The sequence below is a fragment of the Anoplopoma fimbria genome, chromosome 1 (assembly GCF_027596085.1).
Source record: "Anoplopoma fimbria isolate UVic2021 breed Golden Eagle Sablefish chromosome 1, Afim_UVic_2022, whole genome shotgun sequence".
NCBI classification, from domain to species: Eukaryota; Metazoa; Chordata; class Actinopteri; order Perciformes; family Anoplopomatidae; genus Anoplopoma; species Anoplopoma fimbria.
Genome location: NC_072449.1, coordinates 21,055,864 through 21,127,495, shown reverse-complemented (window position 1 = coordinate 21,127,495; position 71,632 = coordinate 21,055,864). Strand labels below are relative to the sequence as shown.

The following is a 71,632-nucleotide window of genomic DNA, read 5'->3' as shown; positions in this document are numbered from 1 at the left end:
AAGGCTATGGAGTGTACAAGTTGTCACATGCCACCGTGTCCCATAACAGTCCACCCCTTGAGAAGCCTGCCTATCACAGCCTCTTTAACTGCGACTTTCCCGATACCCACCTTGATGCACTGGAAAGTGGCGGACTCTCCAGCCTGGTGCCTGGTTTTGATTTCAGCACCACCTGCCCCGTGGACAGCTCCTCTCCTGCAGACCTTCACTTGGAAGTGTTGACCGGTGGAGGAGAGGTACTGGCTGATTGTTCACTCCCTCATGAGAACCACGGAGATGATGACGACTTCCGCTGTGTCTCTTCACCTCCTTCTCACAACCGGGAGCAGGATCACAATCTCACTGATACATCGTCTGTATTCGAGGGCCCTGAGAGGAGGCTGTCGCATGAGGAGTGCCGGAAAATCGAGCTGACAGACTGGGAGTGGTGCAGGAGTAAATCAGAGAGGACACCCAGACAGGTACGCCACTGTCCAGAGTCGTCAGTTTATTAGTCTCATGTTGAACCATTTAATTAAGTCATTTTCATCTGTCATTCTGTTGTTTATGGCTGGGATTAATTGTTTCCCCACTCACACTCTATTGCTTTCCTAAACTAGTCAAACAACTGCTGCATTAGCGTGCAACATATGGTGATGCACTCTAGAGACGGTCATTTAGGAGGTCATGGGATTAGCATTCCCATGACCATAAAATGGATGGGTTTTCAATCTCTGTTCAATCTTTATTTCTGTGTTTACATTTTGTTCAAAGGGGAAATGAAATGCTGTGTTATTACAGTGCACCTGTACAGAGATACAGAGACACACAGCTGTTGGACTAGGATGCAGTCTTACATAACCAGGCTTCAGAGAAGTGTGTGCATATTTGTGCGTTCTTGACTGTCTGAAAGTCTGTCTGACTCTCTGTTTGTTGGTCTTTATCTCTGTTCGGGGGTTTTTCGCATCAGTGAATATGCCTCTCTATAATCAAGCTGACAGACGGGAAGCTGGGCATGTGAATAAGATAAAATGGTTAAAATCCCCTCTTCCTTAGCCTCTCTCCTCTCCTCTCTCGGCTTATCTTTGTTAAGTGTGCTAGTGCTAAGCATCAATGGATTTTGACTAATAGAATAATTGATCGAGATACTATCAGCAGAATACCACTCGCAGGAAATGTCAGCCTGTCTTTCAAAACAAAATATTCATTCATTGCTGCTCAGCTCTAAAATCTAATCAAGTCTCAAGGCTCAACTTATTTCATTGATTTAGTCTTGTGGTTTCCTTGGGGATTTAAGGCAGTGTTTACAGTTTCAGGATCAGTATTAATGAGCTGTAACCACCATTGAACTTAAGCTCTCTTATGTGTGTTTGTGAATATGTTTGCATAGCTGTGATTTGATATGAAAATTGACATGGAAAATTAAACACTATCCATTTATGATTCATGGTTTGGTTGAATCAAACACAAGCTGTGCATTGATGCATCTGTAGTGCAGCATCATCTGTCTGTCAAGATTCAAAGCAGTACTCAACTATTAGTTGTACTAATAATGTGTACATGTATTATTCCCTCAAGACAGTTTGCTACAAGCACATGAAACACGATACAATAATTCATTTTAAATCCATTTCTTTCTTTGTTGTTGACATCCTGTGCTCTTGTAATAGCCTAGCAGAAGCTAAATTATCTCTGTCCTTTGTTGGCACCAATGAAAGGTATCGTGGAATTGGAAATACCAGACACAGATGCCTCACTCTGTTCCAGAGAAACAGCAGAGCAGCCACATGCATAACCTTCTTAAACGGCATGACAGCATAGTAATTAGGACTTTTAGAGCAATGACACTATGAGCTTGAACATGAACAGGCGGTAGAAACATGCGTGCATTGATGTGCATATGCACAAACACACTCACTATCTCTGTCCCTCTTCCTCTGCGTCTCTGCTCTACTTATAAGTCTGAAATGTTTTGGTTTGAAAATCACCAGAGGGTGCAAAATCCACGGAGCATGCATCCACAGCTTGGCTTTGGCACTCACTTTGCATCATGTATAAGTCTGAGATGCTCACTGCCGGCTTGTTAATTTGTGTGTGTGTGTGTGTGTGTGTGTGTTGTGTGTGTGTGTGTGTGTGTGTGTGTGTGTGTGTGTGTTTCTGCGTATGCCCTACTTCACAGTTTCTTAGTAGCAAACTAACATTCATTATGCTCCCTTAGGCCTTATTCATTAATTGCGGGTATAATATACAAATAACCCACAATATACTATCCCTTTGTGTGGCCACACACTACTCATAACAAAGACAAAAAACTAAATTAAGCTACACAGAGCCTGCAACCTCGCCCCCTTCCCAAACACAGTCTCAACAGACATACAGCTCTAAATTATCTCACAAACACAGATGTATACACATACAGAATACAGTCGACTGTATGTACACACAAAGCCAAACGACAGATAAAAGCCAAGCATAAATAGTTTGGGATTTATAGCGCTTCATGGCTTGTTCCTCGTTAGCAGGCTAGATGTCATTACCCAGCGTCTATCCTCCTTACTGTCAGCCCTTCTGGCCTTCAGCATCCACAGGGGGAGGTGGAATTAGAGCTTAAAGACATCTTTACCCTCTCTGTGACTTTATGCTCTCTGCTAGCAAGCACAGACTAGGGGGGGGGGGGGGCCTTCACAAGCCCTCTCCCAGAGGGGAAACAGAGATCTAATGTGCATTCAGATGTAGGGAACTGAAACCTATTAACCCTCCTGACAGCACATCCAAAAACTGTAAATGAGTGTTGTTCTCACCAACAAGGTACAAATTGGAGAATGAAGAAAAAAAACAACTATTGATTTGAAATGGACGGTAAAATAAGAAAATGACACAACAAGAATCAATAACATGCTAGAGTCTGTATGGCTCAATATCAGATACCTGACAGTGTTTCTTATATAAAATAGGTAGTGTGTTCATACTTTATGTTTTTCATGTGTCAAAATATAGACACAAAAAGAGTCCACAGCCATGACAGCAGCTCTCTGAGAATGTACTGAGGCAGATTGGTGCTTTGAAGTAAATGCTAAATTTAGCAAACCCACAATGATCTCATCCTGAGGTTTTAACATTTACAATGTTCATTATCTTTGTTTAGTGTGCTAGCATGCTAACATTAAACACAATGTCAAGCTAAGACCAATGGAAATGTCATTAGTTTTGCAAGTGGTCACAAATTCAAAATTTGACATGATTATGGCACTAGATGAAAGTGGGATCACTAACGTTATTAAAATCTATCCTGAGGGGAACATGATTGTCTTCACCATAATAAAAGTGACTAGATAGATAGTGTTAGATGAAAAGTGTGAAGATCAACAAAGTCAAAAGGATTTATTGACTGCAAACCATAAATGTCTATATAAAATATGCTCGATGAAAAGTCAAGGGGTTTACCAAAATTTGTAGGATTCTTCATTTGTGGAACAAAATGTCATGGCAATCAATTCAATAGGTCCTGAGATATTTATGTCTGGGCCAAAATTGTGAAAAGGCTCATTGCCATCTATAGAGCCATGCTGCAAAATCAATTCCGAAAAAGCAATGCACAATAGATCCTCAAAGAACATTATTTGATTTACTTGATGTGTTTTTAGCTCAACATGGTGGTCTCTCTCTCTCTGTCCCTCTGTCTCTGTCTCTCTTCATTCAAATGATGCAAAGACAATGACAGGAAAACAGACATGATTGACATCCCTCTTGTTTCCATTGTGTCACAGTCAGAATCAGATCATTACATTGAACTAATCTAAATAATTTAGGCGGCTTAATGAGACCTGCCACAGCCTCCCACTGTCAAACCACAGGATGCTTCTACTTCCCCCTGCCAGCAATATGCATTTTCTCAACACACATCATGTTGACAGAGACTCACTTTGATGTACTGTGTGGTAAATTAATCTCTTGGAAAATAATATTCAAATATCACCGGAAAATCTAAAATATGATTAAAAATGAGAGTGATATAAATGAGCCCTGTAATTGAAAAATGACGACAGTGTGATAAGAAACTCAGAAGAAATTTGATGAATGTTTACCACACTGAAGTTGTATTATTCATATCAAATGAGTTATTATACAAATTCTGATAACAGCTAAATAGCTCATCATGAAGATATTTTTGCTGTGAGCCTAAAAGGTCTCTGGATGCTTATATGATGGAGCCCTATTTATATATTAAGCCTCATTAACTCTTGGAATAGAAATGGTTGGTCAACACATTCATCTCCTTGCCCTTGATGAGTTGACATCATGGAGATGGTCTAAGCGCAATTAGTTTGAACAAAGGGAACGAGATGCTAAAGGACCATTACGCTTTGTACTCAATAGCATGTAGAGCATCGAAGATGAAATTTAGTAATTTGCATAATAATATTCCCATGAACTGAGACCTTCCAAGTTAATACATCAATAGAATTGTTGTGGTGGATATTGACTGAACTTAATTTTACTCTTTTCTTTGGTCTTCCTACGCAGCGGTCATCAGGTGGTCTGTCGATCCCCCTGTGCGCCTTTCAGGGCACCGTATCTCTGCAAGCACCCACGGGGAAAACCCTCTCTCTATCCACCTATGAAATCAGCAGTGACGGACTCAAAATCTCCCCCAACAATGCCAAGAAGGTACAAGCTCTCAGCGCAGACTCTTCTAACATTTTTTAGGGTTCAATTCCTGTTGATTATAGGTTATTCATCATGTGACTTAGAAAATTCTTATTGTTTTCTTGCTTCTTCAAAGTTAAAGGAAAACTATGATATCACTCTCATGTCTGTGACTAAATGAAGCTAGGTGACTTAAAAAAAAAGACTGGAAGCAAGAGGAGATAGCTCAAACCAGAACTAAAAACTACAAGTTGTGGATTTACGAGGAGTTGTGTGCTGTAGAGATGCTTTGGATAGAGTCAGACCAGCTGTTTCCCTCTGCACCTAGTCTCTATGCTACACTAAGTGAATCTTTACCTGACTCTAGTTTCATAAATCACATGTCATATGTCATTTCAATGATCTAACTCTTGGAAAAAAATGTGTAATTCACAAAAATGTCAAACTATTCCTTTAACTCAGACTTCAATTTTACCAAATACTGTCAAAAACAAACTAGTTTACATAGACTTTGTTAATGGCCCATTGGCATCTGGGGGCAATAGTATATAGCTCGAATGATTTGGGAGTAAAGAGAGAAATGAAATAGCCCCATAACAAATCTGTGGAATTATTAGAAATGGGACATTAAGTGAAATAAGACATGTATACATTGATAAAAGTTTGTATACACTGCATTCCAAGATGTCTAATGATTAGCCATGCGCGATCCGTGTGGTGAAATTGGGTTAATTGAATTAGAAAAATATTTCAGTGTCAGAAAAAACTTAACTAATGATGCATTACACTGTGACCCCATACTGTTTATGAATAACTTGAATTATAAATCTTCCTCTGCTTCAAAGGTGGAAGTGTATCGCTCAAAATCAGTTGGCCACGAGCCCAGCGCAGACGACCCGGCGCCAGGAGGCCAGGCTGGAGACGTGAACGTCAGCACCATGGGGTTGGGCATGGAGATCGGACTGGGGATGGGTATAGGAGCTGGTGTGGGGGACACCAATGTCAAGATTCACCTTGAGGTTCTGGAGATCTGTGACAACGAAGAGGCCATGGACAGTGTCTCCATCATCTCCAACATCAGCCAGTCCTCCACCCACGCCCGCTCGCCGTCGCTGCGTTATTCTCGTCGGGAGAACCGATTCGTCTCCTGTGACCTGGGCGAGACCGCTTCCTACTCTCTGCTCATCCCCAGTGGTGGCAACCCAGAGGCAGAGACCATCAATATCACTATACCTGACACTGTGGAGGCCCATCGGCGGAACAGCCAACGGCAGACGCAGGAGAACTCAGGGTACCGTGAGGAGATACAGCTGCTGAATGAGGCCTACCGAAAGCAAGCTGGGGAGAGTGAAGAGTGACATACAATTCAGGATACCCAGAGGGTGTCTCTCAGGAGGAGGTTGAAAGACAGTAAACGATGAAAGACAAGTTTCCTAATCATTCCACATCTGTTCTTTCTGATCACCGCCCTAATAGAAATGAGAGGTGATGCAAATAGACATTTAGCTTAAGACTGTTATAAAAGTCTGTTTGCCTACTCTTGTACTTCCTCTTCAGATAGCATCGTGAGAGCACATACATCACCTGTCTGTAGAATACATAGAGATAGATTAGCCTTAAAAGGAAGACAGATGGATGTGAATTGGGGTAATCAAGAGAGAGAGTGAGAGCAGGGAGAGGTAGGAGGGAGAAACAGTATTCCAACAGAGCATCTGTATTCTTGAGAGAGTTTCACCATATGGCAGCCTGTCACATATCTAACATAGATACAGCAAGAGAGAAATCCACTGAGACGTGAAAAATGAAGAGGACAAGGTCTAGTCACACGTCTAATATCAAGCTGCTCCTGTACACTACGTCAGCGGTGACTCAGAGGTGAGGGGAGGGGTCACCTGAACCATTTGTCTGACTCATCCCTGTGTGTTGTTGTGCATTTTTTGTGTGTGAGAAGTAGCCTTGCCGGTAAGGGTGGGGGAAGTAGTATGAGAGTAATGGTGTGCAATGTCAGCCACCAAAAGTATTCACATGTTTCCTTAATATGAATGTGCTTATTCCACATGTATTTCTTTAAACTATGGTGTGTTTTCCCTTGCGTCCAGGTGCTATGACCCTCATGTATTTACACAATTAATGTTGCCACTATGAAATGAGAGAGAGACCACTATCAATGCTTAAAAAATCTGAAAAAAGGAAAGGATAGGCCGAAGCATACGAGGGAGAGTGCAAGTGATTATTGAAGAAGAGGGCGAGGGGATACTTATTCAGAGGAGTTTTCCGCCTCATGCACATTTCGTGCAATTTAAACGAGGGACAGTGTGCATATTTTACTACAGTAGGCAGCATATGAATGTACATTTCAGAGTCACTTTGGGGGCTCATCTCCCCATCCAATCAGTGAGCCACCAGGCCTCTCACTTTATATTGAATAAATGCATAAATTCAGGACTGGAATACAATTTCCATATATAGTATACACGTAGGCCTATTTCAGCACTGCTTTTAAATGGTTACATGGACTGTGAACATCTGTCAGAGGCATATAAATCTTTATTCTCTTTCACGAATAATACCCACATACCCATTACATATATGCACATTTACATGTACATGTGTGTGTATAAAATTGTAGTAACATAGAAAAAGTATTTTAAAATAACTAATATACATTTAATTTAAGTTTGTTTTATGATGGTGTCCTTTATATATATGTCAGTCGTTTGGTTGCATGATCTTCAACACAACATTGGCACATTGTGGACTTTATTTGCAGCCGTTTGAATTGTCCTTCAGCAGGTCTACTTCATCAGCCGCAGCATTTCCCATCCTCCCGAAGAATGTGGTCATTAAAGATTCATACCAGATAATTGTCTCTATCCGGATTGCAATGTTGTGTGCTTCCAGGCAAAATGTAAAAGAAAATAATGTACAGGCGTATGAATCATACTGAATGTAAAGTGGTATTCAATGTCAACCATTTCGGCTATTAATGGTGCCAAAGGTTTTTCATCTGAGCACAGCTTCATTTCCGCAGCCTCACAGAGTGGAAGTAATTTGATCATCTGCTTATTCTCACTTATAGACAGGACGACAGCCCAGCTTCTGCGCTCATCAATCCGTTTGATCAATAAACTTGCTTTTTGCTTTGTTTGTGAGAAATGGGGACTTGCGCATTAGCTGTACAAGTGCATGTTTTCTCTGTCATGTCAACCATCTGAACTGATTCGGTAACACATAGTTACTCATTTGTGATTCTTTATTAGAGAATAAAAGTGCAAATAAAGTGCAGCGATTAACTACTTAAAGCGACTGACCTAGATAGTTAGCAACCATCATTGGTTGTTGTTTGGTTGTTATGCCCCTAGGATGACAGTAATATGACTAATCCTCAACAGCCAGATGATATTTTTATATGCTCTTATCTGTGTTTCAGCCGACATAAAATCAGCACTAAACACATTATATTTTCTTGTTTTTTTAGGAAGGTTTCACAAATTAAATTTCATCCTTGTGCTTGTGCACAAATTTAAATATATGTTTTTGTGGAAGGTGAGTAAAGAGAGAGATCCCGGAAAGCAAATAGTAGGAAAGCAGGAGGAGATCATTTGAGAGAATTGCACATGGAAGCAAAAACATAAAATAAAATGAAAAACGCAGTTATCAAAGGCTTTGGCCAGCAGCTATTCTTAAAGTTGTAGCATTTTTCTCTTATACAAGGACTTTCACCTCCCACACAAAACCTCTGATTATGCCGAAGCAGTAAGGTGGAGGTAAGACTTTATAAAAATGTAGCATCAATGGTACTGCTTGAGACCTCTTGCTCAACAGATGCACCATCAATAAATCGCATGCATTGTTGAGAATGTACATCTGAGCCAGAAGACGAGAAACAAAAACAATGCTTTAAACATGATGCTTTTCATCTGAGTTTTTCCATCTTGGTTAAATTATTCATTAGCGTCAGAGATCATTTGTATGCATCACAGGTAGCCCTGAGGGTATAAAAACAAAGTTTGCAGAAGAATCCGCAACAGCGCTGAAAGGAGTAGGGGGAGGGGGCTAAGAGCATACGCAGCAGTCCATTCTTACATCATATCCTTTTGTTTTTACAACGTCTCACTACACAAAGTCTCTCTGATATGTCTCCCTCTCCCCATACAGCTCAGCTTCACTCTCAACATGTTCCATTACACTTTCCTAGCTCAGTTTCTTCTGATTTCTCTGCCTTGCTTACTCTCTGACTCCAGCTCATTTTCAATCCCTCATATCTTCCTTTCAGTGTCCACAGCTGAGATATTGATCGTGCCCACACATTTCAAAATAATGACACAGACATAAGTATTGGCAGCTGTGTCCAAACCCTGTGAGCAACTGCTAATTCAGACAATGTTTAGCTGATCACAGTTGATTTCTTTATATGTTTTAAACTGAGCCCTGCTCAAAGACAAGACTGAATCTATTTCTGTCAAAGCTTAAAAAAAGAGCCATATATGGAATTAATGTGCGACAGATGATGAAAACAAACTCCTCAAGACACAGATTGAAACAGAAATTTCACATAAACTGGGCTAATCTTTCACACCAAATGACAATAAAAGAATTAATATCATCCGGAAATTATCTTATTTAACTGTATCTGTGTGGGCAGCTGCATTTCCTTTCATTTCAAAATGGTTGATGACATCATGAATGTGGACACACTGCACAAATTTTCATTTCACAGATTATAAAATCAAACGTTTCACATCTTCGAATGTATCATTGCTATTATAACGACAGAACGGAAGAGTGTGTGAGGAAGAGAAGTTGATTTAAAAATGGTGATGCCTGATATTTTTTATGACAGCGACACAGAGCTCGAGGGTGGGAGGTAGGCTACTCTGCAACCTCTCATGTGCATCATGCACAAACCCCATGAATGACAACGTTCATTCCTCTTTCCATTCTCTTGTCCCTGCCATGGGCACTAATTGGGTTAATATAGCTTTTATTTCATAAGAAAAAAAGAGAGCTAGATAGATAGATAGATAGATAGATAGATAGATAGATAGATAGATAGATAGATAGATAGATAGATAGATAGATAATACAACACATATTTCACTCATTCAAGTTTTCAGCTTATTTAAAACAAGACAATGTTTAGTACAATCTAATTATATACGTATGTTCTGTAAGTGTGAACGTTCAAAACAAACGGGGACAGAGAAGCATAATTGCTAACCACCACTAAACAATGGTATGCTATTATGTAAGTGCATTTTTAGTTAGAGGGTGAGGGATTGCATTTGTATTTTAAACTTTATTGGAGTTGATGAATTCATATCATATTCCAGAAGAGAATAGAAAACAATTGAAGTAAAAAGCTGAAGACTTTTTTCTTTTAGAAACATGAGGTTGATGCTCTCTAGCAGTCTGGCAGTCATGGCAGATCTTTTTCATTTGACTGTAACCTTTAAGGCCCTGACAACAGGTAATGCCCTGATGTTCCGTTGAGCTATGATAGCAGGATGTGACCATTACAGCAGTTACATTGACAGCCTGTATTCCCTGGTGTGGATTTTTAGAGACTGAGGACGTTGTTCATTAAGTCACATAAAAAAAAAATCCCCAATCTTTTTTTTTTTTTTTCTTCAGTGACTCAAAACCTATGCCTATACCTAACTACTGACTAACTAATCATAAGAATTATTAGGTTCCTGTGGTAACCAAGAATATCAGGGGTTTGGTTTGGGGGAAACAGAAACCAAATGTTTCTTTTTTGTTGTTGTATGGTCTATGTACAGAAGTCAAATAGGCACCACAATACGGCGGCATAATAAAATACACCAGAGAAACATGCCTGATAGAAAATCCATGTTACATGAAGAGAAAGAAAAATATGAATATTATATAATAAATTATGTATACTGGGAACTTGTCAAATATATTTCTAAGAAAATGTATTCTCAATCATTTTAAATGCATATATTTTAGTAAGCAATATTTTGAGAGAAACACCTTATTGTTAACAAGATACTCAACCTTTCTGTCCTGCATAAGAATAAATCATGTTTTTTTTGGTTTGCTTGTTACAAAACTGAGGATCTAGCCCTAAAATATTTCACAAAAGGACACTATCAACAAAAGAGATATGTGATCAATGACAAACCTCTGATTAAGGGAGTCAGTAGCCTACATCAGGATTAGTGTCAACACTTAAAATGGAGATGATTTTTTCTTTGGAAGAAAGGGCAAGACGTTTGGCTCTTATATTAATAATGTCTGTCAGAGCCGTTTCACAAACACAGCAGCGATCCTGTTATTACACTGCCATCATTGTACATTTGTATTTATTTAGTAAAACAAGAGCCTGAGAGTAAAATAACCTAAAACATCTAAAGCAAATGACTTATAGCAATATTTGTTTTATTTGCGAATTTAACATAAAAGTTGCAAGGCTAAGTAAAAAACGTGGTAAAAAAAAAAAGGAGGCTACCACCACATTCACCAAGCACAATCTGTACAACAAATCACAGAGCGCTGCCACGACCATATTAGGCAGCTGGAAATTATTTGTGACGTCATCTCTGTGCGACACGCCGATGAACTCGAACAAGCACCATACTAAAGAATTGCATTTTGACAGCATCATCTGACTGTTGCTGTGTTAGGAGTTAGCGTTAACTAGTGGTGGGGGGGTTATCATTTTCAACTGTACATTTAATGCTAACTATCAAGAAATGAACAGTAGGCAGCTACGTAGCTTTAACTGCAGTCTCTGACGCACACGTCCATTCAACACAGCTAGGCATTGCCGCTTAGCAACGTTAGCATTAGCGAGTAGCTAACGTTCCAATACACTGTAGCATTGCCTAGCTTTGCTGGTTAACAGCGTTTTAGCATCCGGTGCTACCACCGCTTGTTTCTGACGGCGGTATGAGTTCTGGATACGGTGGTCGAGGAGGGAGAAGAGGCAAAAGAGGAGGTCGAGGATACAGAGATGGAAGCAGAGAACGATGGGACAGAGAAGGAGGAGGAGGAGGAGGAAGAGGAGGAGGAGGTTCGAGTGGACACAGTACCGAATTTGACCAGGACCAAGGTGGAGGTGGACAACAGGACCGTCCCCCTCCACACCTGAAGGGACGTGAGATCGGCATGTGGTACGCGAAATACGGAGCCGTGAGGAGGAAGCAGGGTGACCGGAGATCGGTATGCATTGTGTTTGGTTACGTGCTCTTGCAAATTGTGTTGAGCAGAGCCGGTTATGATGACAGGTGACAGTTCCTTCCTCGCCAATTTATTAACACCTGTAGTGGTCACCTGAGTTCAGAGTGCCATATTCCCAAGCACAGTGTGGGGCATATGCTGATTTTAATTGGCAAACGGTTCAAAGCACAAAGTCTATGTGCAGAAATGTGCACCCTAATCTGTGGGCAAAATCCTGCAGATTGTGGATGTGGTACGCCACCCAGATCCTAAGACATCTTATTATAGATCAATTTAGTGGGTGGACAATGGCCTAAACGATAGACGCATCATCCCTGAATGTTTTTCCAACTTTGTGTCATCAAACTGCATGAAGTTGCACTTGCCGAAGAGACTTGGATTTGTTTTTTTTTTCCATTTACTGGGTTTTGAATGGGCATCTGAAGTCTGAGGGTGAGATAATTGGTTTCACAGCTTAAAGCAAGCCAACCATATTCACGGGATATGGCAGAGAAGTAACAACAGAAGTTGCATAGTGCTAAAAGAGCAAGTAATCCTTCAGCTATCACTGAAATGCAAAAATGACTTCATGTGTATCGCTGTTACATGGATTTCACATTTCTGAGGGATTCAATGGGATTTTTCAATGGTGTAATATATAATTTGGTACAACACTTATAACATTGGTTCAAACCAAATGCTGGTGACACATTTGTGCAGGTTAACTGCAAGGTTACTATTAAACTTTCCCCTTTCCATGTCTATGTGCAGCGGACGGTGGTTCAGATGGATGAGGCCAGAGAACAGCATATTACCAAACTGCTCAGCTCTGTCCAAAATGATCGCCCTGGTCCATGGAGAGATGGCAGGGAAGCAAGAGCCTCTACGTCAAATAGCAGTGGTCATTGGTAAGAACAGCTTGTATAGCTATTCTTTTCAAGACTTGCACACTGTAATTTTGGGCTTACCATAATGAAACTGGGAAAACTGGATAGGAGGAAAGTGTCTGGAGTGTCAGTTATTTTTTCAGCTGCGAGTGCTGACTTAAATGCCTATCAAATTTGTGCATTCAGTTACTTTGATGGGGACATGGAAGAGGAAGAGGATAAAAACAAGATTGAGCTCAAATCTGAGGACGAGGAGGAAGAAGTTACTCCAGGCCAGAAGAAAGCAACTCATAAATCGCAACGGTAATCACAAAACAACCAATATTGTCTGGTGATCCATCGCATTCTGGATATTTACGCACTTTAATGTTTTTCCTTTTAGTTACTTCTCCCAGGCAGCCGTTAAAGATGAGCCTCCAGAAACTTGGGATGATGATGAAGAAGAGCAGCAGGAGAAGGAGGAGAAAGCGACACTGAGAAAGAAAGACAAGGACCTGGAGTTCTTAATCCATGAAGTAGCCAAGGACAGTTTACTTGATGACCGCTTAAAGAGAGATCTGCAGAGCAAGAAATCAGATCCAAAGTACAAAGAAATGCTGGTGAGCATACAGATTAGTATCAAGTTCATATTGTGAAATGTAATGATTTTATCATGTGTCTGCGCCAGACTTATTGTTGGTTTGAATATTCTTTTAGATATTTTTTAGACATATATTTTTTAGATAGAATGCATACCTTTTAAACTAAAAAAGTTGCGTTATTATTTCTGTGGGGAAGATTAAGTTTCTAAAGCAAAGAAGAGTGGAGTAAAAATAACCAAAGCTAAAACAACTATAGGATAATTGGAGATGGGCACAGCATGTGTTTTGATAATTAGTTAAACCTGCATGTTAATTTGCAAGAATTATTTTGCTTGTTTTGTACTCTGAGATTTACCATAATACAGAGTAAGGTTGGGCAATATGGTGAATTAATATCTCACAGAAATATTATAATATCCCATATGTAAAATATTGGTAAATGTTTTAAAAAAATGAATTTACAGAGCAGATTATTCATGGTATCACAATATTATAATGTCACATTATTCTGCTGAGTGAATATTGAGGAATTACTGATTTACTGTCGACCCACTGCATATAATCTGGTTTGTAAGATTTAAATAAGAGATGTTATGGTATGTAGAAACTGAACCCATCATTAAGTTATCAAGAAAAAAAACTATTCTTCATTTTATTGAATTTCTTCAGTCCTAACAAATGTCTACAATTATTTTCCTTCAGAAATTCAGGGAAAGACTACCATCTTATGGCAAAAAAGAGGTAAGTTTTGTTTATTCCACCAACTCTTAAAGCAAACGATCTCTTCCTCGTCATTGTTTATTCTGCTAAATAAAATCGTATCTTCCTCATCTCATGATCTTTCTGTACTCAGGTTCTGGTTGATCTTATCAACTCGAACCGTGTCCTGGTGGTGAGTGGGGAAACAGGGTGTGGAAAGACCACCCAGGTTACCCAGTTCATCCTGGATGACTACATCAATAGAGGCGTGGGCTCGATGTGTCGTGTGGTCTGCACGCAGCCTCGTCGCATCAGTGCCATCTCGGTCTGTACTCTGTTTGTTTTTCAGCTCTGATGATGTTGGATTTTATGTTGCTTTGTGCCTACCAAAGATAGATGTGGTTGCTAAGTAGTGTGATATTATGTTTATGGGCTGCATATGTCATTTTCCTCAACTGTCACGTAATTTAGATGGATATTCTTTTAACAATGCTGATTATGTTTTGTGCGTGCTTCCTCTCAGGTAGCAGAGCGTGTAGCAGCAGAGAGGGCAGAAAGTGTAGGGAATGGAAATTCTTGTGGTTACCAAATCCGCCTGCAGAGGTAAGGAGGTCTCTTCGAACATATTTTGTTTAAAGTTATCGACATAACTGATGCTATAGCAGCATCTACGCTAACCTCTTTAGGAGCCGCCATTGTTGTTTAGAACCAACAGTTGCCTCTCTGTCATCCTGCAAACATAGCCAAAGGCTCAATCACCATTGTGTAATCTTATTCTGTGATGGATAAGAGATTTAAGACATTTATTCAAATGAAAATCGTTGAGATTATTAGTTTCAAGTAAAGATGCGCTGATAAATTGGCAGCCGAACAAAACAGAATGTTTCCCAGATGAATGGCCACGTTTACAAACGTGGGCCGCCACCGCCTCATTATGGATTTATGTCGGCAGACAGCAGCACAATTAGTAATGTCACAACCACACACACATGTCGTCGCAGTGGAAGTTCCTCAGCGTGAGTGAAGAAGACATAAAGCACGATTTGTCAAAACTGGAAGTCCAAACTAATAAGTGAGGAAAAACCTTTAAAGCATTATTTTGTTATATTGTAGTTCATTCCCAAACATGCTGCACAGAGTAATCGCAGTGACCGGCTGCGACGATTCTTGACGTGTCTTGTCACCAACTAGCAATGATCGCCATTTTCTTTTGTACCAGTCAAATGAACACGGAAAAACAAAACAGTTCAACATACGTTCTACTCCAATTCTAGTTCTTGTTCCACATTCTACTGAAAATGAAAGGTGACTGGAATTTCTCAATATGTGCAACGATCTGATTCAATACCAGGCAACTGTTCTGGGGGCCATGTAAGCTTAATGCTTACAGGGTGTTGTGTGAGGAGTGTGTCTCACACATAGGACCCAGCATAATAAAACACACTAAAATAAAATAAAAAAAACACTCTTATCTAGAACCCTCAAGAACATATACCCAAAAGCAAAGCATATGGGAAAGATTGACAAACAAAACACCACAACAGAAATCTAAATTCTCAATTAGGTGTAGTAATAGTTGTAGTGGAGGCAAAGAAAACAGCAGAAAAAATGATTCCTTCCAGAAAACTCCAAAATCCAGTCCATACTTCCCACTCCCAATAAATCCCCAAAACTGTAATAATCCAGTTCCACAATCAGACCAGTTCAATTCAGCTCACTTGGGGAAAACAAAATATATTGCTAACAGATTTTTTACCAGAGTTGCCTGCGAGTCATTCGAAATCCAGTGAAGTTAAGTCCAGGTTCTGACAAGTCCGTTAGGGTTAGTTTACAGCTGCTGTAGCACGAAACCCCAGAGGAAGATACAATCGCGGTCTAAAGAACTCCCATGAATAGGCTTTATACACATGGTGGTGTTGACGTACTTCCAGTGAAAACTCAGCTAGCTTAACCACTTCTGCTCTAGCTCATCTGTACGGTCTACCCTTAACGTGGTTCAGACATCCTCATCACCTCGCTGTAAACATTGGGAATTGCTGGTTTGTAGCAATTAAGTTATTCCGGGGTCACCCGAAATATCATCAATGCTGTCAACTCATTCAGGACCATACTTCTGTCCTTCGCAATAACATGTCAGGCATCAACAACTCAGAATTATGCATTAAAATATCCTTAATTTCTGTTTTGAGTTTTTCCAAACTCTCTTCTCAATTCAATCACTTGCAAAATACCAGCTGATGTATGACAATTAGAAATGCACACGTGTCTATAACAATTACTATCATTAGACAGAGCAAGATTTATCGTATCCTATAACCACAAACATGAGCGTTTGATGTTTTTAAAAACAATGACTAGAGCAAATGATGGTAGAGATGATTTATTCAGTGATATAATTTAAAAAAAAGACTAGACAAAGAAAAGAACAAATGGATAAACAAAATGAACAACCAAGACACCAATATCAGTCATCAGCATGCAGCAGCTTCTCCCAGTCCACATAAATGGTGTGAAACAATTTGTGGCAGTTGTCACACTGGTCTGACGGCCCTACTTTCTCTTTCCAGAGCTGTGACCTAGAGAAAATAAATAAATAAATACAAAGAAAAATTGCCTGATTGTCAGTTGGCATGCACTGGTTGATGGCAGAAAACTGGACTGTTGTGGATAGAAGCAGATTGAGGGGCCATTGATCTGAAAGGTTTTCCAATAAACATAAACAAATAACCATGAATAAAATCAAAGTACTATGTTCCAAAAAAAAAAGAGGTACTTACTCTTACTCTCTGGGTTATAACACTCCTGATCGGTCACTCTGGGGCTGCGTATGGGGGGGTAATTCTACAATACATGGGTGCAGTTCAACATTAAGACGTAATGTAAATGTAAAAGTTTGTTATAAAGACAGTAAAGAGTACAATGACATTTGAAAACAAAAAAAACAAGACACATGTTAACCAAATACTTACAGTTCATAAACACTAAATAAGTTTAAAAAAAAAAAAAAAAAAAAAAAAAAGAATTGCAGCCAAATAATTGTTTATTTAATTTGACTCATTTAAAATAACAAGACACACATAAAGTTAGCAGTACCAAAGACGTTATGCTAGCTTTGGCTAGTGCACAAACATGTTAGCTAGGGGTCAATCATACATTAGCATCTTACCTGTAATGGTGGGTGAGCAGCCGTTCTCCTTTTGGTTGCTAACACATGGCCCGATGTTTTAATTAATGAAACAGCTGTCTGTTGGCGTTAGGAGAGCCGGACGTGACCGAGCTAGCTAACGGAATGCGGAGGAGGTTTCAGATAGAGATAAATAAAAAAAAAAAAAAAGAGGGACTACGAACAGCCACGTTTCTGCTCCAACAGGACGGTCTCACCGCTCTTCGTAAACTGCGCCATCTTGGATTTTAGCGTGGTCGCCATTTAAACAGATGTCGAATGAATGGATTGGTTTACGTGTCGGGGTGTGTCTGTGACGGGGGTGGGTGTGTGTGATGGGCCAAAGTATAATAACATCTCATGGTAGTGATGGCAGAACGCTACAATGCCACTGATATAATGGTAATAGTATAGCAGAATAATGGAGTACACCCTTTCAAAGTCTTATAATGGGAGGGAAAACCCATTCTGCTGGATGAAGTGTTGGTGATGCGCTTATTAAATTTGATTAGATTAGATTATTTGTTAGCCACACATATTTTGTTCTCTTCAGCACAGATACATAAATGGACAACATCAGTATATAAATTAACCCATGTAAACACAACAGGCAATATGGAGGTCAACAAAAGGATCAAGGTCATGTTCATATATATTAAGTACATCAATAAAGTAAAAAATATCAAGGTCATGTCCATATATTGTACAATAAATCAATCATGTAATTCTTATAACAGGCCTACATGTAACATATTACAAAATAAATTTGTGATAAATAAAAAAAAACAGGCAGCAAACCTACCACCAGTATTGCAGTATTGACAAACTGCACACATTGCACAGAGAGAATGATGAATGGATCGGGGGGTTAATAGCGGCACAGCAGCTCCTATTTGCCAGGAGGCCACTAAGCAAGTAAATCCAGCCACAGCGCCTTGCCCCTGGCAAGCTGCTCCTTCAGGAGCGTCTTTTAATTTTTTAATAAAACATGCTTAATTGCTGTTGTCAATCTATATCACTGTTATTTATTATCTGTTTTCTTATCTTTATTTTCTATATGCTGTTGGTTCATTGCATTGATGATCTTATTAGGTCCACTGTGTATTTGCTTGGTGTGTGTGTGGGTGTGTGTGTGTGTGTGTGTGTGTGTGTGTGTGTGTGTGTGTGTGTGTGTGTGTGTGTGTGTGTGTGTGTGGGTGTGTGTATATACACCTACCTTTTGGTATTAAAATAAATGAGAAGTAATTTCAAGATGTCTATTCAATGGAGAAAATGTTCATCTGTAATACTTGTGCGAAGTATGATATGAAGATAGTGTGAACACAAGTGCCTATTACAACTAATTACATTACTTATAGAAAGCATTTTCTGTATTGACAACATTTTTAAGCATCATCAATCTTTGCTTAATGTGAACTTCTGTGTACAGACTGACAATAATTCAATATCAATCTTAGAGCACCTAACTTAAAAAAAATGTATTGTATTATATATTGTCTTTTAAAGTCGCATACACAAATGTAGGAAGATTAACAGAGAAACCTGAGACTCATTCTGGTATATTTTGTCTTCACTTTATACTACTCTTAATTTGTGTCACTTGGGAAATGTTAAGTCTTTTTCTGTTTCTATTTCTCAGCCGGTTACCACGGAGACAAGGTTCGGTCCTATACTGTACAACAGGCATTATTCTTCAGTGGCTTCGCACAGATCCGTAAGTCACCCCCCAGCCCTGCTTCCTTATCAGCGTCACATCTTTTCCCTGCGTTTCTTCTCCTCTGCTTTTCCTTTTTGGGTCTTTGTTGCAACTGTCCTTCCTCCACTCTCTTATTCCATCTGCGTCACTCTGTTTTATCCCCATTGATTTGTGGTTGACTGTCTACTGTCTGTGGAAGGAGCATTAGTATGGGTCCCCATTCTCATAGGCAGAGAAATGAAGACACATACACACACACACACACACACACACACACACACACACACACACACACACACACACACACAGCTTCTGTTGACTCATCCCTGCATCCTCATCCTTGCATTCTGAGTGTCTTCAGGAAAAAAAACAACACAGAGACTAAGTGAGAGTGCCAGCTTTTTCTTGTCTTGCTTCATGGTCTGTTCAGACTTGGCAAAGCTCTAGAGAGTCATTTTAGGACTACAGGGCATCTGGCAAAATGCTGCAAGTTTTGGCATTAAGATGTATTTACGCAGCAGCTTGCTTACAAGCTGACAGTTGTATGGACTGCAGCTATGTTTACCCTTGTCAGTTTTTTTTTTCCAGCCATCAAGTGATGAATTTATATTTTCAGTCCCACAGAGCCTTCTTACTCATCATTAAACTACTGCTGTACAGATATGCACAGAACCCAAAATATGTCAGACTGACCCAAATATGTGTACCGTATTTTCCGCACTATAAGGCGCACTTAAAAGCCTTTAATTTTCTCAAAAAACGACAGTGCGCCTTATAATCCGGAGCGCCTTATATATGGATTAATTCTGGTTGTGCTTACTGACCTCGAAGTGATTTTGTGTGGTACACGGCGCTCTGTCAACATGTTTTAGTAGACTTAGTAAACTACAAAGCCGCACCGCAGCAGCATCACGGCCACCGTAGTCAGGAGCGTCGCGGAGTAATACATACTGTGCTTCACCATAATATTACAGTGTGTGTGTATAAGGACCAACATGGCTCCTGTCCAGAGACACGCTTACGACGCGGACTGAACACTCAAGGCTGTCAGTCACGCAGGAGAACATGGGAATAGAGCAGCTGCGAGAGAATTCAACATTAATGAATCAATGGTACGGAAGTGGAGGAAGTTTGACTGACTGACTGTTTTGTTTCGCTTAATGCGCCTTATAGTCCGGTGCGCCTTATATATGAAAAAAGATCGAAAATAGACCATTCATTGACAGTGCGCCTTATAATCCAGTGCGCCCTATAGTGCGGAAAATACGGTATATATATATATATATATATTTTTTTTTTTTTATGAACTGGACCTATCTATATATCTAATATAAGATATAAAAAGTCAGTCAAATACGGCATCTAATTAAAGCTACTGATTGAACCAAAGAATGTAAAAATAAAATAAAATTGCACCTACGCTTCATGGTTCAAGAATCATGCAGCACATTGTGAAGAAAAGCAAAACAATAAAAAAAAAAAGATCTTCTTGGCAGAAGTATTAAACTCCAGACATACTGGACACAAAATAGCTATTTTTTAGGCCTATTGAGAACATATGCACTGCCTTTCAAATTGCATACTTTTTCTTTTTACTTATAGTACGTACTGCAGCTGCCCTTACAAAGTATGTTTTGTTGCATGCCTTATGCCTTCAAATGGGACGCACTACTTTGTCATAACATTGCACCTTGAACTTTGACCCTGTTGCTCAAATATCTGCTGCGCAGAGGATTGTGGGTCAGAATAGCCAGAAAAAGCATGCTGGCTTGCGTATTGTAAAATGCAACTGTATGCAGTAGGACATCATAGTATTTCTGGCATACTGCATTTGACATACTCTGTATTGGGACATGCAAAATCTTTTTTCTGACATACTAAATAGTATCGACGTATGGGTATTGTAACGCACAGAGCAACCTAACCTAAAATCAACCACTGACTAAAACATTTTCTTTAACTTTTGGTGTATGTGTCAGATTATTGTCTAGCATCAGCCACCTGGTGTTGGACGAAATCCACGAGAGGAACCTGCAATCTGACGTTTTGCTCGTCATTGTGAAGGAAATACTCACCCATCGGGATGACCTCAAGGTCATCCTCATGAGTGCCACGCTCAACGCAGAGAAGTTTTCAAAATATTTTGGTATGCAGCCCACCAAATGATGTTCGTTCACCACTGATTTTGCAGGTTTATTGTTTTGGATTGTTCCTCCCTCTCATCCACCTGTTTCCCCACGTCAAACCTTTAGACAACTGTCCAATGATCCACATCCCTGGTTTGACGTTCCCAGTTGAGGAGTTCCTACTTGAAGACGTTGTGGAGATGACCAGGTAGAACAACACTGCTCCCAAACACACACATACAAAGACAGTCGCAGGCTAACATGCACCCATACACACCCTTTTTTTGTTTTAATGGGGTCTTGTGTCTGCCAGGTATCGTCCCCAGAATCAGGACCGTCGCCCCTCATGGAAGAAAGGCTTTATGCAGGGGCGCAACTCCAGGCCTGAGAAGGAGGAGAAAGAGGCTGAATACAAGGAGAGTTGGCCCTGTTATGCACACACACTGCAGGGCAGGTGAGTTGGTGAGAACAGCTGGGTAGTAAGCTGTTAGAGCAGCTGCCAGGTTGATAGATGTGTTGTTTAGGTGGCGAATGGGAGGATATGGCTTAGTGACATTAACATTTTAAAATGAATAACTCCTTTTCATTGCGGGTTTGAACTTTACGTTTACATTAGTGTTTAAAAGCTGAATGTAGAGCAGGGTAAGTGCTTTGGAACACTTGATCCTTTGATAGATTTGTTAGGTAAACACACATTTTGTACATCTGCATTGATGTGTTGTACCTACGCCTTAGGTGGCTGAAGTATGCAAAAGACAATGTTGTAGCTCATTTGCGCCTTTTAATGTAACTACATGCATAGGTAACATGGGCTAAACAAACACTACAACAACTGTAATTTACTACTGAATCTTTGTGGGGGGGGGTTCCATCCAGCAACTGCTCCAACATTTTTGAGGGGACCAGCTCCACTTCTCAATAAAACTCAACAAACACTATTTTTTTCATTTAATACAGCTCTTTGCAGTGCAGTCTATTTGCTTTGCCACCATTATTACTGCTCTGTGTCACTGAGTCAGTGCGAGAGGATGTAGACATGATTACTCCTAGTGTACTGTTATTGTAGAAAGTGTCCTCAAGCCCAACGCTTTCTGAACGCACAACCCTACAATCATGTAATGACAGTCAAGGGCAGAGCTTTAAGCAAAGCTAAATGCCACTTAATACACTGTATGCAGGTAAAGTAAGTTCGAACTTAGTAAGTATAATTCAGATTTAAGTGGCAAATTAAGATTAGAGCCCATTTAGCATTTCATGGCTGTGTCTTACAAAAATGAAAATGTAAAACGTTGTCTTAAAACAGTAGTCAGGTGCCCATAGAAACACTTTTTCTTTTTTTTTTTCTTTTTTTATATATTGATCATTCATCCTGACTATTCTGAGGTTTCAGCAGTGTGTTCAGGATTCAAGAGATTTGGTTGCCAAAAAAAAGTCAAAAATACTTTGGAATTATTTGATCAATGCTCACTGAGTCTGTTTAAAAGGAAAACAAAAAAAAGGCACTGAGGTAATGACATAAATTAAAGTAGCAGTATTTATAAGCGCCCCCACCCCCCCTGTGATTCTTTGCTGATCTGCAGTGTAATGTGTTGGATTGTCTTTCTATTCATTGTCTGTGTCCCATGTTTTACAGATACTCTGACAACACCATTGAGACACTGGAGATGTTGGACAATGATGACAAGATTGACCTGGAGCTGATCGTGGCACTGATTCGCCATATTGTGCTCAAGGAGGAGGTGAGTTTAACTTCGTATGTCTGGTTTCAGGGCAGCCGTCTGAAAGTGGCAAAATTCTGGTGTCTTAAATTAGTTTTTTTTTTAATGAAGTTCATTGTTCTCCATTGAATGGGATTCCTGGGAGTTTGTTCCGTGGTCACTTGTCCTGTTCAAGGATTTTTGTTCTTTGACTTGAAAAGCTCCCAACATTTTGATCGTAGAAAGCTGGACAGAGCAGTGCTCCATTAGGAACACGGTTTCAGATCAAATAAAAGTGATTAGTTGACAAGGAGAGACGTACAGTACATTCCTAGGTAGAGCAGATGGGAGGAACAGGGAGGGCTTGCTTCCAAACACAGAGCGAAATTGGATCAGAGGAAATAACACAGATTCTGGCAGCAGATCTGTGCTAATGAGTGATCGAAACAGATGCTCTCCCAATGCACATTCATTTCCATTTTTTCCTCGTTTTGATTTTATTTCAGGTTTCAATTCAGACTTTGTTAATGTGGAGTATAATGTCAACTAAGTCAGATCAGACGTCTCTTTTTACTCTGGGAATGTTTTAGATATAACTACACACGTATCAGGAGTTGCAAGTGCAGACGAAATGAAGGCAGCTCAAAACATTAGAAAAATTGTTACTTTTTCAGGAAATCCCCTGTTCAAGGTTTTTTTTTAACTGTTTCTAGTTAGAGTCACGTAGGTCAGTGTTGACATGTGTGAAAACAAAGCTTCACAATGAAACCGATTATCAAGAGCAGTACCATTCAGTGTCGGCATTTGTCACTATTAAAAGGGAGAAAACAAGAGTGAGGACAACTAAGGAAATAAAGTACTTGAATGGAAGGAAAACAATTGATACTGCTCTCACTTTTTCTGTATATTTCCAAATTGAAGTGAAACCAGTTTAATTTATTTGTTAGTTTGTGGTGCATCGGAGAGAGAAACAGGAATAAGTGACAGGCCCAGAATGAGATGTGACTAACGCAGTCAGACAGAATAATTATCCTTTCCCCTATGAAGCCGTATCCCCATCAGTCATGGCCAACCCGAGCCAGTGGACCAGCTGATTCGCCGTGGCATTGTCAAACGGCCTGAGAGGGCACTGCCTGATCTCTGTGACGGAGTTCTGAACCGAGGATATGGACCATCTGCCAGACTTTCTGCTGTGATGATTGGTTAATTATTTTGTAGGAATCCGTGATTAGACACCTAGGGGGTTGACATACAGGCAATAATGAACGTGTGTGTGTGTGTGTGTGTGTGTGTGTGTGTGTGTGTGTGTGTGCGTGGAGCGGTGTGTGTGCTTGCCTAACACTACAGAGCTCGCTGTGCCTTTACTTGATTTTTAGTTGGAATTAATCAGAGCCGCTTTCTGTTCTGCATGTATGTGAACATGTGCTTCTGTCAGGTTGTCACATGGCACACCGCCTGCATCTCTCTCCCCCTCTCTTTCTCTCACACAACACACATGCACGGACATTAACAAGCACAGATCCAGTCCCCAGTGGGTGCCAATATGTGAGCACTGGTGATAATAATTGGCTTTAATTAAAAGGCAGAGGTTCTCAGGACCCGGAAGCTATTTTTTTTTATGTCTGTTCTTCATCTCCCCTTCCTCTCAGGAAATGAAAGTACCTTTTTAAAGACTGGGTTATTTTGTACCAGCCTAATATTATCCTGACTATAATTTTTGTTAAATTTTAGGTCTTTTAATGAAGCAAAATTATTGAATTTGTTTATTTCTGACCTTTTCAGACTATGTGAGTAGTTAATGATTTCAAAGCCAGGTAGCAAACCTTAATCATTGTTGTGTATTGACTGAAATGTGTTTGTAGCAACTGGCATCAAAATCCTGGTTTGGTTCTGTTTAGTTATTCTTTGGTCAGAGATGAGGAAACTCTGCCAAACTTTAGACCGTGTTTAAATAATGTAAAAAATCTTGAATGGCTGCTTGTGGTCAGGTGACATTAAACACTGATGCATTGAGAAGTTTGGCATTTTGTTAAAAGGAGAAAAAGTTTAATAGAAAAACATGTTCTATTTCTTAAAAGTTGATTGTAATCTGTAAATCTATTTTAGGTATCTTATCTCGCAAGTTCAATTCATTGCATTATTCTTTGTGTCCTATTTTTTGCCGCTACAATAATACAATTGCCCCTAATCAATCATTCAAGGTATCTTTATCCATTGTAGCATTATATGATGTTGTTTTTATGTTTGAGGGGCTGACTACTACTTTAAGTGGTCATCCTTTCCATTGTCAGACAGCTGATTGTGCATAAATTAGCTTGCACTGGAATACCTCCAACTTCATTAGCCACCATCATCTGTTTATCCTGCTGATGTTTTCTCAGCTTGCATTTGTGTGCCTCTATATTTTCCAGGTGACTAATTGCCTTTTTTTTTTTTTTTTTTTTCTTTTGGCTGCTTTCAGATAGTCTATCACTGTGGTAATTTTGCCCTGTAGTGGGAAGATGTTGTTGTCATTATGATGTTGGCAGGCAATGTCAGGGCCTATTGTGTAGCCAAATGTGGAGGCTTTGGAGCTCAGGGCAAGTCATCTCCCATCTTCCTCGGCTCAGCTCCTCCGAGGACACGGGCATCTTGCTCACTGGGCTCAGTTGTTGCTGAGGCTCCTCCAGCTAATGGCTGTTTGTATCTGTTGGCAGTTTGGTTCTTGTTGTATTTTCTCTTCTAAAACCCCGTTGTTTTTTGTGTGTCTTTCAGCTTAAAAGTGTTGTGTTGTATCTTTGTCTGACAGGAAGGAGCAATCTTGGTCTTCCTTCCTGGTTGGGACAACATCAGCGGTCTCAATGACCTGCTTGTGGCTCAGCAGATGTTCAAATCAGGTACACGCATGGAAACGCATATATGTACATTCAAGTGACCTTAGTGTTGATAAACTTCAGAGGAGATCATTATTCACTTACGGTTGGGATTTTTAAGTACTTCTCCACTTAACAATTTTCTTCACTCGGATGTTTGACCTTCACCGTGTAGAACAATGTATGAGCAGAGTTTGAAACTAGAAGGCTGCTTTTCACATTCAGCTGTTGGAAGGGAGAATGTTTTTCTGTCTGTGCCCAACTTAAATGTATATTAGATGCCTATTCGAACATGATTATGTGACTAGTTTGGACTCTGGTCCAATATAACATACAGAAGTGTGTAGAGTTGAAAAGGAAATAATTGTTAGTTGCAGCCCTAGTTTGATATGAAAACTTATAAAACCTCAAGTGCACATATATTGAGAATGGACTTTTCAGTGAGGAAGAAGACATCTTGTATTCTGGTGTTCAAACATTTTGAAATTGATGGAGAAGGAGTAGAAATATTTTTTTTTTGGGTTTGTTCCAAGGACATTTTTTTTACAAGTCATAAAACATTAATGAAGGGGATCTTTACATATATTGGATTTTCAAAAAAAAAAAATGTTTTTGTGTTTTTCTGTCTATATTAAATAACAATATAAGCTTTGTTGCCAAAGATGAACAGATGGTGACAGATTGTTGATTTCTTGCTATTTACCAGGATATTCAAGGTTACATTTTTAGATATAATTCTTAAGCCTCACACAATAGAAGTATTATCTTCATTTGGCAAACGTTTCTTTGTTTGAGTTTTTATTTTGTGTCCTGTTGTTTCAGACCGGTTCATTATCATCCCTCTGCACTCCCTCATGCCCACCGTTAATCAGACGCAGGTTAGTGTTCTTCTGTTTCTCTCTGGGCCTATCTCTCTAACTGTGTATGTCTCTGTGTGTGCCGATTGTCCTTCTTTACTCCCTCTTCAATATCACAAAAGTCCAATCTAATGTTCCCCCCCCTACTCTTTTCAGGTGTTCAAAAGGCCTCCTCCTGGAGTTAGAAAGATTGTGATTGCTACCAATATAGCTGAGACCAGGTATGTGAATATGTGCGTGCGTGCGTGTGCGTGCGTTTGTGTGTGTGTTTTTTGGGGGGTTGTGCAGCTTTTGTACTTACTCCTTTTGAAAAATGTATTTTTGGCTGTTACATCTGGTAAGTTTGGGAAAATGAAAAAAAAAAAAAAAAAGAAGAAGTGATGACTCTTTGTCCCAGTCTGGCGTGTATGTGTGTGTGCTTGTGTGTACCAATGTAATGCAGTAGGTCCAAATCATTAATAGAACCAGCAGATTTGGGACTAATTAGCATACATTTCTTTTATTTATCATGGAGTCTGTCATATTGGCTTGGATGGAGCACACACAGTCTCTGTCCCGCAATTTGTTAATGCATTCACAGCGCATCGTGCACACACAAACTGAGCGATTTAAGAAGCTGCCTGCACTCCCCTCACGTCACTCCACTAAATATAGACTCTAAACCTACCAGAGGGCTATATTTTATTTCTTTACTTCTGAATGATTGCGTGCAAATCTTAGCTAAGCATTCGTCACGGACCGCTTTGAAGAGTTTTTTTCTGTCTGATTTGGTCTTTATTCCAGATTCACTTTTTCTGTCTCTCCCTCTTCTTCTCTCTCTACTCTTCCTCACAGCATCACCATAGATGACGTTGTTTACGTTATAGATGGAGGCAAGATTAAGGAGACCAACTTTGACACCAACAACAACATCAGCACGATGACAGCAGAGTGGGTCAGCCTGGCCAATGCCAAACAGAGGAAAGGACGAGCTGGCAGGTATGTGTGTGGATTTAACGAGGGCACACTGTATATTCGTGCCTCTGGGTATGCAATGCTTATCTGGAAGCACTATTTCCTCTTCTATCTGTCATCTCAGCCCTCTGTCAGTCTTTCCCAACAGCCCACTCCTTCCTGCCTAGCCATCTGTAAACACTGAGAAAGGCAAAGCGTAGTCACTCCCAGGTTGTTTCCAGTCATTGACTCGAGACTTTTAACTAGCTCTGACATCAAAGTGGAGAAAGGCCCAATTAGCAGGAGCTGCTTACCGAGTGAAGTTTCATCCCATTGATTTTTAAATTAAGCTCTTGTCACAGGACTGATGTAACACGCTACCTTTTTTTTTTTTTCTCCCCTCTCTGTCCCTCTCTCTGCTTCTGTGCATATATCCAGAGTGTGTCCAGGGAAGTGCTATCACCTGTACAATGGTCTCAGGGCCAGCCTGCTGGATGCCTATCAATTACCCGAAATCATGAGGACACCACTGGAGGAGCTCTGCCTGCAGATCAAGGTTGTCTATGTCGAGAGAAAGAAAGACAGAGACAGAGTGACAGATAGAGACAAATAGGTGTTGTCTGGGGAGTTGAGATGAGGACAGGATTGCCGTGAATGAGTTTAGTGAGTGCAGAAGGGGAACGAGGACAGCGCTGCTGCTTTTGGTCTTGAGTTGAATTACAGCCTCTCCTGCCTAATGAGACCTAGGGATGAACATTCTGGGCTGACTCATGCCCTTATGCTCTCTAGCCCTTTCGCTCCCTTTTTGCCAAAAACAAAATCATTCCTCTAACATGAACAGGCGCTTTCTTCTTCTTTGGTTGCTTACTATTTTTTTTTCCCCCTCTTTTTTAAATCCTAATACTCCACTCAGACAAATTTCAACCCGTGCTAATGGAACATAAAGCCAAAGTTCACTCCGTTCTAGTGTTTGCAATGATTGTTCTCACCGGTGGCTTTATTCAATATGCATTTGAGTGTGTGTGTGTGTGTGTGTGTGTTCCCCTACTTCACTTGGATGTATTGGGGATTGTGTGATGTGGTTTTTGAAGCTAGTGGGTGAGAGGAGGACTAATGCATCAGGCTGTCCTTAGAGTGAGAGAAACACTGACAACATGCTAACCCTGAGCAGACACTCTAATGCACAAGCACGCCAACACCAACCTATTAGTCAGACAAAGAAATCTGGTCGCTTCCTTACTTTTCAATTTCTCACAGGTAGATGTTTGGTGTATTTAAAAATCTCTATTTATGTGGAGGTGAATAGGTATTTAGTGTATCATCTTTTGTCATCATCATTTTGATTCTGTGCTCAGCCCCTCACTAAGAGACCTAATGGTAATACTGTTGACTCAATAGTAGCAAACCATGAGAAGCTACATACATAAAGCTAACTGCAGTAGACCTTACTATAGCTATATACTGTGCTACCCACAATTCAGTTCTTCAAATGAGAAGCAGTTGGACCAAGAGAGGGGAATTTAATATAAAAATAATGAGATGTTTTTGCTGATGAATGTGTAATGTGATGTGTGCCGCCTAGATTTTGAACCTTGGGTCTATAGCTCATTTCCTGGAAAAATCCCTGGACCCTCCCACTACAAACGCCGTCAACCTAGCCATCAAGAACCTCCTAGACCTGGTAAGAAAGAGTAAAGATCATAAATACATTTTTTAAGAGAGGTTAAGAACAAATCCGAAACAACAAGACGGCTGCAACTAACAATTAATGACATTATCTTTATTGTCTTGTTTGCTCTATTACTTAATATCAATGTTAATGTTTTAAAATAGCTTGTTTTGTCAAATCAACGGTGTTTTGTTATAGTAAATTGATCATTTTTTGATTTTAGACTAACACATTTTGGAATGAAGTCGAATGACTTTGGAAAGTTTCATTTTTTTTGCTTGAAAAATGAATTGATTTTCAAAATATTTTAGCATTAATTTTAGTGCTGATGACTTAATTAATTAATTCATTGACTTATCGTTTCAGCATTAATCAACATTACATACTTTTTTTTTAAACCAAAGTCTATATTGCCGGCAAAGAAATGTACCAAAGTCATTTGAGAACCAATAGCATTTTACACAATTCAAATTAATGTAAGAAAGTGGTATGTGACAATAATGAAACTCAAAGGGGATGCTTGTTTTGCATGTTTTATATTTTGGGATGTTAATTATGTGGATATGTTTAAAAAACAAAAGTGCGTTGAGTTATTGATGACTAAAGATGTGTGATTTTCGTCTGGCTTTTGTGTCCATGTTGTGTGCTAGAACGCCCTGGACCGTTCAGAGAACCTGACAGCACTGGGTTTCCACCTGGCTCGCCTGCCTGTGGAGCCTCACATTGGCAAACTCATTCTGTTTGGAGCTCTGCTGGGCTGCCTGGACCCCATGCTCACCATTGCTGCTTCTCTCAGCTTCAAAGACCCTTTCTTCATACCCCTGGTAGGGCACTGAGTTCACAGACACGAAAGCTTGTGTCAGCAGCGACACACGGGCACACTTCAACACTTTGCTGCACTTTACTTCCTTCTTCTTCTTTCATTGCGAAGTAGGCATTAAAGGAATATTAAATGCATGTGTCTGTCTCAGGGTAAAGAGAAGATGGCAGACATGAGGAGAAGGACCCTGTCCAAAAACTCCAAGAGTGACCACCTCACTATTGTCAATGCCTTCCAGGTAAGACAGCCCACATCTGTCACATCTGTCTTTTATCTCTGTCTGCTGTGTAAATTGTTTCGCTTTTAATTGATCCTTACATTGACCAGGGCTGGGAGGAAGCAAAACACCGTGGTGCCAGGTATGAGAGGGAGTACTGCTGGGACAACTTCCTGTCTGCCAATACACTCCAGGTCAGCCCGGCTGATTATGAGTGTTGTGCTAAGCTCTATACGGATGTGCTTTGAAAATAAAACCACATTACATGTTTAAGTTGACCTCTGCCCAGGCAGATGAGGACATTCAGCATTTTTAAAAGCAATTTGTCTTTTATCATTCAGATGCTGCACAACATGAAGGGTCAGTTTGCTGAGCACCTAATGAAAACAGGCTTTGTCAGCAGCAGGGACCCCAAAGACTACAAATCCAATGTCAACTCCGGTAACTAAGAATCAACTATTCATCAGCTGGTTGCAATTCAACTGTCTGAAAATGCTCTTTCTTACGAATCTTAAAACCAGACCGTGGAGCAGTTATTCAATACAATATGCAACATGCTCATTTTTCATTTCTCCAACTCTTACTTCCTTCATCAGACAATGAAATGTTGATCAAGGCGGTGATTGTAGCTGGTCTGTACCCGAAGGTGGCAACGATCAGACCATCTGGCAGCAAAAAGAGGCCTAGGTGAGTCTGCCAATTCAGTGCGATGAACAAAGACAGACAGGAAAGAGCTGCAGAGTACACAATCATTCTTATTGGATCAAAAAAAAAATTCCTCCACAATCCAATATCTCATCAGACCTCTCAGGTAAGAGTTTTGTAAGGATCCTGTGACAATTACCTGCGGCTATGCTGAAAAAATGTCAAAAACAGAGGTGCTCTTGCAGCTGAAGATCAATGCAGTCATCATAAAACCGGCCTCAGGCAACTGTCATGGGCAACGGCTGTGACTGCTATGAAAAAAAAAAAAGACAGACGCACGCAACAGGGAGACAGACACACACTCTCACATAGGCCTGTCACTGCTGTTTGGCTCTCTCAATGACAGCTTTAGACCCAGTTGCACAGTGAAATTGCCAGGGTCATTTCCTCTGCATAAGTAATTTTTTCAGCACTTGGAATGCTGAGCCATTTGAAAGTTTTCAGATGATGGCACCACATAACTTCAGTATTTAATGGGCGCATTGCTCAATGAACAACTCTTTGTTTGTTTTGCTGCTAGATCAGACCGCCGTCTGGTACAAGCAGCTTTGTTCCCTGCAGTCAAGCGGGTTGGTTTTGTCTGGCTGACACACAGGAGAAACCCGGTGTCACTTTCATGTTTCAACTTGTCTTTGGTACCCGCAGGAGGCATTCGTTCTGCCTTGTATTAACAAGCCAAAAGTTGTTTCTAGAACTGCTTCTGATTTATTTTGTGTAAGATCTGTGGAGTACCTCTTTTATTGACTAGAATTCTTTGCCATATACTCTAGTGCACGGTGGCAGTCGCAGAGAAATTTGGTGCGATTTTCCACCTACAAAAAAAAGATTTGCCCTTCTGTTCCTGTGTCGGTTATCGAGATAATCATGGTCGTTTTTCGTTTATCTATTGGTTTTACCATTGTTCGTAACCCTAACATCCAGACAAATACATGCACTCTAACATCCTATCTTTCTCAGGGTTAAGGTGTACACCCAAGCTGATGGAAAGGTGTGTATCCACCCGAAATCAGTGAATGCTGAAGAGACTGAGTTCAACTATAAATGGCTCATCTACCACCTCAAGATGAGAACGAGCAGTGTGAGTAGACGAGGTTACATGAGAATGCAATGACCTGTGTTTCAACCCGGCTGCATGACCGTTGTGTTTTTTTACATTGGAGTGCGTATTGCTGTGTCTTGTTGATTTTGTATGCGTCCCCTCTGAAGGGTGCGTGAGAGTGGAAAGAGGGACCAGTGGTTTATTCCAGCTTTACTCCGAATGAATATTTGATTAAAACGCTGCCTTTCAACTCGCCCTCAAAGGCTCTCGTGCTTCAAAGCTTCCAGACACAATGTAAGAGGTGGTGGTGGTGGTGGGGCAAAACGGCCAATGCGGCCCCTGACTGCCACCCTCTCTACCTCTCCATATTCTCATCTTTTTTTCACCCCTCTTTACAGTCCCATTTTCGCCTCCCTTCCAGCTGTCTGTCTTTGTTCTTTCTGTACCATCTCTCCTTTTATATGTCACCATTCAGCAGGAAAAACACCTTTCATGTCCTCTATGATTGCTGCCTGTGCCTTTTGTCTCTCACTTTGCTGCCTTGGTCTTTATGAAGAAAAGTGTTTTGCTGGATTACATAATCATTATTGCCATCATTAAACTCTGTTGGTTTTTTTTAGTGGTTTTGTGCACATATAAAAGTAAGGTATTGAGAGAGTGCAAGCTTGTCAAGGTCGTTTGTTTACTAAGTGAGAGAGAAGGAAGAAAAAAAAAGTCCTAGAAAGAAAAAAAAAAGGAAGGAAAGTGAGTGATGACGTTAAACTTTATCTCCTCTGACGCACTTGCACCTGGTGGTCCATTACATTACATATTCATGGGGCAAATGCAGTTGTCCCTGCTCTCTCCTTGCTTCCTTTTTCTCCTTGTCTCCAACCCACTCCACCTACCTACCTCTACCTTCCTCTAATGCTAATTTTCAACACTTCAGTCTGTTGCCTTCAACGCTGAAATCGTTTTTTCTTTTTTTTTTTTACCTCGGTCTACTGCTTATGTAATCTTTGTGGCTTTTGATTGCATTATATATAGCATCACCTGTATTATCGGTCTAAATACCTTCAATTTTTCAATGATATGTGAAACAAATTTACGTACTTTGTCATTTGTTTAAAAAAAAGATGGTATTTTTTTTTTATTTGGGTATCGATAGCCAAGCTACTCTGCATGAGCAGCTGTCAGTAGAGCACAGGGAGGAAAATGGATGGGAAAGAGTGCAACACATTTGTAAAATTCACCGACAGGGCAAGATGACATTTCTCTTAACACTGCAGGCACTGAAACACATTTCAAACTCGCACAGCCTCTCTTCACTAATGGGACACTTTCAGCCCACACCACAGAATAGCTGTCGGGCACAGTGTGTCATAATGATCCCGCGCCTATCGCTGACTGTGTAAGCGTGTTTACTGTCAAGCTGCTGTCGTTGTGTGTTAGCGACATCTCTCTGCGTATCCTCAGATCTTCCTCTACGATTGCACCGAGGCGTCCCCGTTCTCGCTGCTGTTCTTTGGAGGAGACATCACAATCCAGAAAGATGAGGACCAGGAGACCATCGCCGTGGACAAGTGGATCGTCTTCAGATCCCCGGCACGCATAGCTCACCTTGTCAAAGTAAGCAAAGGGCAAACTCACAACATAGCGAATGATGAGATTCATTTTACTGACCTCTCTTTTCCCCTGTCTTTTCTACAGAGTTTAAAGAAAGAGCTGGATTCTCTGCTGGAGGAGAAGATCCGTAACCCTGCTCCCGTGGACTGGCAAAATCGTCAGTCCAAAGACTGTGCTGTTATCACAGCCATCATAGACCTCATCACCACCCAGGAGAAGTCTACAGGTAGCACGAAGAGCTATGGCAAAACGTGGGCGACTGCCCCAAGAGGACAACACATGCACTTCGACGATGACGACGATGATGACGACGATGATTAGGAGTGGCCGGGGTTTTTGGGCTGGCTATGAAGAGAAGAGCCTCAGAAATGACTGACTGCACCCACGGCCACAGAGGTTAGTTTGGATATTAATGACAACCAGCTGGCATCCTTGAAAGTGCTTCTGAAACCCAGGACGCAATAGGACTGGAAAGTGTTATGCACTTGAATGACTCCTATTATTGTTTAGTTTTTTTTTTGCCCATTCTGTTATTATTTTTCAAGGACCAATTCATGTTTGAATACACTCAGTAGCCATTTAGTTTATTCGGTTTAGATGCATCTTGCTCGTTTTTTAGCAATGTCACTTAAAAGACTATAATGTTACTTAATGGACTGCGGAATAAAGAAAGGATCAATGAAAAAAAAAAAATGCCTGGCTTTGTTTCATCTGCTTTACTAAAATGAAATTTAGGAATTAAAAAACAAAGTGATAAACATTATTCTGAAATATTGCAGGCTCTGACGTTCTCTGATGGGAGAGCACCATTTGTTCTGAGCTTTGAGGGAGTAATCACTAAAATCACCTGGGTAATATTTGGATGGAATAAAGACCTGCATAGATTATTTCTCATGAATATCTGAATAAAGTGCTGCTGGCTGAAGGATTTGAATTGATTTCTGATTAATCTGCATTGAATACCCAGAATGGCTAATTTATTGTTTCAAATGTTCCTTGAGGAATAAAAGTAGTATTTTTCTTTGGCCTACCTAGCAGTGGTCCATGGGAAAATACTTCTATTGATCATTGAGAGAACATGACAGGCAATTGAGCTTTTATTTATAGTGGCTGGTTTCTGCAATATAAATCTGTATTTTGGCAGACATATGGTACAATTCAGGCTGCTTTACATATTTACATGTACACAGATGATTTACAATAGTTACAAGTCCAGGAAGTTATTGAAATAAAGATCAGTTCATGCTTATATGTGTGGTATCGCTAAGCTAATTTATTTTTTCCCTGAGTGCAAATGCAAAGCTTGGTCTGGATACCCATGCCCTTCCTGCTGGATGCTCTGCCCGCTACCGTCATACCTCGCTTCATGTGGCTCCACAGTTGAGGTTGTCATTCGGGTTGGGGCCGGAGCAGTGGGCTTGATTGATGCTGTTATCACCGCAATCTGACCAAGCCATTAATTTCCTTTGGCTGGGCATGGCAACGCTAAAAAAGATGACTCACGCTGGACAATCACTTTAAAAGCAGGGGTGTGCTTCTCTTCCGGTCTCACTGTCGGCACACACAAATTTAATTCAGCCTGCCTCTGTAACATCACAGATATAAATCCTGAGGGGGGATTTTTATTTACACCCCTGGCTGGCATCTAGGGTGTGTGATATTTCAGGCTGTCCAAATCATTGAGTGGATGGAGAGAAAAATGGGATCTGTGACACAAATGTAGAGTCTGATTCATGGTGGTGACATTAACTGGTGACAAACAGCGTAAGTAGAGGACAGCTACTTGGCCCTTCTACTTAACCCGTGGATGACTTGAAATGTTACCTAGAACTGTTATTGTCATTATTAAATGAATTACGACTTATTGTGTTCACACAAAGTGTCATGGGCTTCAGACAAGTAGCGTTCATACAAAAAACATAAACATACACCGATATGTAGTTTGTTTTGTAAGTATCATTGTAATAGTTTCACTTGCCATCAGATGCTACTGAAACCACACTCCTAAACTAAACCACACACTGTAAAGAAGCTGCCAAATCCTACCGTCTTGCCTTATTATCTCTTTCACAACCAACATGTTCATAGTAACATTGTTACTGACAAAGCTCCTAATTACATGGCCTGATGATCCTCATTAGCAGAGCACACATCAGGCTGCTGTCATCTCCACACTATTATACTACTCTACCTCCTATAGCGATACCGTGGTTCCAATTATTACATAGCACATCGCTAACGCTCCAAAAATATGTTTTGGGAAAAAATAAAAAGAAATGTACAAATTTCACACCAACAGTTGTTAAGTAGCGGGGTGATGAAAAAAATTGACTCTGGCAGTGGGTGTGAAGTTTTCTTCCCAACAGGGTAATGAATGAATGTGACAGATCCCACCCACACAAGGAAACTGTCGGCAATTAAGGAAATCTTTTGTTCTTCTTCTGTATTTGCTTTGAAACTCAGTAGACAGTATGCCGGATATTTAATGGAAGCTGAGCTGAAGTCTTAAGAACTATGGCTTCATCTTTAACCCACTGTGAACAGTTAGGCAGCCTGGTCCACTTGGTCCCTGAAGGCAGGTCACTGATGGTGTTACTGAAATCAATTGTTTGGGTTCGCTTCTTTAAAAAGGAAGGTCACTGGTGAGTCAAAGGACGACCACCAGCTGAGAAAATCCCTCTGTGGTTTTAAGCACCGGCCTCATCCGGCTCACACATTGGTCTCCAACCCCTGCAGGCGATCCATCCTCTGCATGTTGCGCTCGATGGTTGCCTGGCACGTGATTGGTTGGGCACACTCGGCGAGGAACCACCCCCTTTCTCCGTCGCGCAGTCGCTCACCTTCATACCAGCCTAAGAGGAGAAATTGCAGTGACACATGAAAAAAAAAACTGAAGCACGTTATGTGTTTTCCACGTGATCCGCTTTTGATGCTCAATGCTGTCTGTTCTTTAACAGGAAAGACAGTTGCTATGGTCACCGAATAGGGATATGACCTTTGGCCTCTGTGTGTTTGTCTAGGTTTTTAAAACCACATTTTCAAAAAGGCGCAAGGTCCATTTTTTTTTTAGACAGACGGGTATTAAGAAAGACAGTTTCTGAAAAAGTGCAAGATAAAAGAACACAGTTGAAACGGGAAGGTGGAAAATGAGAGTGAGTGGAGTGAGAGAGTGAGTGAGTGAGTGAGTGAGTGAGAGAGAGAGAGAGAGAGAGAGCTTACGTACCATCATCTACCGTCTGTGAGACCAGCACCACATCAGCCACCTGCAGGGACAACTCATCCGGCTGCTTGGCTGTGTAAGTTCTGATCACCTCCACCTGCATTGCATCTACAACACAAACACAAAATCTATGAGTTACACCGGCCTTATTTGAATATATCTCAATTTACAAGCCAAATCTAGCCGAGAAAAAGACGTTAAATGACCACAAGGTGGTGCAAGAGGCCCAAAGGAGAGTTTAGGGAGCCTTTTCAGAGTGTGAATTTGAGTGTTTGTGGCAACTTACTGGTTCTGTCCTGACTCTTGTTGTTGTTGACATTCTGGCCCAGGGCACTGATCCATCGAGCACGCTCATTCCTAAAAAAACACATTTCAGAACATGAAGTTATTAAACTGTTGTGGAGCTAAAATAGTTCTAAACACTATGGGGAGTTTTCTTAACTTCAAAACTCCTAAAACTTGACAGTGCTGTGAGAGCTACACACACACACACACTCCTTAATTGTGGTTGAAGGGAGTTTAATTGTTTTGAGTTTCCATTACAGATGTGGCAAATGTTATGTCACAGCGGTTTTGAGAACGTTGGCAGTTATAAATGAACGTCACAAGCTGACGGTTATTGAGACAAATGGATCACTTAGTTGCACAGCGAGTTTTGCCTTTTCCCTCCCTCCTCTCTGTCCCCTGTCGATGAGAGAACAGAGGTTTGTTTTCAGTCGCAGAGAACGGGGGAGAACAAGCACAAGGCCGATTCCCAGGAGGGAACAGACCTGCTTTTGCTTCCCCTCCCTCTCTTGTGTGTGTGTGTGAGTGTGTGTTTCATGGGAAAGAAACAGTGGGTGGAGTCGCACAGGTCAAGTTCCACAAAACTATCCCATTTCACCTGTTCTCATAGACTTCTGAAAGGGGGGGTGGGAGTGGGGAGTGGGAGAGATAAAAGGGGGTTATGTAGGCCCCCCTCTGACTCAGCACCATTGGCTTGAATCATAGAGATAGATACCGCAGGAACAGAGAATCACAGATTGAGAGCAGGACGCTCCTCCCAAAGGGCACAAATGGACCGCGAACAGGCCAGTCCCATGAGTCAGACCTCATTATTGTGCTCCCATTTATTTATTTTTTCCCATCATGCCGTTTTGATCCTTTACCGGACACACAAGCTGTACAAATGGGGTCAACTGTATGAAATCACTTCAAACCTTTAAATAAAATGATTATCTTCAATGTGCACCCAAAATGCAATATTATGACTGATAAAAGTGTGACCTTTGGAGTCAAATGAGACACGTTACAATCTCAAATCATCACCTATCATGCTATTGACTTCACTTTGGTACCCTCTACTATGTCTAATAATGTACCCGTCGTATTAAATATTTCCTGGTGTAGTCCGTAAAATAATTGGTAATTGGCGTTTCTTATTAATATTTGGTGTGTTCCTCAACAACTGCCCATTTTATGTTATTCCTTAGTGACAGTAACATGTTGATATTTTGCATGTATAATGTTTGCCATGTTATCTTGTAGTACAGCTGAGTCTGTTGGGAATGTCATTAACTTAGCAAGAATTTGGTCACTAATCAAAGTATTGGAGACATTTTGATAGGGCGAGATGAAAGTGCAATTCATTGTGACAGTAACATGATTGTCCGGACCAAATTTCATGGCGATCCTTTGAGACATTTTAACACAAATGTGAACCTGCTGGTGGCGCTAGAGGAAAAAGGGCCTGCTAACTACTCCGTACTGAATCAGAAGTCCTTCTGACATCCTAACTGCTCTGTGGGAAAGGCATCTGTTAGTCACTGCTTTTGACAGCTGGACACACATGCCGACAGATGTGCACATACACAACACACCATCGTGACAGGTCGCTTTTCGCATGCTTCAACATCTGAAATACTTTATGGAAACTATGAATGCACATGTATTCAATATGTCGAGCACAGGCAACCACATGTGTTTGAGAAGCACTTAATGGTTATCTGTGGAATGTGAGGCACATACCAAAGGGTTCAGGTTAAAAAAAAAAAAAAAAAACAGCCTGTGAGAGTATGTATGTCTGTTTAGATGCAGGCATGTGAATACTGCATATGCACAAACGGCAGGTGATGGCCTCTTCTCTAGATGAATACAAGCCTTTTTAAGCAGTAGAGTGTAGTAACGCTCCCTCTGCCTTTAACCATTCATCCCAACGGGCAAGGGAATGCCAAAAATTCTCACTTTGCCTCCGAAAAGAAGAAAGATCTTGCTGCTGAACTGTAAAACCTCGTTCTCACAAGCAGATAAAGAGCGATGACAGCCTCTTTCTAATCTCTGCCAACTTCAAATCACCACCAGACCACTGTTATACCCCCACCCCCGACCTTTTACGCTCACTCCTATCAAATTGTTTACTCTCAACCTATTCCCCAGCTTGTTTCCATGTTACCACAGGTCAGAACGATATTCGGGTATAATTCCTTCTCCCCCCGACAAAAACATGACATCTCTCTGACCGGAAACTCCCAGGCAGAGGGGAACAATTCCCATCAGCAAGTTTCTCGTTATCAAAAACAGACTTGGTAAGATAATCAACAACTTAAACGAAAGCAGACGGAGTATAAAAAAAAATCTAAAGTAATGCCAAAGTGTGCAACAGACGTACAGACTCTCCTTCTCCGGCTGGGGCTGTTACATAACCGGTGCTGCTTTGTGTTATCGCTGCGTGTCTGACTAACAGAACTGTTTTGCTGCAGACTTCTGTAGCGGCTCTGTTTCAATAATAGAGAAGCGCAATTCATTGACTCTGGACAGAACACAACATCAGAGGGAAGACGCACTGACATGTGGGCACCAAACAAAAGGGTACAGAGAAAAGGAGGAGGACACAGACAGAAAGGAGGAGAGAATCACAGACGTCCTTGTGCCATCTCCGATCCAGCTGTCTTTTCTGAATTCCTGTTACATCATGTCACTGTGACAAAGATCAGTCTATTAGTATGCAGCGTCCTAGACCTCACACGGTGATACACAGACACAGGTATGGCACAAGCTTAACAGAACTGAAAGTAGGAATGCTCACACTGACCAGCATGAGAAGAAGTACAATTCTACGGTTTCATTTCCACAAAAAGAAAAACATTGACCCGCCTTCGGACAGAATGTGTGGAATTTCACATTGAAACCCGACTTGAGTTGCAATGAAATTCAGTGGTAAAGTAAACTATACAGGAAAAGTTTATGCAATACAGCGACTCATTTCTCCAAGCAAAATTATGCATATACCTGCTTTAACACTCATTAACAGAGGAGCCACAAAGTAGTCCTGCGATTTTATGGTCTGTCCCTTTTGTTCTGTGACAACAAGAACAAATCAGCAGGCAGTCAAATTCTGTCCTTTTTTCTATGTTCTATTTTGATAATTGAATTGCTTTTGGACTAGTGTAACAACACAAACTATTTAAATTTGACACCTACAGCTCAGATTTTTTTTACAGATTATTATATATGAAAAATAGATAGTAGCAATTTTGAGTTGTCATCTTTTGATAGACACGTTTTACAGTTTTCTCAAATTTTGTAAACTTAAAGAGTTCAAAATAATAACTAATTTCAAAGTGAAAAATATTCATTAGCAGCCCCATTCTCTTATAGCAATGTTATAGTGGCAATACTCCATATTGTCCAACCCTACCTCATTTAACTCTGATACAAGCCCAAAGAAGGGTGGATAATGTAACACCACTTCCGTGTGTCATGTTGGGTTAGAGCACTACATTTGGATGGACGGCCAAAAGAGGAGGAAGTTATTCTGGTCCTCAAAAACAAAGAGCAGACAGAGACTGCCGTCTAAAAGATGAGACACGGGACTGTGAAGAAGAGGAGGGGAGAGTAATAAAACAGGTGGGGGGAGGGATAGTCGTGGGAAACAGCCCGCTGCTAGGCAACAGCTTAAACAATGCCTAGCAACTACCGTAACAATGGCTAGTTGCCAGGTTCTCCTCTCCTCGGTTTATTCAGTGCTACAGTGAGCGGAGCGCTGCACTCACTCACAGCATTATATCTTCGCCGAGGGCCCCAAAACTCAAGCTATCAAGGGAGGGAGTCGAGGGGCTTTCCACAACGACACACACACACTGAACAATGGGTATTCATAGTGGAGACCCCCTCATGTATACATGGGCAGTACATAAGGTTCAGCGGGCAGCACATTTAAGTCATGTCACAAAGATTCCCTCCTACACAGGCCCATGACAGTCACACTTAACACTATTACTGTAGTCCCTTTGTCAGGTTTCACTTACAGACAGCATGGGGGCTTACATCTGGGGCCCAAACTGCTTTTGATCAAGAAAACTGGTTTTAAATTCCAATTGCAAATGGTAAGAATGTCACGCCCAATCCTTGGGAAGCCCAATGGGCCAAACAACATTCCACCACTGACCCAGATCAACCACAGAAGACACCTTAAAAACAATCAAATCCACATAAAGACGTGCAAACATGACAACTACATCCTAGGCTGAGAGAGAGTAAGACCAGCCGTCCTTAACGCCAGAGGCCTCTCCCTTCTGCGGCTGGCACCGGAGCTTTTAAGCGGTTCCTTCCGAGGCCAGGTGCACCTTGAGGAGCCACTGGAGAGGGTAAAGGGACAGCAGCACAAGGGACACACACAGGCCTATCAACAAACACAGAAGTGTGCAGTGGAGATGATGAAGTACTTTAGTGGTTTCCAGCCTGGGAGTCACAGGATGAACAGAAAGGGTGCCAAGATAAATACATGGGAAGAAAATCATTTCTAAAAAGACTTCTGCTACATGAAATTACATTTTCTGACATCTTCACCTATTTCTTTTCTCTTTCAGGCCTCTGAACAAAACAATGACACGCAACCTTTTCTGAGGGGTCACAAGATGACATAGCGTGGATAAAGGGATAACATAAAAGGTTTAGAACCACGGCAGTAGGTGATGCTGAAGGGTGTTAACAAAACATTGCATTTTGATCTAAATTTGAAGTATGGAGGCTGCATTAACTTTAAGTTGTTTCTTTTCATCAACATGATTTAGTTCTTTTTTTATTTGTCTGTTTCTGTGTACTACCGAGCGCAAGAAACCAGAGTCAAATTCCTTGTATGCATACATGGCCAAAAAAGCTGATTCTGATTGCTGTCACTTTGACATGTTTCTGCTCAATTGTTGACCCCCAAGAAAATGCACCATATACTGAGCTGTTGTTAGGAGGATGTTTAATTACCACTGATTGAACCTTTTTCCATTACCTTTAACAATATACATGTTAAAGCTCTAGTAAAATTGTCATATTCAAAATCTTACCGTGTTGTTTAACTTTGTTGCCACAAAATTACACAACACGTATCTGTGGAACATTCAGCTGATGCCAAAAAAAAAAAAAAAAAAAAGATTGAGAAGGCTTTGAAATAGTTAATAGACATTGAGAGGCAATGCTTTGTACAGTGGAGCTGAAACCACTCCTGTAATGAGAATACAGAAGGAGGTTCTCGAACCACACAGGAATGAGGAGGAACCGGCCCTGTGCATATGAAAACACTCTTTAACAAAGCCTTCAACCACAGAAAATAATTACAGTGAAAACTTAATGTGTGTGTGTGTGTGTGTGTGTGTGTGTGTGTGTGTGTGTGTGTGTGTGTGTGTGTGTGTGTGTGTGTGTGTGTGTGTGTGTGTGTGTGTGTGTGTGTGTGTTAGCGCTTGCCTTGTGCATTTGTGTGCACATGGACTGCAATTCCTATCGTCAACTAGAACAAATAAACCCTGTACGAAGCCCACTATATGACTGATCCTCTTTGTTTGTGCGGGTTATATAATCTTTCTAAACAACCTCGCGTTTCACTCCATTTACTGTACAAACAGAGACAACACAGCTACCGACAGGAATATCAAGAGAGCTCAAACCAGCTGACTGTATTTCTATGTGAGATGTAGGATGAATCATTTACGCTGCTCATGCAAAACATGACAGCTACAACCAGCAGTCTTTAAACAAAGAGACTTGCCTTCCCCAGAATAGATGGTTGGGTTAAAAGATGCTCAGGCAACAAAACAATTAGCCGGTACAGCCGGTTTGTGTTACAGGGTGACGGCAGACAGTACGACTAATAAACTTCCCGTTCCTAGGTCACATAAACAACAAGCAGTAAGGCTCAGGATGGGGCTTGAAAATAGATGTAACAAAATATCCCTGTGACTTGTTATGGTCCAAAAAGAGACTAAGAAATAAGAGCTAAGGAGAGGGGATAATGGAATTTTCTTCCTTCAAGTTTAAAAGGATATTAGAGCACATAAAGGAAAGATAAGGAACAAGGAGTAGTGTTTTAGGGAGAAGGACCTGAGCTGGAGACTCTGCTCTCTTGAGAGGGAAACAAACTATCAAACCTTAAGTGTACTTTGACCTTCGCATATGTATGTAAAGATAAAGCAGGGGTGATGATGTCAGAGTGATTCATCACATGCTTAACAGCAGATCTCGTACATCTGTGATTGAAACACGAGTGACACAAAAACAGCACAATAAAGAGGGACGAAGATAACAAAATAAAACACTCACAGCAACTCCGTCCCCAGGATCATGGGCACCTTTTCACCGGAGTGGTTGCTACGGAAACGCAGCCGGAAAAGATGGTTGGCGCCAGCTTGCCGTGAGCTAGGCATGCCGGCGGTGCCTCTGACCGGCGACAGGTGGAGATCCTCGGGCTGGCAGGAACCCACCCAGATCTGGTCCCTCAGAGCGTAGTCGATCACTGCGTAGCTCTCCTCGCTGAAAGACAAGCAAAGCTTTAATGAGATTTCACTGACTGTGTTTAATTCAGTGGCAGTCAAGTAAGATTTATTTCAGTCATAAGCTTTGGTGATGGAGGAAGTGACAAATGTCAATTGAACACTATAAAAAATTCTGGATACAGATGCAAAAGAACATAAATTAGACGAGGGCAATTTTCATTTTATTATTTTAAGCTAAAACTGTGTTTACTTTGAGCATCATGAAGGCAGATGCTTAGAAACTCGTTTAGCAGGCTGGTAATCTAACAAAGATGTTGAATCATCTGCTTTTCTCCGCTTTTAAAACTTTTTAAAATTATACTGTGTTGTTCATTTATTAAATGAAATCAAAATGTTTGTATACTGATTAAAATTGTTTTAAAAAGGATGAATGTCTGTCATTGAAACATTGACGAATTCATTTAAAGAATTAATTTGTATAGATACAATTGCAATTTTAAAAAAAGACAATTAAAACAAAGAAAATAGTTGTGCTGCAATAATAATTGAGAACAAAACTACATTTAAAAAATATAATATTTGCTGATTAAGTTTGTATCTGAGCCACTGCACCATCCATCCATCCACCCACCCACCTCCTCTTGCACGTCACATTTAGCCTCCTTGTTTTCAGTAGAGATTAAGTTTCATGGCACCTCAGCCATTCAACCCCTGAGACGTTACAGACTGTGTAGTTAATTTAATTCACCTGGATTAATAAATCAACTGTCACCTAATGTCTCAGATTCTGTGCCAGTCAAGAGTCCAAACATTCATCCGTCTACATGCCCTTACACTAAATCAGCCGCCCCTTGGTTTCTTTAGTACATGCCTACATTTCCCACGAGTACCTTTACCGTGACCCTGTGTCTAGCAGTACTGAGAGTGAGTAAGAAACATCTGGAGTTGATTGTGAAACATGGTACCTTTTAATACAGCACTGAACTTGGAGAAAAAGTGTGTGTGTGTATGTTTTCATAGTGCTATGAAGAACAGGAGCTTAAGTCCAGCCCACATGTGTTTCATCAACCTAAGACTGAAACAGCAGCAGACCTGAGAATCTACTGGACACGGCTAGCTTCTGTGTGCGGAACACACAAACACAAGAATGGACAAAAGGTAGCGTTTAAACAAGCAGCAGTGAACAGTGTATCTGTCCATGTCTTACTGTCTCTCTCCTTCACTTACACACACAGACACACAAACATGCGCTCAGACTCCGGGGTCATGACTGGTTGGAGAATCCAGTCACGGTCGGGAGGCTCTCAACAAGGTTCAACTGTTACCCATCAGCCCCTATTGTCCAATCAAAAAAAGCCTGTTGCCAATTACCAATTAGACTTGTAGGAAGAGGAGAAAGAGAGTTCAGGGAGAGATGGATCAGATAAAAACAGAAGGAGTAGAAGGGAAAGTGAGAACAATGTTTTTGCACTGAGGCTGCATCCAACTGTAACCACAAGCAGCTCTCTGCATCAGGCTAACCACACTGACAGAAGAGGTTGAGATTTTTGGGAAATACACATATTTGCTACGCCCAGCAGTTAGATAAGAAGATTCATACCACTCTCATTTTGACTGTTAAATATGTTGTTGTTTTTTCCAAGCTCCCTAGCTCATGCTCTTATTTTTATCAGTTTCACTAATCTCAAGATTCATCACAGTATATTTCAGTCAAAAGCTTACATCAGAGCAATTGTTGCCACCTTGCTCTATGACACAGAATCCCGGTTTTATCTCGAAATTCAATAAAGTAAACTGAAAATCAACTTAAGTATTAATAATAATAATTTAATAAAAGTATTTTTGATGTAACTTGAAGGGGATAATAAAATGGGTTGATAGGTTATATGCATTCTAAAGAATAATGTTGTTTTTTTTACAGTGCACTTAAAAATTGACTAGCCCTGAAAAAAAAAACTCAATTTATACCTAAAAGAATGGCTTTACTTTTTCAATTGAGGTGAAATTGAAAATAGTTTTTTAACCATGATACTGTATAAAAAAAAAAAAAAAAAAAAAAAAAGAAAGCTTCTTCATGTTGGGCGTCATCGTTTAGTTTCACCTGAAACATTTCAGACCTTCTGGTGAAGCAAGATCCAAATGATCCCATTTAAAAAAAAATAAAGAATACACCCAAATACTGTTCAGTAGTTTCACCTGAAACATTTCAGACCTTCTGGTGAAGCAAGATCCAAATGATCCCATTTAAAAAAAAATAAAGAATACACCCAAATACTGTTCAGTGGTAAGATAAGAAACAAGTGTGGTAAGGGTCCCACCATTTGGGCTCCTGACAGCCCTACGGGTGAAATGCCTGGAATGCCATTAACATGACGCTGGGGAATGGGATGGGTGGGGAATCTGCAAGTTTGTGGGCTGGGTATACAGTGTTGGATTTTTGCTAAATAGAGGAATGAGGTGGGAAACTATGACAAAATGTGGGAGAGAGGTGTTAGAAACTGATATAACAGACTAAAGAATCTATCCACTGTTTGGCCTCCTCAAAAGCTACTTACAAAGAAACAAACACACAAACTTCCAATGAAAATTCCTCTGCCGCTACAAACAGTGCAGGCGTCTACCACACACACACACGTCATGACAACTGTGCCAGCTACCATCTTACAAGTGTACAACCAGTTCTTCAACACACAACCTGAATCAACACTAATCCTCAGAGAGATGTTGAGATACAACTCCAAGTCAAGCATGCAGGCAGACATGCATGCACACGCACACACACACACGCGCACACACGCACACACACACACACACACGCACGCACACACACACACACACAAAAGTACAGTAGGAGTGTTGAGACTTTGGCATAGGCAAACAAATAGAGGGATGAAAAAAACGAGAACAAAAAGTGTTGGGATTATAGGCTTGCACGCAAACTCGCACACAAAGAAAGGATAGATTTAAAAAAAAACTAAACGGTCATGACTAACAAAAAAGAAAGGGAAAGGACAGAGAGAGGAAAAAAATAAGAGAGCGAGATGAAGACCTTAATAATACTGAATGTTTAGATGATGCCCAGCATCACACAGGAAAAAGGGGGGAAGTGAAGATGAGAGAGGAGCCATCTGGTGTGGACTCTGTGTTATGTAAGTGTTCCTGTGAGCCAGAGAGCAGCAGATCAAAACTTTCCCTGCTGCGTGACAATAGCCCAGTCTGGCATGGGCTTGGTTTCAAATAGCCAGTTTCATTTTAGATCCAGTTTGAAGTTGATCAAATAAGCAGATATGACAAGCTGAATCTCAGGATCTCTTATTGAAACTTTTACCTTCTCGGAAACAATATCAAATAAGTGAGCTAACAAACCCTAAGATTTTGATCTTTGAATTGAAACTTGTATTGATATTATAGTATTGTTGATTCATCTCACAATCATATTCTTGAGGAATTAATTGTTTGGTCTATTGATCACTGACAAAAAAATCCATCACTTTCCTCAAATGTCTTGTATATCCGATCAATAGTCCAAAACCCAACAATGTTTGATTTACAGCACTATAAAAACAGAGAATAGCAGCAAATTCCAGCAATGGACAACTGGAACTAGATTAGATTAGAACTAGTTTGGCATTTGTGCTTCGTAGTTGCAATTTAATTTTGTCAATCGACTTATTTTTTCAGCTCAAACCTTATAGCAATACCAATACAGGTTTGATAAGAAATTTGATTTGATAAGTGGACACAATACTGGATTCATTTTCAGTTAAATGCTTTTGAATCTCAACCATTGACAGCATACTAACCATTAGATTCCCAACCAAATACTTCAGCCTAACACTCTCTCTTTCTTCTGAATATTAAGATGTATAGTTCTATAAAAAATGAAGACATTCTCAGGTCAAAGGTATGTTTTTTTCTCTACTGTGTAAGTGCCAGGGCTTTGACCTTTGCCCACCTCCTTCTGGTGTTCATGGTACTCCTTGGTATGTATGCTTAAGAAAAATGAGACAAGAAGCAGCCGGGAGGATTCAAACACATTATTGCATTTGGCAACAACGTTTGGATAGCTGATTGTAAGAAAGAGCTATTACACCATTAAGTCTATGGCCGTGCTGGGCCTGGCGAGCCTCGTGGTACCCCTGATGTGTTTTTGTTTTGATTACTGCAGATGGAGTGCAGTAGAGTAGCGTGCCACAGCAGGGCTCCAGCACTCACCTGTAGCACAAACCAATATTATTACAGCATCCCATTCAAACGCACACACACACGCACAAATACACACAGTGATTCCGGAGTACTCCCTTTCCCTAATCCCTCTTCCAAATACAGGCCTGACACCACACGCTGCTGGAGTATGCCGTCCTGGATCAGATTCCCGGAAAAATATCACATGGAATGTTTCCTTTCCTTTTTTTTTAATGATTCTTAGAACCCGTAGTTTTTGCAAGGGGCGAGACAATCGATTCCAGACGCAGAGGGAGATGGACGGAAAGGGATTATTTATTTTTTTGGGCAAAAATAGACACAATTGTGAGTGCAAACGCACAGTGCACGCACACAAATCGAAACCACACCATTTCAAGGAAGTCATCTTTGTGGCTCGTGTCATGGTGTTCCCCTCGAACTAGAGGGAACTGAGGAGACTCACTAACAAGGCTGACAATAAGCAGGTCTACTAGCTCCAGATGATGCATGGCACCAGGACATGTCTAGACCTTGACAACTCAGAAAAACAGGCTCAGATTCATTATGCCAAGTGGCAGCAGGTTCAGGTAACTGCACCTGTTCAGCTTAATACACAACACACCCACATAGCGGGGCGGGGGAGCTTGGAAGATCAGTCTGATTAAACAGTGGATCTGAGGGTGTTCATTACTCTTAAATATCTTTCTCAACCCTGCTAATAATGTCTTCCCACTGTGACTGACGCAGCTGTTTTTGTTTCAATTGTTTTGCTTTCATTCCAGCATGGACCTCAATAATTGTTCTTTATGTGAACATGCTCATATCACAGAACAAGTTAAAACACAAGGACAATATTGCACGCCTTGCACTATTGGCCATATGCAGATCATACACTCTCACACAGTGAAAACCAAGGGATAATGGTTACACCAAGGGATAATGGTTACACCAAGGGATAATGGTTACACTTCCACCCGCAACATGTCAGAACAGGTTAGTTATGAGAAAAGCCTGCACACTTAGGCCATACACATAACAGCTATAATCAAACACAGTACCAGACTCACCTCTTCTTCTTGGTGACAATGAAGACGTCATTGAAGAGGAAGAAATAGACATGTTGCCGTGCCATCCGCTTGAGGAAGATGCCGTTGTCCTCCACAAATGCAGTCAGTTCTCCTCTCTTTACCATCCATCTGGAGGATGAGACCAGGGGGAAGGGCTGGGGGAAAAGGAGAAAGGGAATGTGAGGAAATGGAAATAGCAATACATATAACCATATAAAGTATTTCAAAATGTCAGAAATGTTAGTGCTGTCAGGAATTTCTGAATCTGTGTATGCATGTGTGAACAGCTGGCAATGCAGACTGAGAATATGTTCGCGAGACATCTGTGAATCCCAAATGTGCCAACAGCTATTTTCCCACACTTCAGCCTGCCAAGCCTAGTGTGCATTATGTGTATACATACTCGCCAAGCGAGTGACAGTGGTGTGACGGATGTCAGTGCATGACTGCATAATCCCAGGTACTATTTCATCCTTACCGACCGCCACAGGCAGTGCCTTTACACAAAATATCTTCCGTCTCGTGCACACCGTTGTCGAGTCTTTATATCAACAAAGTCAAGTGTGACCTCAGATGACCCCAGTTGCTTGTAAGTTCTTATATCATCCACAAGATCATTCCTTTTTTCATCATCTCGCTTACTCAGGTTAACTACTGTGGTAGCATTAGCTTGAGCAAAATGATTTACTATTCAGATAACTCAGAGCTCTTCGCTTGTAACCTTGTGACGATTAGTCGGAGCCCTCCACAGGCTGCGAGAAGCTGTCCCTCTCAGGAGAAAACAGTACCAGTGGAGTTTCTATTTTTGGTCATGACCAGCGTGATACGGACGATCTTCACTTGTGAACATCAATCGGTGAAATCGATTGACATCGATTACTATAACGTAACTATACCATTACTGTTTTTTATTTGTTTGCACGTTGCGGTCAACGTACTCTGTCAATGAAGAGAGTGTCCCAGCTAACTTGTTAGGATGTTAAAATTGACAGCTACTGTGCTAGTGAAGAGTGCGTCCTTGCTCACCCCTCACTGTGTAGACCGTTTCCTGGCCTCTTTTTTACGGTCAGGAGAGTGCTCTCGCTCAGACCGACTTTAGCAGCCCACAGCAACTAATATGGCAGGTTTTCTCCAGCATTGTCCCTATGTTTAACTCTCCTGGCTGTTAGACCGTTGAGGCTCCTCTTCAGCCCGAACCAACCTCTGCCCCTCTTGTCTTGGTCCAGAGTATCTGAGGGAAGTCGTCTCGAAAACCCTGTGCATGAACTGCGGCATCATGCCTTGTGCAGTCAGGGCTGCTCGGCTGGCTGAGGTGGAACTCCTGATGGATGATGTTGGCCTCCTTTTGTTAGGGCAGTTGACTCCAGCCTAACCTTTCCGAACATCGGGTCGCAGAGGCGGCGGGTGCTCCCTCTAAGAAGGCCATGTCTGACAAGCTGACTTATAGGGTTGATCTGCTAACCACTGAGCTAGCCAAAATGAAGTTGCTGCTCCTGATGCTCCGTTCCGGTGCTTGTAAGGAAGACTGATGCATCCAATCCACCCATGATTGAGTTGGTTCCAGAGGAGGATATTGTCACAGTGGCAGCCCCAGCCAATCTCTTTACTGGGTACGATGAAGAGGGCCCCCCCATGCCTTTGGGCCTGGCTCCAATTCCTTGACTCAGGAGGGGCTGAAGACTGCTCCATGAGGTCCGTCATTAGCATGGCACTGGCTCGCCTACAGCTGGATACACGGCAGACGGAAGCAGAGCCTGCTAATCTCCTCTTTGGACGCATTCCGCTCCCCGACAATTGGTAGAGAAATCCATTACATGACCTTGGTTGTTTCCGATGTTCGGCCCAAATTATCTGTTAATGTCGTTTACAGATCCAGTTTTGAACATTCTTGACCATTCACAGCCTCATTGGAGCAGCCCTGACAATTTCAACCACGTTTCATATTTAGGAGTTTCAATTTGTGACGATAACTTAAGTATTCTCTGAGCTGTTCGATAATAGCCAATGAAGAGACAAGCTGAAGCAACTGACAGTCTTTCCAAGCAACAGTAAACGTTCTAGCCCTTGAATCTAACATCAACTAGCATACTACTGTTACAGATATTACAACTGCCATCTACAATCTCAGCTCCATTTCTTGCTGAAGAATAGACACCCAGTGTTGAGCGTGTTTCCCGAGCAATTGTCCCCGAATCGTATAGTGTTCTGCTTTTTTATTTTTCTCACTGCAAAACATAACTACAGCAAGTTGAAGTGCCACGTCAGCCTTGTTTTGTTTGCATCTTCTTCACCATGAGATCACGTGAGAGAGATCACATGAGGTGGTGCATTCATCCCTCAGGCCCGATAATCTTATTAAGATCCATAAGTGTGTGATGCGCCAGTATTTTGAAATATTTTAGTCTGTGCATGTCTGAGATTAAAGAGAAGATTATCTGTGAAGATTCTTCTTATGAGTGTGATGCAATCCGATTTAAAAAAACCCAAAAACGTTTAGGATTTTAAAACTCCTATAGTCTGAGCCCTGCTTAACTGCTCCTCCCTATGACAAATGTTTGACGGATTTGCATGGCTTTTCATCACGCTGGATTTGGCAAAATTTGGATTTAAATATGCCAGCTATTGAGCCTACTGTTGCATCCCTCATAGTTTTCCCTGAAGAGGCTCTGAGGCTGGATGCCAGGTGCCCTCAACCTCAATGTGATGTCCCAGATGAACTGATTCCAAGGCAGAAGTCATTGGCTGCGTTACAAACAACACTGAAACTTCATATTGAGAGGAAATCATCAACCTTGCAGAGAGAATAACCTACTGCTCAACGGATCAAGACGGATTTTGTTACCTCTTAATACTTAGCTAAGCCAACTGGATGCTGGCTGTTGCTTCATTTTTAAGTGACACATATGATAGTGGTATGTATCTGCTCATCCAACTTTTGGCAAGATACAAAATAACTATTACTGTTCATGTCGTGGTAACTAGAATTATGTGGTTTTCAAAAGAAATATTACCCAAGATGCAAGTGTGTAACAATTTGTGTCCATACCTTGATCTTGAACTCCAGCTGAGAGTTGATGGTGTACATCATCTCTGTCCTCTCCATTGTGCGAGCTCCCTCATTACACTTTCTTACCACCTGCTCACACAAACAACCAAACACACACATACACAGTGTCTATTAATCACAATGTACAGATTCCTTCTACTTTTCACCTTGTATCCACTAATTGTATGCCGCATGCTATGTTAGTTAAAGCATTCCTTGATTGATGTGCTTTGGTTGACCTTTTAAACCCACTCACCTTGCTGATTGCTTGTAAAGCCTTCTTACAGTCTTCGTATTGTGCCGAGTCTTTAGGTGTCTTCTGACAAATTGTCTGCAACACAGACAGTCAGTTCTCAAATCAGTTATACTTCATTATAATGGAACAAAGTAGTTGGCAAAGGTGGCGCATGCAGATGCAGCAGATTCCAACAGACTTTGCTACATCTATGACAACAATACACCCATCAACATCTGAAAAGAAAGTACGAGGATTGGATTAAGTGCAGCTGCTCTTAAACAGTCATCCCCCACAAAATCTACCGACCACTCAGCTAGACCAGCCTAACAAAACGCCATCGAAAGCTATGTGATTGACCCAGGAGAGCCGGGAAAAGGACTAAAAAGCTTGGACCTAAGGTTAAATCACTACCCAGCCCGGTCTTAACCAATGTCCAGTCGCTGGATAAAATAAGACTCAGGCTGACCCAGCGACGGGAGATCAAAGACTTTTGTGCAAACATCTTTACAGAAACCTGTCTTCATCATAACATCCCTGATCAATCGATTACACTTGACTCCATTCAGCCATCACTCATGTGGAAAATAACTAACCATACATCAGTTTGATGATTTCAATTCACCCTTCAACACAATCTCCCCCAGAAAATTGATTGATAAACTTAGCACTCTTGGCTTGAGTACCTGACTCTTCAACTGGTTATTAGACTTCCTCACAAACTGACCCCAGGTTTGGCAGCCAAACCTCCTCCACTATAATGTCGAACACCAGAGCCCCACAGGGGCCGCGTTACAAACAACATCGAAACTTCATATTGAGAGGAAATCATCAACCTCGCAGAGAGAATAACCTACTGCTCAACGTCAGTAAAACCAAGGAGCTGATTGTTGATTTTAGAAAAAAGGAGGCGAAGATGCTCTTCCCCCTGTCTAAATCTATGGAGCTGAGGTGGAGCAAGTTAGCAGCTTTAAGTTCCTGGGAATCAGCATCACAAACAACCTGACATGGTCATCAGACATCTCCATCCTGGTGAAGAGAGGTCAAAAACAGCTGTATTTTTTTTTAAAGGAAATTCAAGAAGGCAAAATTCCCAATGCCAAGTTTTTGTCATCTTTTACGGAGGATATGCAAATATTAAAAACTGGCATGGGATATGTACAGCAAAGACAAATAAAACCCCTTGTAACCTTGTAATATTTATGCACAAAAACACACAGAAAAATAATTTGCACCCATGCACACCACCATCAAAACCCTGAAAAACTACTGATACATAAAGAAAGCTATGGGAAGCAACGAATTGGAACCAAACTTTCTCAGGATCCAAAAGCCTCTGAGTGTACAAGCATAAACCCCAGAGTCGCTAGGGAGACACTGAGGGAAGAAGGGAGAGAGGGGGATGAAAGCAGAGCAAGGGAAAGGAAGAGAGAGAGGCACAGTAGGGACACAATAATGTGGAGCAAAAGGAAGCATCAACTGAAGAAGAAAAAAAAACATTAAACGAAAGAGAAGAAGGGTTAATCAGTTAAGATTATCTAGGAATGATGTAGGGTCACATAAACATATTTGAGGTTAGAACACCCCCCATGTAGTATTAGTCAGGGAAGTATGAATAAATAAACTTTTACGCAAGAGTCAAAGTCTTGTAATTCCAAAGCTCATGGTAGTTTATGTCTTCAATGCACTCACATCCATGAGTAGGGGGAGGCGAGTGATCCTCTGCATGGGCAGGATAAGGAAGGAGATCATGGGGAGGTTCCTGCACTCTGGGTGGCTCTCTATCCTGGTCAGCACCTCCTTAAAAACTGGGTTCTTGGACCTGCAAGAGAGGACGGAGGGAGTTTGGGTGTTCAGAAAGAGGAGTAACTGATACAGAGAGAGAAAGAGGACAAAATGAGCGGGGAGGAAGAGCAAACCCCCTAGTTCACAGTGTCCGAACAGTCATGTTGGATCAAATCCATGACAGATATGATAAGAACAACATTTGTGTGAGTCTGCTCAGTCACTCACACCAGCCTCTGCAGGGTTCTCTGCTGGTAGACCTCGTTGGAGCAATATGTGATGAAGGGATCAAAGTTGGACTGAGCATGCTTGTCAACGATGTCGCTGATGTCATCGATCACAATGTTCTGTTGGTGTCTCTCCTCCAATTCCTTAAAGAACCTGAGTACAGGATAAATAAAGGTTAGTATTTCAGGGATTCATAGCGTACATGGCAACAGCTTGAGTCACAAGCATCAAATCAAGAGTCATCCCACACGGGGGAAAATATAGGACACGATGACAGATATAAAGTCAGGAAGCCAGGAAGCAGACACCTTTCTTCTAAACCCGCTGGAAGATCACAAAAGAGGAACTCCCCGCCTCTTAAAATAGACATAGCCTACCATTAACCATAACACAGAGGTTTTTCCTCTTCCTGAGCTCCACCAGATGGCCCGTTTAACGGCACTCCACATGAGCAACTTCAAAGAATAAGTGTTTTTGCATGCACGGTCCAAGGTGACAAACAGGAAGGTGTCGCACACACAGGACGCTGACCTTGATCGGTTGGAAAGAGTTTGAGCTCATCTGCAAAAGCACCTCTAGTGCCCCCTCCCACCCCTACCTACTCCACACACTGTGCTATGACTATCTATGGGAAACAAACCATGTAGCCTTGTGTCCATGCCTGACCCCGTACTCTTTGAACTATGACCTTTCTAACTAGGGCATGACCGCACAGGATAACAGAGAACACACACATGTTGGCCTGTCCCCTGGCCAGAGCCCTAAAGGTGAATTCAGGGCTTAAGCAGGTCAAGGCTGTTCAAGTTCAGGCTGAGCTCCCTCCTGGGGCAAAACTCACTGACCCCAAAACCAGCATGTTGTCATGAGGGAAGAGGACAAAGGAGAGAACTAAAAAAAAAGAGCCTAAATTAGGGTGCTGACCAAGAATTATAAATGAAAATGAAAGAGTTTTATCAGCACATACTGAAGGATACAAATTTATCAGCCTCCCTGTCAGCTTGCCTCGGTGTTACAGCACGCTGATGCAATTACAAAGTATGTTATGGTAATAATCTGAGGTATGTCACATTCCGGGGTTTCAAGGGAAATACAATCAGTACACACCTGCATGTACATTTCTCAACAGCCCTCCCACTCTCAATCCCACACAGGAGCCTGCAGGTGGAGTGATATTTCTGCTATTTCCTTTGAGAGGATAAACTCAAAGCCCAACTATCTGTTCAAAGTAAAACATGTTGCTGAACCACTGGTACTGGACAACTTATATCTTACGAGCTGCTGTCCCTCCGTCTCCATGCCGTCCTCTCTACTCCCTGGGGCCATGCAGATCTCCTTATTTAGGTGGGGAGGGTAAAGTATCGCATAAATGTGGGTGGCCTGTGTATAGGAATGAGAAAGGGGAGTGAGATGGGCTGCAGCACGTCTGAACACAGGGAGGAATTGTTGAGGTATTTACAGATACCCCCATTCATGCAAGGTGTGAATGAGTCGTAAATAACTGTAGGAAATAATGTCTGAGTCAATCCACATGTGCTTAATAAGCTGCAGAAAGTGAGGAGTATTATTTGTTGAAGCTGTTTTGCCTTCATGGTTTATTGTATGCAATGAGGAAATCTTTCTTTCTGAGGAGGGGGCTGCTATCATGACTTGGAATCCTTGAGCAAATGTCATGACAGTTGCAGAGGGGAGGCAGGGAATGCTCTGGGTAAACTTACAACCTTGGTCACATAAGACCAAACCTCATTCCTCGCTCCGATTTATTAACCCACATTATTGACACTGGGTTTTTAAGAATAACCCCGAAAATGTGATAACTACATGTTGGCAGAGTAGGTGCAGTAAATGTGTGGCTTAGGGAATGTGAAAAGACTATAAACCTTGGACTAATTGTGGAGTCTTTAGTCCTTATAGCAGGCTTGTTTTGTGATACGAGACTGCTGACACAGTGAACAGTGACTTCAGACCAGCATAATAGGCTGACTGACCTAAAAATCACAAATCAAGCAGTTCAATTATAGTTGCACTTCAGGCCAATATCATACTGAATAGTAATCTCATAAAAAACATAATGAGAAATGGTACCACAGTTAAATGCACATTCACATATGAGTCTAACAAAGAACATGTGGGCTCAGAAACTCTTCTGTCAATCATTTGTAAAAAATAATGGAATCTCGGTCAGCACAGTAATTGCTGAGGCAGCACTGTTTTCATCAGTCTCAACTTTCATGGCCTTTCATGAATGAGTGTTTCAGTTTACGGGATCTTTGGAAGTTCATGGTAACCTGGCCACGAGTGTCAAATCATGATGGACGGGTAAACACAGAGGGCTCATAGCAGAACATTTTGGCCATTGCATTTTTCATGCACTCACCTATAAATACTGTCAAAAACTGGTACTTGTGAGCTCTCTCAAACAGAAAGGAATGTCCATTTGGATGACGCAACTACAATGAACTTAAATTGGTCTTTCACTCTATTTACTCCGCAACATGTGACCACACATCCACAAAAAAAACAGCTCAGCACTGCCTACCTAAAATTCCTAAGACACAACTGGAAACAACTCTGATTGAAGCTAGAACGTCAGGCTGAATAAATAGACGTACAGTAAACAGTGGTTACAGACACACCCCTCATGAAATGAGTGCGGTCTACCGACTGCTGTCAAATAAGGAAATCATCCAAGTCATTAACAAAACCCGAAACCACAAACACTGATAGATGTTTGGGAACATGTAAGAGCAGCTTAAAAATGCCAACCAGCATATATTAACCAACACCTATCGTAAGTCCACCACCCCTTGACACCAAAAAAGTTCCAGAAACATGCAAACATGACAACACACAGCAATAATACAACTGATGATAATTCTGTCTACAAAAGCTGGACATTACAACACAACCGCACACTTACTTCTTGCTAGCCTCACAGACGTCGGTGATGTTGGAGAAGAGGTGGTGGTGTTCAGTCTTGGTCATGGCCTCGCTGAGCTCTGCAGAGTTCTTGAACATACGGATCAGGATCTCCAGACTGTGGAGGTAAGAGTGCTCCGACGAGATCACCTCAAAAATGGACTATTGAGCCGCAGGAGAGCAACAGGAAGGAAACAATTTAATTTCATAACAGTCAGTTTAATACATCCATTAGTGACTTTGCTTGCTCTGAATTTACGGTTTCTACTCATTTGAGTTGTCATTCTTAAAGTGACAGGGATTCAGGTAAATATCTATTGGAACATCTGTCCTCCCATTTACAAAGCATCTGCTTTAAGGATATGATGATGCATGTGTCCTGCTGTCCTCTTTTATTGGCTTTTTAATTGGTTTGGAGTTTACAGAGACCAAATGGACAGCCATACTCCCCCCTGGTGCTTAGTTACTCTTAACTAAGCATGCAAGTAGCCCAAAATTTTATTTTTCTCACTCTGAACCCAGACGTCAAAGTGTAAAACATGAATCCTACCTCTTGTCTTTTGCGTTCCTCCTGACTCATCAGCTCAGAAAGACCACTTTTCTTCACCTAAACAGAAGAAAAACATGAAAGATTTCAAATACAAAGTCACAGTTGTTTGACTTCTCTGGGGTATTTTCAGGTCAGGGCCCCTTTGCATTTGTAGCACGGGTGTGTGCACATGTGTGTGCGCGCATTTGTGTGCCACTGTTGTCCTCACACACAAAGACAGGAGCACTTTGCATACCACACTGAATAGAGAGGCAATGAAGTTGTTGTAGAAAATGTGAACAGAAAGATCTAAATAGGGAATTTATTGAAAACAAGAAAAACTCTTGGGGAAAAACGTAATTTGGCCGAACACATACAGTAAAAAGGAAAGTGTGTGTTTGTGTGGTTATGTGGTTGGTGAGATTTGGTCCAGAAATATTTGAATAAGATTGAAGCAAAGCAATCTTTTGGAATGAACTGGGTGTGGAGTGCTATTGAATTAATCAGCCAGTGGCTAAAAGGTAAGGTTGAGTTAAAAACAAGCATCTGTATGCTGTTCCACCACATATAACCAATATGACCTGGGGCACATATAGGCAGAAATCCAAAGAGCCCATCTTTCCACTAGCTTTTCATACTGTTTTGAACAACCCACAACAGAGTAAACATCTCTTGTGGTTCTTTTTTTGTACTCCTGTCACACACACACTTCCCTTCTGCCAAACCTTCAACACCATATCAGCAAAATCAGCTTCCAATAAAAGGCTGTTTGGTTTCAATGAGGGAGCCACCAAGCACCCTGTCATGCCAACTGAACCTTGCCCTGTTTTGCAGTTTCACTGGGCGTGACTGAAATACATTCTACTAGGTCTCATTATTTTATAACTAATTACAAGCCCTTTTTTTAAAGCTTCAATTCCTGTATCTTTGCTCCAGTGAAGCTCCACCCACCTGAAGCTACACAGGGTGATTCCTGGAAATGTGTAAATCCAGGCATGTGACATTTCATCAAACCCTAAATGACGAGAGGTGCCAGGTTGATAGGAAGAGAAGGGAGGAGACGAGTGAGATGAGACTTGTTGGAAAGGCAAGTCTCCCACAATGAAAACTTGTAGATCTGGTTCTCAGCTTCACTGGAACTAAACTTAATTACTGACACACCAGGACAATGTAAGTGTCATGGCAGCATTTCAAACAGAATGTAAAAAGATCCTGCAGCGTTAAATCATGTACTGTCTGGCCAGATAAATTCACGGCAACAGACCCACAGCTGTAAAGCAGCTGTGAAGGGAGAAGAGAGTCCTGGTCAGCATTGTAACGTTGACCTACTTCACCCCTGTGTCTTACTGGTATACACAAGAACAAAATGGACACACGACATTTTCCGAATGCTAACGACTTTAAATCCAATCTCCCATTAATTTGAGTCTGAGTGCGTATTATTCTCAGCTCAGCAATTTCAGAACTAATCCTAATTGCCTCCTCCTACGCCCTCGCCTGTTTTCACTCCCGCACTTTCCTTTCTCAAGAAGTAAACAAACAGATGGGAATGCCTTAGTAGAAAACTAAATTAGCTTATCCCCTTCCTCTATCTCTTCATTCCAATCCCAAACTATATTACGTAATGCAGAGCAACCGCACTTCCCTGTAGAGGCAACATTTTAAGCATATTTGCAGTCTGACGAATATGTAGAGTTTGCCAACACACTGGCATTAGGCCCACCAGTGCTTGCAAGACTTCCTGTGGGTCTGGCCGACTGTCTGCCTCCATGCCAGCCACAAGTCCTCAAAGAAATGCTCCTGCACTCCCTGATAAACAGAGTGAGGGGTAGAGGAGGGCCGAAACAGTGGGAGGATGGGTATGGACTGGCGCCAAACTGGATATGACAGCATTCTTGGGAGCACTAGCATTCCAAGACTCCATAGCTAGAGCACTGTGTGCATACTGTATGTTCGTCTACGTACTGGACGTAGAGGACAAGTGAGAATGCTATGAGAAGAATGGAAGTGTGTGTGTGTGTGTGTGTGTGTGTGTGTGTGTGTGTGTGTGTGTGTGTGTGTGTGTGTGTGTGTGTGTGTGTGTGATGTCTCACCACACTGAGCTGGCACCAGGAGGTGCGTATAGGTCTGTACTGCACCACAATGCCGTTATCAGGTTTGGGTTCTCTGGAATCAGCATCCTCATCTGAGTCATTATGCAAGGCCTTCTCCTGGTAGTTCTGGTAAAGCTCCTCTTCTGAAACAGACATTTTTTTTTTGACAGAAAAGATCCATCATATTGACGCTTAAAAGAAGGAAGATGTGTTTCGGTTAAGAGAGACAGAAAGGCAAAAAAATATTAAAGTAGAAAAATGAAGGAGAAAGTGTGGTGGAAACAAGACAGATTGGTTTTCTCACCCTCACCGTCGAACGTCAGCTGAGTGGTTAAAACTTTCTTCTTGTCTGGACTCTGAAAAAAACAAACAAAGCAACACAGTTTTCATGACTTGGACAAACTCTGAGGGGCCAGGCAGGCCCACACACAAATGCTTAAATTAAATCTTTATCACCTGTGCGTGACCTGCCTGTGCTCTTTCTGCTGACCTCCTTCATTGACCCCTGCCTAATAACATAGCCCTTGTGTGCATAAGTGTGTATGTGTGTGCATGGCGTCATATTACGTCATGTCTCCCAACAACCACATTAATTGTTTCCTTGTAGAGCCTCGTCTGACCTGCTGCTAAGTTTGTCCCACAATACTCAGTCTGTGTTGTCATTTTACAATTTGGACTTTACCCCACAATACTTTGTGCACGAGCAAATATAAACCCATCAGATGGATTATGATTCATTGAGTCAAGAAATCTTAATCGGTTTTAACATGAAGGAGAAAAAAAACTAACTATCTACAGGGCTGTACGTGTGCATTGATAGTTCAGCAACAAGCATTTGCTTTGCACATGAAAGCTAACATTGATTTTTTTTTGCTGCATTAACTTCTCTAAAACTTGTTGTATAGAGCTGGTCTGGTATGCCAAAACATACTCTATATAAGCAACAGAAAGTCAACCCAAACATGTACGAAATAGCAAACTAGTCCTTAAAGGCACAATGAGTAGGATTTGTCGGGTGAAAGCCAACCTCACAGATTCACCTTTGGTTTGTCAGCTTTGTCCGCTTGGGTTTTGCCTATCTATATTTGCATTTTTTCAGCACCTGGACGCTATGTTTTTATAGAGGTTGATGACCACAAAGGTCCCAAAGGTACAGCCAGAGGACGGGGTCATTCAGACATGGATACAGCCTAACACTTCTAGAGGTAATAAGTGATGATTGAGAAGGATTATATTATTATAAAGCTCTACATTGTTTTTAGGAAAATTCTACTCAATCTGCCTCGAACCGCATTATGGTTAAAAGTATTTTTAAAATAATAGCTTTATTTGGTAACCTCCTAATAGCTCCTGCTCCCATATGGTGGTTTTTTTTTTGTTATATTGTGGGACATTTCAAACCCTTTTTTCTTTAAGAGCAACAGTGTTTGTTGCTAGTGCACCCACCTTGTTTTTCCCCGTGCTGGTAGGCTTTTCAGTCCCAGGGCTAGTAGGCTTTGAAATCCTGTGGATGGCTAGTTTGGGTGTCCCAGGGCTTGCTAGTTTGGGTGTCCGAGGGCTTGCTAGTTTGGGTGTCCGAGGGCTTGCTAGTTTGGGTGTCCCAGGGCTGGTGGGCTTTGCAGTTCCGGGGCTAGTGAGGCTTGCAGCGCCAGGACTTGCTGGGCTGACTGGTGAGTCTGTCTTATCCTCATCAGGCCATCTGATGACAGGTTCGGACAACCGATGGGCCTTGGGATCTACCGATGGGACCTCTAAGTCTACTCCGCTCACAACTGCCCTCCTATAGGAAGTACTCCTCAGGGTTCTTTTTAGCGTCCCCGAACTCTCCGTTTCCCCATCCGTCCCATCAGCACGACCCCCTCCTGTGGAAAAGTAGGTTCCTGTTTCTACCATGCTGAGGGCTTTCAACGCCCGCTTGGAATGATCCACCCCCAGCAGACCTGTTAAACCTTGGCCTTGGGGCTCAGAGGGAGGCGCCTTGCTCTGCCGAATATCGGACGCTAAACCCTTGGGAATGAGCTGCTGGGTGCCCATCTTCAGGGCAGCGGGGCTGTGGGTGCTGAGGACGATGGAGGGGGAGGGAGAGATAGATGGGGATAGCGAGGGAGAAGGTGAGGTGGAGGAGATGGAAGAAGAGGAAGACACATGCCTGGTGTCCTGTGAGGAGGCAGAGGAGAATGAGGACGGTCTAAGGGGCGCCTGTCCTCTGTCTGCTGGCGACGGGGAGCGCGGGGTCGGGGGGTCCGAGGAGGTAAGGGAAGAGAGGGAGGGGATGCTGGAGGTGGAGCTGTGGGAGGGGGTGGGGGTAAGCCGCGCTGGAGGAGAAGGGCTGGATGCGGACGAAAGGGAGGAGAGTTCTTGGGAGTTGTAGTTGTTGTTGTTAGGGGAGCGTGGAGACAGGACAGGAGAGGAGTTAAGAACCGCTTCAGATGAGGATGAACTCATCCCGAAGGCTTTCTGGTCTTTCCGTGAGCTCATGCTGAACGGGTTGGACATCCGTTTCTGGGGGTCCTTGAGATGCTTTTCCTGCCATACTGTCACTCCATTACCGTTTTTCTGCCTGTCTCCATTACACACTCTATTGTCCAGTGAGGCGGATTTGCTACCCTCAGACCTAAACTTAGAGAGTGAGAAGAGTCCGTTGGAGAAGTGCCCGATGCTAATGCTTCGGACAACTCGGGTTTTCCTGGAGGGTTTGTGCAGAACGTGCTTCAACACCACAGTGTTCTTGCCCCAACTCTGGGAAGCGACCACCGGCCTCTCAGCAGGTTGGCTCAAGGATAAGGAACTCTTGTTGTCCTCCACAGGGAAGTCCGTCGCCACAACCCCGCTCATGTGGTAACTGAGGGGTCGTGATTTAGGATGGCTTGAGTCCTGGGGTTTTTTACTATTGTCTGAGCGGCGTCTCCACAACGGGGTGATGTTTTTATTGGACAGATCCACATCGTTGCCGATATCCATGGTGCTGGATTGTCTGTGACCCCCTTCACTATCTGTGTCCAAACCTACAGGTCACAGTGCAAACACTGCAGTCCTGTGGAAAGCGGATCTCACCCCTGAGAGTAAACAAAAAGAAGAGGAGCTTAAGTTCAGTGTCCAATTTCCACGAGGTTTACTCATTAACAGGGATTCAGTGCAGATACTGGAAGCTAAACTTCAACACATGAGTGAAAAGGTTTTTTTGAACAGCGCAAAACAGAAGCCAGGCCAGTGAAGACAGCTGATAATCCCTTTGTATATGTTCACTGTGGTGGAATGCCCTTATTACAAGAACAAAGCCGACAGGATATTGTTAGATGTGAGCAATCACTGTGATATCCCAAAAGAGAAACAATTGTATGCGGCAACAGTAAGCTTAGAGCGTATTGTTGTTGTTGTTGTTGGTTTTTTGTATCTCCTTAATTACTTAAACGCTCCGAACTTCGAACTTCTGTTCGTGTGTATAAACATCACTGTATAAATATGCATGGTACTTTCTTTTTTTTTTTTTTCCCCAGTGCATAACAGAGAGATTCAGCTGGAGAAGAAAGTGGGTTCGTTGCGTTGATTGACCGCAGTGCTGGGTTCAACCAGTGTTCAACTCACCTCTAATCAGCGGATCTGCTGCAGAATGCGCTCATTGTACCTGCACTGTCGTAAAACAAACTTTCTCCGGCCGAACAACAACAACGTTCAGTGGGCTTAATCCAGCATGATATCGAAACCGAATGAAGTTTGTGAAACCCAAAGTTGGAGCCGCAAAGTCACTGAGAAGTATATGTGTGTGCGTGTGCGTGTGTGTGTGTGTGTGTGTGTGTGTGTGTTAGTCTGGAAAGTCTTGAGCGCAGCAGTGAGCGCGTCTGAAGCGCTGCTCTCACTGAGCTGCACAGTTTCTATGAGGAGGAGGAGGAGGAGGAGGGAGGACAAGAGGGAGGAGGAGGAGGAGGGAGGGAGGGGAGCTGAACAGAAGTAAGACAAGAGCAGAACTCCCAAATTCACAGAAACTCACCTCCGGGAGTACTTGGAGGCGTGGTTATAGTTTGATTGGATGTGAGGCGTCCACTTATTTTGATAAAGCTTCACAATGACATGACATGATGATCTAAGTCCTTCCCAAGTTGTTGTATTATTCTAGTTTAATTCAATTTCCATAGTTATATTAACCCTGATATAAAAAAAAAGTGAACGTACAATGTTATACTTTATTTAATTATTGTTCCTGTATCCCATAGTGAATATTGATCATTTTATATATTTTCTATGATTTTTTTTATTTTCACTTTATTTTATTTACGTTTGATAATTTATTTATTACTTATTTATTTAAGCGTTTAAACGATCTTGTTAATATTTTCATATACCGTTGAGTATATATATACAAACATACATATATATAATATATATATATATATATATATATATATATATATATATATATATATATATATATATATATATATATATATCTGTAGCTACATTGTCCAGGTATTTTCGGAAAACAACTTTTTTTAATCATAGGTTTTAACACACCTGCAGTAAACTGACCAGTTGCTGTTGTGCGCCATCGTGTGTTCTGTGGCGCAATTGCAGCATATTAAAAAATATATATATTTGACAATTTCACAAATATTTCCCAAAGTAGCTAACTTGTGAGTGCCAGTCAACAGGAGTGAGGGCAGAGGCAGGAAAAAAATAGCATTCCCAATTTTTTGACACTAATGACAAAACACCCTGCAGCACTTTATTATGTATATATATATATTATTATTCTCCCCCCAAAAACAATATATATTTATGGTTTGTCTAGTCATGTCTTAATAATGATACCAGCCTGCATGTTACTTTAAGTTCCTCTCATAGACTAGTATTCATACAATATCCCCTTTGTCTTTTTGATTGTCAGATCAAAAAAGTAAATGATGATTATCTGGAAGGATTTATAGTTTTCATTTCCGCTCCAATAAAAAAAAAAAAAAACCTGTTGTGAACTTGAGGCTGTGGTTAATTCATGCTTCACTGAAAAATTGAGATTGCGAAATCTTGTGTGACAAAAGTATTTGCTCATTAAATCCACACATATAGTAACACTCTTTCATTTTCTAAAACATAAAGAAACCAAATAACTAAAGCAACTTAAAAGTAGATGCTAACTTTAAAAAAAAACTGAACAGTAAATAAAGGATCAGGCTGACATATTGGGGGCTATGTTGTATGGATGGTGCCCCACCGCGTGGCTCTTGTGCACCAGTATTTCATCTATTTTACCGCTAGGAGGCGCCACTGTCATGTTTACCACTACTCATGTGACAGCACAGCGGAGACTATAAGGGGTCAAATATCATTCTACAAAGCAGTTTACAAGTTTCATTTAAGTGCAAATGAGTCATAGATTGTCACAAGTTTTGCTCTCTGATTGCATTGTGGTGACAGACCATGACATTTATTCTGAATTTCCATAAACATTTTTTTGTCACACAATATCCAGTCAATGAGTTGAAGAGATTATATGTGTAAAGGCAATCAAAAGCACAGGATTAGACAACTGTCACCCACATTAGAAGCATACAGACACAATTACAGAGAGCAAGGAAGAGATCACACACATCTTTACACAGCTCGTTCTTGCAGTCAGATGACATCATTTTTTTTATTTTCCAAGATGTAGAGAGGAGGGAAATGTTAATTAGGAGTACAACACAGGTCAAAAACATACTGTTTGATGTGTATCATTAGTGCTTCATTCTGTACATAAGAAAATAAAACAATTAATAAACCCTATTATTATAGCATGGCCCTCTTCCTTCTTGATGATTATCACTTCAGTATGCAGCAATTACTCCCTCAAACATCCACAGCAATATATATGTCATCCCCAGAAACACTTTTGGTGCTTTTATCAGGAAAAACTCAAATTATAATATTTATCATAATTATCATAATTAATTACCACACATATAGTTTCATGTTCGTCATACAAACCCCGTGTGGTGTGACAATCCTTATTATGTTCTATAGAGGAAGTGCAGCAGACTCTCCTGTTGTATTGTTTCAAAGAGCTATATGTTTCCTCATGTTGTTTTGGTTCCTCTGCCATCGGACATGACACTCACCTCCAAATGGAAGGCCCAAAAGCAAGTCCCCTGAGCTATTGAACATCCGCCCTGATGAAGACTTCTCGTGCGAAACAGTGAATTTCCACACCGTTCTGACCACACCGCTTTGTCAGGGGGCAAAAAAACAAACTTGCTCTTTGTGGATCATTGAAGTGGAACAATAGGGGGGAAAAAAGAAGACAGAGGGGAAAATGGTAGAAAATCTAAGGAGCAAGCATTGGTATCTTCTCCAATGGACCGTTTAAAGAAGCTACAGAGCAGGCCTGCTTAGTTCTTACAGACTGAGATAACACCTTCAGCTTCTCCAGATAGCTGTCTTTATTCTTCTACACATCAAAGACTGATAAGGCAAGAGCATTAGCTTTGTCTGTCTGTGTGGGCTTTTGCTTGTCTGAACAAAGTCTGCGTCAAGACAATTTGGAGCAGCAAAGTTAAACTGAATAGAGTTATGGTGAAAGCAGTGAAAGGGACAGGACAACCTGGTAGAAAAAAACAACTAATGTGATCAATAGAACAGAAAGGATCCTTAAAAAGCCATTCATCTCATTGGGGGATTCTGATTCTGATTGCTGTGAAAATTAAGTGAATGACTTAGTTTTCAGCCCAAGAAATAATAAAATAATGTTATGATTGGACTGAAAACTGTAAGTGACTTGTTGATAAGGTAAGTAACTGAGGAAGTGTGGTTTGTGAAGTACGGTGGTGAGATGTATTGACATAAGGGCTTTAATCACATCATTTTCACATGATGAGCTGCTAGGAAAGAGGAAGTTAAACCTCTGTGGTCAGGGCAGATGAACCAGTTTTTCTGGTGGAGTAATGTTAATGACGTAGAAAAATCTACCATTGTGTTCCCTCTGACTTTTACTCATACAAAGGCATCTAGTATACGTATCTAAGTTGTCTAGTTTATCTTTAAATGAGTCATCTCCGCTCTATACTCCATGTATAAACTAGATACCCCGCTGACCCTCTATCAATAGTCCAGTGTTCCCTGCAGGTTTCCTCTCTAAGGCAGCTCTGCTCCAATGATAACACTCACTTGAGTTCATTGAGTTCATCCTACAGAGAATAAAGAGAAAAGATATGATGATAATGTAGTGTATATTACAGAAAGTGCCACCTTTCCTTTGAATATAAGTGGCCTTACCTGCAGGGTTTAACTTAAAGTGTCCTCTGCTTTTGTGTGCAATATGTAAATGGGGTCAGACCCAAATGGAAAGACATCAAGAGAGTTAAGTTTTGAAATGGTATCTTAGATACATGATCTATTGAACCTACTTTAGGTTAGGATAGGCTACTTGTTTACAAAGAAAGTGAACTTGCTTCAAGATTGTCCTTGTACACATTACATTTAATAATTTATAGGAACTGTAAAGTGTGGGTTTTGCATTTGTCTCAGTTTTTCACTTGTTAAAGACTGTTTAAAATTAATTTCAACCAAATTCCAAAACAAACAAACTAAGACAATATAATCACTGGTTTTCTGGGAGGTTTTGGAGATATTTGTTTCTGGTATTTATGTATTTTTCTGCCGCAGCACAAAGAGGATGGATGGAATTACATCCTCACAGGATTGAGAAAAATCACAATTAAAGGCCATACCAGTAACAAACAAAACACACCGTCAAACGTGTTTATAGGGGCCATTTTGGATATCTAAAAAACTATCTGCATGGTTATACTTTCCTCAAGGCGTATGCCTCCTACAGAATACATAACAAGGACTACCATCAAACCATTAATGCAAATACATGAGTAAAGCTCTTGCTAAAGGCTAATGTGTGACACCATTTGATCTGGATGGTATTGTAGTCAGCCCTGATATTGGACAGCCAGAATTTGCTCATCTGATAGACAGAACTGAATCTGTGTTGGATAACATGTGAGATGAGAGCTGAAAGCAAAACACACAGAAGATGTTGGAAAGATGTTGAAGTCCGAGCTCTGCATATAAACAGCTTGTTTGACTGTGGTGTGTGTTTCTCCTGCTGGGTGTGCAAAGCAGTGTAGCATATAATTCAGTCACAAACAATGGGAATAACAACACTGTGTGTAGTCTTGGGAGTCAGGAATGCAGGGGTCAGAAGATTCCTCATCGAGATAATGGTGTGGCAAAAAAAAACAGTGAATAGGGAAGCAGGAGAGACAAATAAATTAAGATACAAATAAATGCATTATAGGAGGAGAAATGCATTGCTGTATATTGTTTGATACGTTTTCATGTTGAGCCTCGGTTGAGTAGCGCCCCCACTCTCTCTCCTCTGTTCATGGTGAGTCACCTGCTGGAGTCTAGCCAGATATCAACATTAAAGCCATGAAACAGAGAGATAGTATGAACACAACATTCCTGAGCTTTTCTCGTCTTCTGGCATTTTATTTTTATTTTTCTGAAAAGCCCTCCACATTGACCTTTTCTCAGCATACCTATCTCTCTCTCTCGTTCCTCTCTCCTCTTGTTCCTCTGACTCACAACCCATTGTACTTCTCCTACTCAACAGTGCTGTTTGCTTCGCTGTCCTTGCCTTCCCTCCCCTCACCCTTCACTGCCACCCACACGTCTCCTCATCCATCCTCTCCGAGAACAATGCAGAGGAGAGCCAACGACTGTAATTACCATAGCTAAGTTACAAGGGCTCAGAAAAAAAGAGTGAGTTACAAACGAGAAGCTGGAGAAGAAGCATGTCTAATACATGTACGGATCGCATTATGAATGCATGAGCCATATGTTAGCAAAACTAGGACAACAGCTCGTTATCGTATGTGAGATCACCTCAGCGTCCAGTGATGACATCTCTGTGCCCCTTCATGCATATGCCCACCCACAGTGTAGGATTACTCCAGCGGGCCCATCTATGTACACAAGTGCATAAGGAACCAACACAGGGGGCATCTGCCACACATACACACGTATTTGAACCCAGGCTAATCGCCATGGTTACGAGCCTTTTGCCATGTGCTGATTGGCCAGCATTATTGCAATGACCCGAGATTGACTGCCCCCCCGTGTGTCCTCATTGGCTGTTTGCCCCGGGATGATGATGTCATCATGTGTGCCATGTTGCAGTAGATGTGGCATTGAGACATGCACTACTGGGCATGCATGGAGGAAAACAGAATTAGATCAAAGCTGGAGGTGATGGCTGTGTTTTTAACTTCCTGACAGTAGATGTGGAAGACCCCATGGTGCATTGCTCTAACAGACCTGTTACAGTGGCTTTCTATTTGGATTACATATCTTGATAGATTAGCAGGATGTGTAGAAATATAGTATTACCCATCTAACTGAAATATTTACACCAATAACCAGTAGAGGGCATATTTAGAGAGGAAGAGAGATAGAAAAATAGCAAGACAGTCATGAGAAAAATGGGTGCAGATGCTTTAATTTACACTTTATGATGTTTTATAGGTGTCATTTTTCAGATTTGAGTGAGCATTTCCCCCAGGCCCAAACATTCCTGTCACAGCACATTGTTGGATGAAATCACAAGTACATATTTCAGCCCATGTTTTCCCCTATTAATGACTATTTGCATAAAGACAATAAGGTGTCATGCAGTAGGTACACACAATAATCTAGGCTGTGGATCCAGTGGTCTTAGTGCAATCAACTGCTTCCAGAGTCAATAAACTGCCCTCATTGATCAGCTCTGTTCCTGAGATCAATAAAACACACCAAGCATTTGTTCAAAAGCTACTTCATAGAAATATAAATGAAGTATTGACCGCGTTGTATCTTGTGAATGACAATCTGAAGATGATATTGCTATAAGCCCCTGTGGAGCTTATTATTTGAAGTACAGTGAACAGTAAACGCATAATGGGAATCTATGGAATCTTAAGACAATACCTCAATAACTCAAAAGGCATGCATAAAGATCATTGCACACAAAAACTGTTGTAAGGACATAATGGTGAGCAATTCAATGGGCACAAATTCCATAAAATGAAATGCAGGAGAAGTCATATTCATGAGCAATGACATAATAATATTCTTCTATTATAATAGTAGAGATGTCATTCTATTTCCATACTTACTTTGTTGAATAAAGAGCTTAAGTCTAACGTAAAGTTATATAAGTAATAATAATTAACTATGGGGCTGCACGGTGGTGTAGTGGTTAGCACTGTCGCCTCACAGCAAGAGGGACCAGGGTTCAATTCCCGGGCTGGACAACCTTCTGTGTGGAGTTTGCATGTTCTCCCTGTGTCAGCGTGGGTTCTCTCCGGGTTCTCCGGCTTCCTCCCACAGTCCAAAGACATGCAGCTTAGGTGCATTGAAGACTCTAAATTGCCCGTAGGTGTGGATGTGAGTGTGAATGGTTGTTTGTCTCTATATGTCTGCCCTGCGGCAGACTGGCGACCTGTCCAGGGTGTACCCTGCCTTCGCCCATTGACAGCTGAGATCGGCTCCAGCACCCCTGCGACCCTTAACTGGATAAGCAGGTTACGGAAAATGGATGGATGGATAATTAATTATTTATTAAAAGACTAAGGGTATCTGCAGCATGAGCGACATATAAATACATTCATGGGTTAAGTAAGAGAACAATTTAAAACAAATAGAGAAGGAAAGCTACCCCTGTCTTCAATCAATCAAACTCTGAGGAGGAAGAGGTCAATAAATTCAAACTGAGTTATAACCATCTAAGCACATTAGCATGTTCACATACTCCACATACACACCATGTGGACCAACAAATCCAACTCCAACAGGAAGAGGTGATGGCATCACTTCCTCCCTGGGAACTATGGAGTGGAGTCTGCAGTTGAAAGTTTCAATTGACAATGGGGAATAACTTGTGAATATGTGTCTTTCCTCTTCAGTTTCTTCACACCGCTGGAGGGAAAGAGGGTGATATAGAACTTCACCAGAACTGCAAAGTGAATTTTTCTTTCATGAATTCAGTGTTAAAACTGATTAACTGATGGATTCTGAAACATCTCCCTCGGTAATTTTTCCCTGCAGCTAAAGATTAATTATTGCATTTTAGGTAAATAGCTGTAACAACTGAGACTCATTAGCAATATGTTGGCTGTAATTAGGGATAATTGCTTACCTATGGGAGTTCCGACAAGACACAAGTCCCGAGGTTCGCACCTCTCTGTCTTTCCACTTACTAACACACAAGCAACAACAGACTTGCCATTTACCCTGCAGCTTCAGTCAAGTCATCTGGTCGCAGAAAGTCTTTATAGGAACCGAAACAACAAAAAGGACAGATTGTGATATGGAAGCAGGGAGAAGAATAAAGCTATTGTGGTGCGAATCACATCAGAACCTTTTATTTGTGGAGGAGGTGTGAAAAGAGACAGAGGACGCAGGAATGTTGGTACATTGTAAAGTGATTGTTTGTGTCTGTTTGTATCATTTACCCTCAGAGGATACAAACAAAAAAAATCTTTGTTTAGTTGTCTCACATAGTGCAAACCCACACGCACGAAACCAGCTGACAGGTAAATCAGAGAAGACACAGTCAAGAAACAAATTTTCTCCAAACTGCATGATAAGCGATATCTTTGTAGTGAAGATAAATAAAGAAACAGCTACACACGCACGCACACACACACGCACACACACACACACACACACACACACACACACACACACACACACACACACACACACACACACACACACACACACACACACACACACACACACACACACACAATAGAGGGCCACATCTCTGTCCCTCTGCAATTAAAGTCTTAGTCATACTGCACCAAAGGCTATTTCAGTCTTCTTCCAGCCCAGTTTCCTCAGGCATCTTCTTAGCATGTTTTTCTTATTCCCCCTCTTCCATTTTTTTCCTTCTGTCTCTTTTGCTTGGTGACAAGGATGTGAGTCAAAGTCTATTGATGCTGATCATTATTGACGAATGCTAGAAGGTCAATTGGAACTTACAAAACTGGATGTAGTTGAATAAGCTGGGAATTTGTTTGAGTGTATTTTGAGGGACAGGCAGACATGTTCTTTTCATTCCTGTCACAGCCCACACACACACATATATACAAATATATACATATATACAAAAAAAATCATCCATGTCATCTGTTTGACATGTGCACCCAACACGCTCAACACTAAAGTCCTTCTAAATCCCTTGGATCCGCAGCCCTCTTACACACCTCA

The 71,632-nt window shown here is 41.3% G+C and overlaps 3 protein-coding genes and 1 long non-coding RNA gene across 6 annotated transcripts in view; 2 read left to right on the top strand and 2 right to left on the bottom strand.

Moving 5' to 3' along the window:
- The window catches only part of LOC129096504 (probable G-protein coupled receptor 149), an 8,539-nt gene extending 2,555 nt beyond the window's left edge, over positions 1-5,984 (top strand). Inside the window, exons 3-5 of the mRNA XM_054605309.1 lie at positions 1-461; positions 4,504-4,647; positions 5,472-5,984. The exon at positions 1-461 is cut by the window's left edge and continues 39 nt beyond it. Of these exons, the coding sequence (XP_054461284.1) occupies positions 1-461; positions 4,504-4,647; positions 5,472-5,984 (1,118 nt within the window). The remainder of the gene's footprint in view (positions 462-4,503; positions 4,648-5,471) is intronic.
- Positions 5,985-11,203: 5,219 nt separating this feature from the next.
- dhx36 (DEAH (Asp-Glu-Ala-His) box polypeptide 36) lies at positions 11,204-34,050 on the top strand. 2 transcript variants are annotated; one of them, XM_054617688.1, is made up of 26 exons: positions 11,204-11,814; positions 12,583-12,719; positions 12,885-13,001; positions 13,081-13,297; positions 13,982-14,020; positions 14,133-14,303; positions 14,502-14,581; positions 18,781-18,855; positions 20,817-20,983; positions 21,090-21,171; positions 21,277-21,417; positions 22,597-22,702; positions 25,449-25,536; positions 26,335-26,390; positions 26,526-26,590; positions 27,204-27,347; positions 27,741-27,858; positions 28,885-28,983; positions 29,622-29,795; positions 29,943-30,029; positions 30,119-30,202; positions 30,350-30,449; positions 30,605-30,695; positions 31,671-31,791; positions 33,208-33,360; positions 33,442-34,050. In XM_054617688.1, the coding sequence occupies exons 1-26, from the start codon at positions 11,542-11,544 to the stop codon at positions 33,676-33,678; spliced, it is 3,222 nt and encodes a 1,073-aa protein (XP_054473663.1). In that variant the 5' UTR covers positions 11,204-11,541; the 3' UTR covers positions 33,679-34,050. The 2 variants fall into 2 exon arrangements, with proteins under 2 accessions (XP_054473663.1, XP_054474283.1); XM_054618308.1 differs by lacking the exons at positions 33,208-33,360; positions 33,442-34,050 and adding an exon at positions 32,016-32,426.
- Positions 16,349-17,367, bottom strand: LOC129109078 (uncharacterized). The gene is made up of 3 exons (XR_008531994.1): positions 17,145-17,367; positions 16,756-16,819; positions 16,349-16,554 (listed from the first exon to the last, which is right to left on the bottom strand). It is a non-coding gene; the product is annotated as an uncharacterized LOC129109078 (long non-coding RNA).
- Positions 34,051-34,597: 547 nt separating the features above from the next.
- Positions 34,598-63,540, bottom strand: LOC129107589 (rho guanine nucleotide exchange factor 26-like). 2 transcript variants are annotated; one of them, XM_054620276.1, is made up of 15 exons: positions 63,390-63,540; positions 60,848-62,457; positions 59,706-59,757; positions 59,402-59,544; positions 57,330-57,386; positions 56,781-56,941; positions 53,864-54,016; positions 53,543-53,672; positions 51,872-51,946; positions 51,616-51,705; positions 48,570-48,724; positions 43,145-43,354; positions 36,864-36,934; positions 36,581-36,685; positions 34,598-36,209 (listed from the first exon to the last, which is right to left on the bottom strand). In XM_054620276.1, the coding sequence occupies exons 2-15, from the start codon at positions 62,360-62,362 to the stop codon at positions 36,067-36,069; spliced, it is 3,060 nt and encodes a 1,019-aa protein (XP_054476251.1). In that variant the 5' UTR covers positions 62,363-62,457; positions 63,390-63,540; the 3' UTR covers positions 34,598-36,066. The 2 variants fall into 2 exon arrangements, with proteins under 2 accessions (XP_054476251.1, XP_054475445.1); XM_054619470.1 differs by lacking the exon at positions 63,390-63,540 and adding an exon at positions 62,987-63,261.
- Between the last annotated feature and the right edge of the window lie 8,092 nt (positions 63,541-71,632).

Excerpts from the sequence above, each read along its gene's own strand:
- dhx36 (XM_054617688.1), top strand. The coding sequence starts at position 11,542 with ATGAGTTCTGGATACGGTGGTCGAGGAGGGAGAAGAGGCAAAAGAGGA. Across the intron at positions 26,391-26,525 it reads CCACCGTTAATCAGACGCAG|GTGTTCAAAAGGCCTCCTCC; the intron begins GTTAGTGTTCTT and ends TACTCTTTTCAG. Across the intron at positions 30,696-31,670 it reads GGCAGCAAAAAGAGGCCTAG|GGTTAAGGTGTACACCCAAG; the intron begins GTGAGTCTGCCA and ends TATCTTTCTCAG.
- LOC129107589 (XM_054620276.1), bottom strand. The coding sequence starts at position 62,362 with ATGGATATCGGCAACGATGTGGATCTGTCCAATAAAAACATCACCCCG. Across the intron at positions 59,758-60,847 it reads CCAGCACGGGGAAAAACAAG|AGTCCAGACAAGAAGAAAGT; the intron begins GTGGGTGCACTA and ends TGTTTTTTTCAG. Across the intron at positions 43,355-48,569 it reads ATTGTCACCAAGAAGAAGAG|CGAGGAGAGCTACGCAGTGA; the intron begins GTGAGTCTGGTA and ends CTTGTCTTTCAG.